Source organism: Cervus canadensis, chromosome 7 (genome assembly GCF_019320065.1).
Source record: "Cervus canadensis isolate Bull #8, Minnesota chromosome 7, ASM1932006v1, whole genome shotgun sequence".
Lineage (NCBI taxonomy): Eukaryota > Metazoa > Chordata > Mammalia > Artiodactyla > Cervidae > Cervus > Cervus canadensis.
In genome coordinates this window covers 91,458,290-91,525,089 of record NC_057392.1, presented here as the reverse complement: position 1 = coordinate 91,525,089, position 66,800 = coordinate 91,458,290, and the positions used below count along the sequence as shown (strand labels likewise).

Genomic DNA, 66,800 nt, shown 5'->3' with positions numbered 1-66,800 from the left:
ATTGCAACAAAAAGAATAAAATACTTAGGAGTATATCTACCTAAAGAAACAAAGGACCTATACATAGAAAACGATAAAACACTGATGAAAGAAATCAAAGAGGACACAAACAGATGGAGAAACATACCGTGTTCATGGATTGGAAGAATCAATATTGTCAAAATGGCTATTCTACCCAAAGCAGTCTATAGATTCAATGCAATCCCTATCAAGCTACCAACGGTATTTTTCACAGAACTAGACCAAAGAATTTCACAATTTGTATGGAAATACAAAAAACCTCGAATAGCCAAAATAATCTTGAGAAAGAAGAATGGAACTGGAGGAATCAACCTGCCTGACTTCAGACTCTACTACAAAGCCCCAGTCATCAAGACAGTATGGTACTGGCACAAAGACAGAAATATAGATCAATGGAACAGATTAGTTGCAGTTTTGACTGGGATGGTTAATCAACCCATTCAGACTATGCTGGCTATGACAACTGAATAAAGTGAGACTGAAAAGATCTGGCAGAAGGGAAATAAGCAGGTGCTGTGCGGAGTCGCTTCAGTCAGGTACAACTCTGTGACGCCGTGGACCTCAGCCCACCAGGCTCCTCTGTCCATGGGATTCTCCAGGCGAGAATACTGCAGTGGGTTGCATGCCCTCCTCCAGGGGATCTTCTTAACCCAGGGACTGAATCCCCATCTCCTGCATTGCAGGTGGTTTCTTTACCATTGAGCCACCAGGGAAGCCCAAATAAACAGGTAGATAAAGCCAAAGAGAAAAAAAAAAAAAAACAGTGAGGCAATTAAAGGGAGCTCGACTAGAATTTCCCACGAACAGTTATGGCAAGACCTTGTATTAATCGGGACCCCTGAAGAGAATATAAACAACCTAACTGGGTCCTTTTAACCTTATGGAAAGTATTATCCAAAGAAAAACAGTTCATTCTACTGACAGCAAGAGGAAGAGGCACAAGCCTGCACTCTGTCACTTTGGGACGATGAAGAAGAGGGGTTGATACTCCTGGTTCTGGGGATCAGGGCTGGGGTAAAGGCCTTGGTGTGGGCCACAGGGCCACAGGTACATCAACTGTGGAGGCCCTATGTTGAAGTGTTTATCAGTCTCACACCAATAGAAAGACCACTCTGGCTTTAGAGATATATGTGCCCAGTGCACCCAGATTTATGGGAATCCATCCAAGTTCCAAGGGGCAATATGAGCCATTGATGGATATGGAGGCCGAACAGTATGGATGAAGCATATGAGCTTGTATTTACAAATTGGAAGATTGCCTCCCCATCCCTTTCTGGTTTATATTTCACTCTTCAGTTCAGTTCAGTTCAGTTGCTCAGTCATGTCCAACACTTTGCGACCCCATGGACTGCATGCCAGGCTTCCCTGTCCATCACCAACTCTTGGAGCTTGCTCAAACTCATGTCCACCGAGTCAGTGATGCTATCCAACCATCTCATCCTCTATTGTCCCCTTCTCCTCCTGCCTTCAATCTTTGCCAGCATCAGGGTCTTTTCCAATGAGTCACTTCTTTGCACCAGGTGGCCAAAGTACTGGAGTTTCAGCTTCAGCATCAGTCCTTCCAGTGAACATCCAGGACTGATCTCCTTTAGGATGGACTGGTTTGATGCCCTTGCAGTCCAAGGTACTCTCAAGAGTCTTCTCCAACACCGCAATTCAAAAGCATCAATTCTTCGGTGCTTGGCTGTCTTTATGGTCCAACTCTCACATCTGTAATACCCATACCTGGATATATTTTTGGGTGTGGATGTCCTACAAGACCTGGACTTCACAATCACCACCAGCAAGTTCTGCTTATGAATCCACACTGTCAAGTGTGTAGTGGTGGATAACACTAAATGGGACCCTGTAGAGTTGTCCATCCCTAGGAGAGTGGTGACTATAAAATAGTATCGCCTACCAGGGGGACAGGATGGAATGTGGGTACCGTCACAGGATTAGAGAAGGTAAGGGCTATAAGACTGCACAAAGCCTATGTTGCCAGTAGAAAAAAACAAATGGCACCTGGCTCATGACCGTAGACTGTAGAGAATTAAGCACAATAACACCCTGTATCTATGCAGCAGTTCCAAATACAGCTGAACTCTTGGACACAAATCTCCTTTTCTCTCAAGACAAATCACTGAGTCTAAAATTGTGTGTGTGTTAGCTGCTCAGTCGTTTCTGACTCTTTGCGACCCCACGGACTGTAGCCTGCCAGGCTCCTCTGTCCATGGGATTATCCAAGAATACTGGAGTGGATTGTCATATCATTCTCCAGAGGATCTTCCCAACCCAGGGATCCAACCTTGGTCTTCTGCATTGCAGGCAGAGTCTTTACGATTTGAGCTGCAGGGAAGTCCCATAGTCTAATGCCTTTTTCAGTATTCTCTTAGATAACGGGTATCAGGATCAGGGTACCAGGACCTTCATGTGGGAAGGGAGGCAATGCACTTCTACTGTCTTAGCCCAAGGTTATCTGCACGCCCTACTATTTGTCACAGGATGTTGGCTTGAGACTTGGAGAAATGGGCTCTCCCTCGCTCTTTCTCCCTCTGTCATTACATTGATGACATCATGTTAACCCCGGGAGACTTGCTGTCTCTTCTCAAGCTGCTGCATCACCTCAGGGGTATTTAAAAGCAATGGTATGGGAGGTAAACGCTGACAAGGTGCAAGGACCAGGACAGTCACTAAAGTTCTTGGGAATGACGTGTTCTGGTAATACTAAAGTGCTGCCTGAGGTTGTTTTTGATAAAATACAGTAAGTCTCCCACTTATGAACCTTCAAGTCGCAGACTTTCAAAGATGCAATCGTGCATCTGGTTCCAGCAAGAAACAGAAACACATGCCATCAGTCAGTTCCCTTTGCTGATGCTTTTATGGCTGGCTTACTTCTCTCTGGGTAAATGGGGAAATGTAGTTCTTAGTATTCTTTTATCATTGGTAGGAATTCTTTGTTCTTGCTACTGCTCATATTGTTACTGTGGGTTCGGAGCACAAGCCACCTCTGGTATCTGGCCCTTGGGTCTCTCAAGAAGAATAATGATAAGATTGTTGAGCCATCAAGCTATTGAGGGTGGAGTGTACGGCTGCTGACATAACTGATGCCATCTTGGTCTCATACAGTTCCTCCTGTCCTTCCACTAACCCTACCCAGGACTGCAGTACATGGGAAATCACTTCTCTATCATCTAGGGCTTTGCAGTTAATAGATATTGCTTAATGACTGTTAGGTCCAGCTGGCCTCTGTACTCTGTTAGCCTCCAGTGATGAAGACCTTGTCTGACATATTCCTGGTGAACCATGAGACGAGTTGCATGCATGCATGCGTGCTTAGCCTCTCAGTCATGTCTGACTCTGCGACCCCATGGATTGTAGCCCACCAGGCTCTTCTGTCCATGGGTTTCCCAGGCAAGAATACTGGAGAAGTAACCATTCCCTTCTGCAGGGGATCTTCCCAACCCAGGGATAGAACCTGGGTCTCTTGCATTGTAGGCAGATTCTTGACCATGTGATCCACCAGGGAAACCCTTCCATAGTCTAGGTTAACTATAAAGTTGCCTCAGTGGCCCCTCAGTGGTGTGGGGTGCAGCTATAAATGCTGCTGGGTCATTGTCTGCCTAATCCTGCTCAGTGAGTAAATTATCCTGTAGCAGATGGATTCACTGATTATTTGGAGCTGTCTGCCTCATTTTTTAGTTTCAAGATACCTTCCAATTTAGGTGAGCCCTTTTGTTTCCTGTCATCTGAGTTTCCAGGCATTTTCTTCTTACTCATTTTCTACTCTGTGTTCAAACTCAGCCTTGTAGGGTGGAAGGATGGTGCTCAGGGCACCACAGCAATTCCGAAAATAACTTCTTCCAGAAACTTCTACCCTCCCTCTCCACTCATGCTCAGATAGTTACCGAGCTGAAGGCTCCAGAATATGTCCTTACAGCACTCATCAAGTGTTAGTCGCTCAGACGTGTCTGACTCTGTGACCCCATGGAGGTCTGCCAGGCTCCTCTGTCCAAGGATTCTCCAGGCAAGAATACTGGAGTGGGTAGCCATTCTCTTCTCCAGGGGATCTTCCCGACCCAGGGATCAAACCCAGCTCTCCTGCACGGCAGGCAGGCTCTTTACCATCTGAGCCACCAAGGAAGCCCATAGCACTCATATCTGTGGTGAAACGAAACGGTTAAATAGTAATACCCCCGACCAGTGCAAGTAAACATTTTATGGTGTAATACAGGAAGGGTAAGGAAGTCATATTTCTGTCCTGTTTTGAGACAGTTGACCTTCCAGTGTGGCAGGAAGTGGGGAGATGGCTGTGAACGTCAGGGCTGCCTCAGTAAGAGGCGGGGTCACTGGGCCCTAACAAGCAGCCAGCGGTGGGCAGTTAACCCTGCAAGCCTCCTTACAGTGATTCCAGACTTGGTACTCAAAAGTGAACTTTGAATAATGTTGCAATTGAGAATTTCTGCACTCAGACTAGGATGATGCAAGAAGGCAGAGGAGCCAGCAGGAGAGGCTCAGCTGACCTACGGCATTTTTTGAAAAAGAGAAGAGAGAAATCTAGACTGGATCAAACACCCATTCTCTTAGCTGTGTATGTCAGAAGGTTTTGGGTTTTTTTTAGTGTTTTTTTTTTTCTTATGTCTTTATTGAATTTGTTACAGTATTGTTTCTGTTTTATGCTTTCCCACAACCCCTGTATTGGAAGGCCAAGTCTTAACCACTGGAATGCCAGGGAAGTCCCTGTCAGATTTTTACCTTGGAACCCCAGGATATAATTTTGTAGCTTGTTATAATTAATTACTGTATTCCAGAGTTAACCGTTTAGTAACCCAAATAGAGTTATATATAAGTTTTGGGGGTTTTTTGCGAGTCGGGAGAGTGAAGGCCTCAGCTTGTGGGATCTTAGTTCCCCAACCAGGAATTGAATCCAGGCCTTCAGCAGTGGAAGTCCAGAGTCCTAACCACTTGACCACCAATGAATTCCCACATATCACCAGTTTTCATTATTTTCCACAAATGCTTTTCTTGTCAACATAAAGACTTCTGGACTGCGTGGTTCTTCTCTGCATTTAGCAATCAAGATGCTGAATGGCTACAGAATATCACTCCAGCCCTATCTGTCTGGCAAGACGCAGTCTTTCTGTTACCTGCACTATTGGAACAGTTCAGTGGCTCATTCGTGTCCAGCTCTTTGCGACTCCGTGGACGGCAGCTCGCCAGGCTTCCCTGTCCATCGCCAGCTCCCGGAGCTTGCTCAATCTCATGCCCATCGAGTCGGTGATGCCATCCTACCATCTATTCGTGCTTATGCTCTAATTTGTCTCTTTTTTAAAAAATAATTCATTATTTCTGGCTGTACTGGGTCTTTGTTGCTGCGGACCAGCTCTTTCTAGTTGCCGGGAGCGGGGGCCGCTCTCTAGCTGCCGGGAGCGGGCCGCTCTCTGGCTGCCAGCAGGCTTCCCATTGATGCGGCTTCTCTTGCTGGGGAGCACAGGCTCTCGGGGTGCAGGCTCAGTGGCTGTGGTTCTCGGGCGCTACCACAGTTTCAATAGTCGTGGTGTGTGGGCTTACCTGCCCCGCGGCATGTGGAGTCCTCCTGAACCAGAGATTGAACCCATGTCCGTGCCCCCTGCATCGGCAGGCAGAGTCTTAACCACTGGACCATGAGGAAGTCCTCTGATCTGCTTCTTGCTGACTCATGAAAACTGGCTCTTAACCTCTGCTCTATGTCTCCGGAATTATTAACAAAGCAACTGCCACTGAGACAGCAGGAGACGGTGTATACAAAACAGCAGGTCACTCTGGCCTTGACCCGTCAGACTCCCCACAGTCTTGTCTTTTTCACAGGAAATCGCATGATTCCGGAATTTCATCAGCGAGTGGGTCATGCACAGGACTTTGATAATGAGTCCCTGACTGACCCAGGGCAGGGCGAGCCCAGGCCAGCCTCTTCTCTGCTCTGGGTCCATCCAGGACTGCTTAGGGAATGATGGGCAGGTGGGTCCTTGATGACTTCATCTCCTTTGGGCCAAGGTCTCGCTCATTACCTTCTGCCAGGTCAAGGGATTAGGCAGGGGAAGAGAGAAGGCCAAAACTCTAATCTAGCCAAAACTCTCATCTATGGTATTGACGTCTATAGCGTTAAGGGAAAGGGGATTTTTTTTTTTTTAATGGCATAAGATTTTCAATTGTTGTTTCATCCTTGTTCTTTCACTCCCTTGAATAATATAGAAATCACGGGATATCATTTATTAACAATGAAAGAGAACCACAGGAGGCAACCAGGGATATGGACTTGGGATTGGGTGGGTTTTGTATATAAAAGTCTGGCTCACCAACAAGTTGTTACAATCTTGGGGAATTAACTAGCTCTGGGAGCAGCAGCCCCTCCCCAGCTAGCAAGGTCCCCCAAAGATGTCACACATATCATAAAAAATTAAAACTTAAAAACATAATTTGTACATGTTTTGTATCAGAATGATCTGTTTATGTGACTGTCTCCTCAGATGGCCTCCTTGGTACAAATAACTATGCTCTGTTTTACATTGCATCTCGAGAACCTAGCCCAGTGCTTGACGTATAGCTTAATGGATGTTGAAAGAATGGATGAATGTTAACTCTAATAATGTTGTGTTGTTTAGTCACCAGGTCATGTCTGACTCTCCTGCGAACCCCTGGACTGTAAACCGACAGGCTCTTCTGTCCACGGGATTTTCCACGCAAGAATGCTGGAGTGGGTTGCCATTTCCTTCTCCAGGGAAACTTCCTGACCCAGGGATTGAACCCCGTCTCCTGTATGAAGGTGGATTCTTTACCACTGAGCCACCAGGGAAGCCTGTAATCTACTCATAATTATTAGGTGGTTACTATATGCCAACACAGTGTAAAAAGCCTTATAAATTTTATCTCATTTAATTTTCACAGCAACCAATTAGGCAGATGTGTTAGTTTTTTATCACTGCTGTCACAAATGGCCATAAATTTAGTGACTTCAAACAACATACATCTATTATCTTACAGTTCTGTATGCTGAAAATCTGACATATGTGTCACTGGACTAAAATCAAGGAGTCAGTGGGCCTGTTTCTTTTAGGAAGTTCTAGGGGAGAAGATATTTCCAGTCTGTTCCAGTTTCTAGAGGCTGATCACAGCCTAATGGCCCCCTCCCATCTTCAAAACCAACAGGGGTAGGGGTGTCTTTCTTTTTTTTTTTAAGGAAATGTATTAATTTTTAATTGGAGGATAATTGCTTTATAATATTGTGTTGGTTTCTGCTGTATACCAACACAAATCAGCCGTCAGTAAGTCCGTTCAGTTGCTCAGTCGTGTCCGACTCTGCAAGCACCTTAGGCTTCCCTGTCCATCACCAACTCCCGGAGCTTGTTCAAACTCTGCGTGCCTTCTCCAGCACATGGGTTTCAAAGCCCTCTAGAACTGAATTGCAAGTAGTGCTAACCAGGTAATTCCAGATCACCTGGATTAAAGTTCCATTCTTGGGAGAAGCCAACACTGTAAGTATTAAGTCCCAGTTTGGTGACATGGGGCTTAGCATATGTGAGTCAATTTGGGGCCTATTCTCTTTCTCTTTCTTTAAACATCAAGAATATCTTCATTTTAAAGATAAAGAAGCTATGGATGGGAGAGATTTTATACTTTGTCCAGGATTCCATAGCTAGTGAGTGGCGAAGCTGGAATGCAATCACAGGCTTGCCTCCCAGAGATGCGCAGAGGACCAAGGGGCGTGAGAGCGTGGCTCCGGACTGTCAGGCTGGGCCTCCAAGTCACTCTGCCCTTTGCAAGAATTCTGTTCAGGGTTTTGATTGGCAGTTGATTGATTCAGAATCTTCTTTTTGTCGGTTTACGTAAAGATGACCAGGTTCAGAGGGCTAATTGATTTTAAACAAACTTGGAGAATAAATCAATATAGCAATTTATACATTGAAAAGTAGAGTAAGATGGGCATATATTATTGGCCTCTGAAAAACTTTGTTTATAGACCTACTCAGAAAATAATTTTGGAACAAAGTTGTCTTGGTAAATATAGAATTTGAGCAAAAAGGTGTATTTCCTTTTTTTGGCCTTAGCACGCGGCTCACAGGATCTTGTTTCCTCAACCAGTCATCAAACCCACAGCAGTGAAAGTGCCAAGTCTTAACCACTGGACCTTCAGGAAATTCCCAAGTGTATTTTCTTAAAGCATATTCCTTTTGTTTTTTAATTAAAAAAATTTTTCTTTTGTACTAACAGTGTTTCTGTTTAGATACTAATTGTTAGGTACTAATGGTTAGAATAGGAAGCACCTTCCGATAATTGTATAGGAGACGCAGCCCACTGTCACGTTCTCTGTCTTTGACTCTTCCCTGTTAAGACTGCACTGCAGAGACTTCCCCGGTGGTCAAGTAGCTAAGACTCTGCCCTCCCAATGCTGGGGGTCTGGGTTCAACTCCTGGTCAGGGAACTTGATCCCACATTCTGCAACTAAGAGTTCACATGCCACAACAAAGACTGAAGATCCTGAATGCCAAACTAAGATCTGGCACAACCAAATTAAAAAAAAAAAAAAAAAAGAATGCATGCAGACTTTTACTCTTCCACTCAACTCCCTTCACTAAATCACACTCCACATATCCATTAAATCAGGGTTGATATTAATAGACTATGATTCCTGTCCATCTCCGAATCCCCAAATCTAGGATTGTGCTCTTAAATAAATGAATGAGTGCATGAATTAGGCATTATTCTTGGTGAGATTTGGTCAGTATTTTTTGCAATTTCTTAAAGAATATTCTAGTTTTATCAGCAAAACTTTTAAAAACTCTCAGTCTTGGATGTTTCTTGGGGTGAGTGGGGGTACTAGTTGCCTCTAAACTTTACATGTTCTTACTAGTTTCAGTATCAAAGAGTAAAATAGTATTGTTAATTTTGTTTCATGTTACAATCACTTTATTAGTGTTTAATTTTTAAAGTCCTCTTCTGGAGACACATACTGGAGTATTTTGTGGTGAAATGATATCATGTCCAGGATTTACTTGATAATATTCCAGGTATTCATGCATTACTTATGAAACTCAGAGGTAAGAAAGTGAAAAGAATGAAAAATCTGATTTTGGTTTCAATTCTCATGTTGAATGCTTTTGTTTAACTAATTCCTGCTTGCAAATATTCTTACTTATTGTCTAAGGCAGAGACTTGTTAGCCAATCCACAAGAAATTTCTAATTCTTTTTCCCTGTTATTTACATTATAGAGGCTACAAAAGTTTGTTTCCAGCCTTTTTTGCAGTCAAGAGTAGCCAGATAGTAGCAGTTTGACCAATGAGATATAAGCAGAAATTGGCTGGGTCTCCTTGGAAGATTTTTGCTTTGTTGATAAAAGGAAAGGATGTGGTTAGTTTTCCTTCTTCTGTGCCTTCAACCTAAAAGTAATGTATGGAGCTACAGCAACCATTTTGCAAGCATGAGCCAACAGTCACTAGGAAAAAGGACAAAGGCATTAAACAAACTGTCCTTCATATCATCAAGTTTTTCAACAAACCCTAGTAGCCATCTACCTCCTAACTTTTTTTAAAAATTTGAGCAAACGTCATGATAACCCCTCTTAGCTGAAGTTTCTGTTTCTTATAGCAGGAGCCATGAAAAGTGAAAAGTGTGAAAGTTAGTTACTGAGTCATGTCCAACTCTTTGCGATCCCATGCACTGTAGTCTATGTCCATGGAATTCTCCAGGCAAGAATACTGGAGTGGGTAGCCATTCCCTTCTCCAGGGGATCTTCTGACCCAGGGATTTAATCTGGGTCTCCTGCACTGCAGGCAGATTTTTACCCTCTCAGCCACCAGGGAAGCAGTAGGCATCCCTACTGTTAATATTGGTAGATAGAAAGACGGAGCATGAGTCCTTATTCTTGGTTCTGGGAAACTGGAGCTTATAGTTTCTGAAAACTCTAGTCTTCCAAGCATAAGACACTGTACAGTATATGGATTTGCATTTTAAAGACCGATTAAAACACTTACCCATGATTTGAGAATTTAATTTTCTAAATGTTTGCAAATGTTGCAATTTAGGGTAAAATCTTGGGTGGTATGTTTTTTTTTTTTCTAACTGAGCTAGACTTTTATTTACACCTGCTCTATTTGTCCCGCTTGCCCACCTCCACTGCTATTTATTAAAAGCCTTGTTACAGCCCTACAGATGCTATTCCATGGACAGAAAGATGAAGCAGCTCATACAAAAAATTTACCAAGAAAACTTTTATTTTTCGCTAATTTTCCTGGCATATTGCCATGAACATCTTTAGACAGCCCCTCCTATACTCCTTCATTCCTGAAGTTTTTCTTCTTCGTCAACTTTAACTCTGCTCCTGGACTTGTCAACATTCATAGCAGGCATATATTTGTGCTATAGAAAAGAAAGTTTCATACAGTTTCAGGTTGGACTATTAAACTAAAATGGTTACATAAATTTAAGGAAAAAATATTAAGTTTGAATACATTTTAAGAACATCCTTAAAATGACTACCAGTGCTTTTGCAAGAAAAGTTTGCTTACTAATTCAATAGCAACATCACTGCCACTCTGCCTTGTGGACAGAAAGACCTGAAGACCCAACCAAGTTTTGCTTTAGAGTATTTGTAACACAAAAAGCTAGTTTCCCAGAGAAACCATGTTAAAAGTGGGGGGTTTGTTTCTTGGACAGCACACCAAAATATTGTTTATTAAGGATGAATATGTTGGGAGTTTGGAATTAACGTATATACCCTAATATACATAAAACACATCACTGGGACTTCCCTGGTGGCCCAGTGTTTAAGACTCAGCACTTCCACTGCAGGGAACGTGAGTTCAATGCCTAGTCAGGGAACTGAGACCCCGTAAAAGCCAAAAATAAAATAAAATAAAATAGGCAACCAACAAGGACCTCCTGTATGACAGAGAACTACACTCAGTATTTTGTAATAACCTATAAGGGAAAAGAGTCTGAAAAGGAATACATGTATATTATGTACATATAAAGTACATGTATAAAATATATGTGTATCTGAGGCACTTTGCTCTATACCTAAAACTAACACAACATTGTAAATCGACAATACTTCAGTTAAAAAAGAATGAATATGAATGATTACAGGAATAAGAGTAATAATTACTGTTACTCTGTTAATAATATTATTCTTGATATTAATATTTTATTGTAGGTAAAAATTATATTTGGAGCTAATACATCTTTGGTTTTGTAAGAAATGTGGTCCTTAAATTCAAAGAGGATCCCATAGAACTCAAGAGTGGCACAGCATATTTTAAATAGTATATGTCATATATGTTCAATAGTGTTCCTGATTTTAAAAGTAACCTCAGCAGAAGCAGAACATACAAGAAGAACATAAACCTCACTCAGAATTTCACCACCTAGAGAGAGTTACCATTAACATTTCTGTTAATGTACATATATCTATTATATATATATATATATAAAATTTGGATTATATTTAAAATACTATTTTGTAGACTGCTTTTAACCACTTAGTATTATATTATAAGCATTTTCCCATTAAAAGTTTAAGGCATGATTTTTTTAAATAGGATAATACTTCAGATAATAAATGTAGCAAAACTTATAGTAGATCATTTCCTAATTTTCAGTTTTCCACCAGCACAAAATAACATAGTGACAAATATTTTTCAGTATTGCTGACAATTTTCTGAGATCAACTGTCACATAAATTTACTGAGTCAAAATATTAGAATCATTCTGTTAAACGACCAAAGGATAATGACTTCATGAATAGTCTAAGTAACCAAGGAACTGATAAAAATCTCAGTAACAAAGACACTATTTTCATAAAAAGTTGCTAATAAAATGTATTGGAGAAGGAGGAGATGGGAATGAGAGAAAATAAAATGTCACTTGAATGTGAAAATGAATTATTAGAATTGTTATTTATCAATAGTTTCTTTCCAGAACTGTGGAAACAGTATATACTTCCACCAAAGTATGTGCAATGACCCTCTCACCACACTGGTATTGATACTATCAGTGAAAAAAAAACCTTGCCAAATTGATGGCTTTCTTATTCAAAAGTATCTCATTGTTGTCTAAATACAATTTTAAGTGATTTGATTATAAGCAAGTTTATATATCTTTATAGGTTCAGGAGTCACTTGTATTTCATCTTCATGAACTATCTGTTCAAATCCAGATGCAGATATTATAAGAATCTAGAAATTACATTTAACTCTAAAATATCTTTTATCAGATTAGATACAGTTTACGTAAATTTACAAAGAAAGTAAGCTAGATTATCTTGGCCACATCAAAACAGTAATCTTTTAATTACTGTAAACATAAATATTCAGTAGATCAGCTATCCTTATAAGGAATAGCTGAATTTATTTAAATATCATCACTTCTAATGAATTTGGCATACCTTTTCACTCGATTACAGTGTAAACGCTTTCCATTCCTGCCTCGATGTGAACGTTGACATGGCAATGAAATAACCATGTTCCAACATCTCTTGGATACATTTTTAGAGTTTGATAGCTCCCAGGAGGAAGGTCATACACATCAGAGCGAAACACTCCCATGTTCTCAACAAAAAGACAAAACACAATTAAATGGCTTGTAAGAGATATCTGTCATTCACACCTTTGTTGTCTGTCGTTCAGCCTCTAAACCATGTCCGACTCTGCAACCCCAAGACTGCCGCACACCAGCGTCCCTGGCCCTCGCTCTTTCCTGGTTCACCCAACTTACCGCTTGCTCTAACTCCTCTCGTGTCTACTTCGTCATATGATGACTAGAGAGCTTTGGGTGCCACTGAACCTCTCCTCTGAATACAACTGAGAGTTTGGCGGAGGAAGTCCCAGGGCTTTTTAGCGACAGGCCGCAGGAAAAACATCTCGCTCTAAAGGGTGCTTGTGGCAGTATAGGTTTTAGATGCCTCGTCGGCGTCTCACACACAGTGCTCCAGATTTCAGAGAACATCAGTTTCACAAATCCCAAATGTTCTAACTGAAATGTTTCTAACTAGGGATGTTGGTGACATGAATATGATCATTTTTCAAGATGTAACTAATCAGGAAAACTCACAGTTTCAGGAAAGAGAGGAGCCACATCTCTGCTTTCCGGGGTTGAGCCCGAAGGCTGAGGGCTTAATGGCTAATTTCTCCCCTAAACAGGAAACCCGAGGTTTAGGAGACTGTCTCGTCTGTAGGCTACTTTGATTTTGATAAATGACGGGCAAGGCCTGGCTTGGATGGATTAGAAAAAGAGTAAGAGAGAATGAATTTCTCTGCATAATATTGATAGATGGGAGGTGTTTGGAGCGTGCGGGATGTGTTGGAGAGTGCAGCTCATGATGGGGTCCAGAATATTTTGAGGAGAGGAGAGAAGAGAGTCAGGAGAGGAAGAATGCAGAGAAAGAAGTGTTGAGAGAGCAAAAAGCAAGAGAGCCAGAGGTTCCTGGTGGAAGGATAATTAAAGACAAGGACATCTAATGTCAACTGATAGGAACAGTAACATTTTCACTGTGTAATAACAATAACAAAACCTCTCTAACTTACCCCCCAAATTTCACTTGAAATCTATGTCCTTGATTTTACACTTGCACAGGTAAATCTTAAGTAGTGGGGATATATTCCAATTTGGAGCTGCTCAGAGAGATGAAAAAATACCAGCCACAAGAGTTAGGGGAGAAGGCAGGAAGCTGAGCTGACGCAGGAAGTGAGCGCTGTAAATGGCGAGAAGAAATTTAGGCGCTTGAGACTCTCGGGAGAAACCGGAAGGTAGAGAGGAGGAAGGCCGAGCCATCCCCCACTGGACAGAGAGTGGGGCCTGAAGTCATTGCTATTTAGGGAAATTAATTTTCCATCAAAGGTGACAATAATAAGGATGACATGGATACATTTCCAAGATGTCAGAAAATTTAAGGAACAATATGAAACAATTTAAATGAATTGACAATGTCCAAGGCATGCACGAGGTACTGGGAAATGTACCATCTGTACCTGGAAATAAATACGAAGGAAATCATAGCCTTAGGGAATAGGAGGTGACTGGCTGGTTTGTCCCAAGACCCAGTTAGTAACCCCAGGGGGCTGCTCTGCTGTCCCTAGATGTGCCGGGGAGTAGATCCCAGCAGCTGGATCATTGCTGGAGTAATTAAATTCAGCCTCAGTACCGTTTTTCTAGATTCCCTATATACGTATGTTAGTATATATTTGTTTTTTTCTTTCTGACTTATTTCACTCTGTATATAATTATGACCGATTCATGCTGTTCTATGGGAGAAACCAACACAATGCTATAAAGCAATTATCCTCCAATAAAAAAAGTTTTTTAAATAAAGATAAATTCAGCCTCAAGGGAAGGGAAAGACTACTTGTGTCCCTCCGTGATGAGTTTAGAACGGGCGGCTAGGGCTGGTAACTGGCGGTGCCAGTCTGCATGGCACAAACTGGATCACTCTAAAGGGAGGCAGTTTCGTGAAGAGGCTGAGTGAGGGGCTCAGAGTGAGACCAGAGGTTCAAATCTTAAGTTTAACTCTTCTTGATTGCATCTTGTTCTTGTGTGGGTTCAATGAAAAATCCACGCAAAACACAAAGCATATCATCTAGCACATAGAAACTTAAAGGTTAGCTATAATCATCACTCTAGAAGTGTGGCCATAAATTCTACTTAATTTGACACCTTATACTGTGATCATTTATGTAAATGTAGCTCCTGAAAGATAACTCTGATTTCATCTCCACATAGCACTTGGCATGGTTCTAGGAATATCACAGGCATTGCTGAACTGAACAATAAGTACACTGTAAAAAACTATAACTGAGTTTTAATCTCTTTTATTCTAATTTTTAGTCTAATATAAACATCTAAGAATTTAATAACAACCCTGTTATCTAGGTTTTTCCTTAACAAATATGAGGAGTGTAGATAGAAGCATGGAAATGTCAAGACTGTTGGACCTGGGCAATCGATAAAGAGATTCATTATATTATCCTGTGTACTTTATTATATAAAATTCCCTATAATAAAACTAGTTTTTAAGCAAATAAAATTTACAAGGAATAATTTTTTTTATTAAAGGAAAGAAAGCAACACACCAATAAAGCTTTGTGTAAATTAAGTCGTATATAACTATTTATTTCCATGATAGACCCAAAGCATTAAAGTTAAAACTATGAACGGAATGCATCTAGAATTCAGGAAAGCTTTATGTGAAACTTCTATAAATATGTAAAAGATAGAGTGTATCATGCCAAGCGGTTAGATTAAAAGTTTGAGGTGTCAAATGCAAAAAATATAATTGATCCTCCATTGCACATTAATTTTATATAAGGGATTAGGATGAGAAAATAAAGAGACTGCTCTCTAAGTAAATAAATGATACTAACTTGGATATAGAGGAGGGATAAAATTGAAAATACTTATAGTAAACTAGAGAAATAGCCATCAAGAATGGTCAGTAGAAACAAGTGTAAAGAAGTATGACAGGTGGAGTGATGGGAAACAATTCAGACAGAAGCTATAAGGAAACTAAGAAATCATAAGTAGAAAAAGATGGCAATATAATAACAATAAAATAAAGATACTGTAAAGCCACTTCACACCTAGTCCCATATTTTAATTTTATAGCAAATGTTAAAAGAATGACAGAATTGGAAAGTCACCATTTGGAATCCCCATTAGAAAAACTGAGTCAGGCAAGGATCATCAATGGATACTTTTTAAACTATAAGATGAAAAGCTGTTGTAATAAACTACATAAAGATCACCTCACAGATTACTTGTTAGTTACAATAGGAAAGTGGTACTTTCAAAATGGGGAGAATGGTCCCCATCACCTTCAGAAAGTTATCAAACTTTAGCCTTCACAGTATTAGGACCTGTTGACCCTGTACCTCTTGATGTTATATACGAGAAGTACACAGCATCGCCTAGGTAATGTTCTTGCCAAAGGGGTTTGACATGGATCCAATCACAAGGAAATGATCAGAACAATACAGAATATGGCACATTCTACAAAACTGGCCTGGATTCTTCAAAAATGAAATATCATGAAAGATGAGGGGAATAAAAGTCATACGGTATCCTGATTTTAGGAAAGATATTCAATTGGTAAAGAATTTGCCTGCAATGCAGGAGACCTGGGTTTGAGTCCTGCATTGTGAAGATCCCCTGGATAAGGAAATGGCACCCCACTCCAGTATTCTTGCCTGGGAAATCCCATGGACAGAGGAACCTGGTGGGCTACAGTCCATGGGATCACAAGACTCAGACACGACTTAGTGACTAAAACCAGCATGACAAGAACAACCAGATGCTAAGTATAAATGATTAGATCTGGGATTAAAAGAAAAACCATTACAACTAGCATTTTGGGGTCAACTAGTGATATTTGAATGCACTGTATGTTAGATTATATTATTCAATGAATGTTAATTTGAAGGATATGATAATATTATTGTGGTTGAGGCAGTATTGTCTTCATTCTTAGGATACACATGCTTTAGTATTTAGGAGTGAAGAGTCATGATGTTTGCAATTTACTTTCAGTTGGATTCAGAAAAAAAAAAAACAGAGAGAAAGCAAATGCAGCATAAATGTATAGGAGTGTTCAAGGTATTTTTCTTTTATGTGACTGAGAGTTTGAAAATTAAAAAGATAAGTTGGGAAAGAGGGGTTAAACTAAAGGTGATTATAGATGTTTTATTTACTTATGGAGAAACATCAGAATGGAGTAAGAAATGCAATTCATGTATTCAGAAGCATTTATCAAATGTCTGTGGGCTATAAAGAGCTAAATGTGTAACTATCGCATCAGACATGCTGCAGATGGCATGTAATGCACTTGCGTTCTGGCGTGGTCATGTCCTTTCCCATCCTGTTATCTTTCTATGCTGCCCCAACAACAAGGTCCTTTAGTGATTAAAAGGAGCTGCCCAGGTCTCTTACCATGAAGATAAAGCTGTGGCCGTGAAAGTGAGCTGTGTGCAGGTCAGCCTGATCCCCTATGCCAATCAGGTACCAATTCACTTCACTCCCCACGTGAAATACCAGGCCTTGGTTATTTCCAAACATTCTTCCATTAATGGCTGTGGGAGGAGAGGGGGACACAGTTTGTTATATTCGACAAGGATTTGAAATAATATGTTTTTTTAAAAAACACCTTATAGAAAGCACCATGATGTTTTCAGAGGCCATGAGGGTTTTCGAGATAGCCTAAGGATGCTGTCAAACATGACCAAGCCACCCTTTCACGGGTGTGTCTGATGCTGGAGAGTTTTTCCTTGCCCGAGGAAATGAGGCACTGACTTTAACATAATTGGGTTGTTCTAGAATAATTCACAACTAAGGATACTTAAGTTGGTGGGTACTTGAATAGGTCTATAAATTTAAAGCATACCTGAAATCATCTCAATAGGCTTCGAACATCAGCAGTGTGATCCCATTTCCTTCATGACCTGTCATGAGTATGACTGGAATGGCTATTTGTTGTTTAGTCACTAAGTTCTCTCGTCTGACTCTTTGTGATCCCATAGACTGTAGCCCGCCAGGCTCCTCTGTCCATCGGCTTCTCCAGGCAAGAATACTGGAGTGGGTTGCCATTCTCTTCTCCTGGAATGGCCATTTGCCTGAGGTCTTGTCTTGCCCCCTCTTTAATCCTCACCAGATATGGCTTCCAATGGGTAATAGGAAGAAAATATTAAGGAAAAAAAAAACTATATATCCTTCTTTTTACTTTTCTATTTTGTGTCTGTCTTTGGAAATACAGGGAATATATTCTTACAGTGATGCAATATATAAGTAATCCAGGAAGCCCTTTCTTTGGGCTTCCCAGGTGGCTCAGTGATAAAAGAATCCCCCTGCCAGTGCAGAAAACACAAGAGACACAGGTTCCATCCACGGGTCAAGAAGATCCCCTAGAGGAGGAAATACTTGAGAACACTTAAGTATTCTTGCCTGGGAAATCCCATGGAGAGAAGAGCCTGGTGGGCTGCAGTCCACGGGGTCACAAAGAGTCAGACACGACTGAGCACATAGGCACACACACATCGTATGTAATTAATAACCATTCATCTATGGAGGTTGGGCTCTAATGCTTTTAGCTGATGGAGGGCAGTAATAGGAAAAAACTAGGAGATGCTGAGACACTGCTTTAGACCAGTGCTTCTCAAACTCCAGTGTGTGCGTGGCTGGGAATCTTGTTAAAATGCAGATTGTGATCCCCTGGGTGTGTGAAGGTGTACTGCACTTCTAACGAACTCTGAAGGGATGCCGCTGCTGCTGGTTCACGGACCACACTTGGAGCACAGTGCCAGAATTGTTCGGGAAGCTCACGTCTGTCTCTATCGTCCTCTCGCTCAGTGCTCTGGGAACCTTCAGCGTAGTGGTTCTCAACGGTTCTCATCCTCCAAGGGAGGCAGTGTCTGCAGACAACTTTTTTAGTTCTCACAACTTGAGGAGAAGGGCTACTGGCGTCTAGGGGGTCGGGAGGATGGCTCCTGCTAAACCTCCCACAGTGCTCAGGACAGCTCCCCCACGAGGAGTTATCCAACCAAAAATGTCAATAGTGTCAAGTTTGAGAAACCCTGGTTTAGATCAAGTTTAAGTTCTTAACAGGGTACTCATTCCCCACACTGATGGCTTTTTCTTTTCCATGCGCTCTGTGACCTAGCTTACCTTCTTCCGTCCACCTGGGAGCTCATTCCTTTAGTTTTCTACTAGAGAGGCTCCTAGGCATCTTTAAATACTCAAAGTTCTCCTCACCTTCATGAAACCTTTCTTGACCTCCCAAATAAGAATTTAAAACACAGCGCTATTTATAATCCTGTCACAGCATCCCTTCGAGTCAGCCTTTTACTGCAGCAATACACTGAACAACTTGAGAGATGATCCACCTCACGGCTTTTGTATCTCCTGAGGCCTCGGACAGTGCTTCAGAGCGTGTAGTTAGACCTTGAAGAAATGTTAGCTGATGTCCCCAGAGTTACATTGTCCTCAGGGCTTCAGGGACATTAGAATTCACCATGCTGCTAGCACAGTGGTCTACAGGCTGAGTGCCCACTCCAGCTCACTCACTGTCCTTTTCTCTATGGCTCATGAGCAAAGATTGGTTTTTAAACTTCTAAACAGTTGGAACAAAATGAAAAAAATAACACTTCCTGATGTGGAAATTGTGTGACATAGTATTCCCAGTGCAGCTTTACTGACTTGAAGCCACTTACATTTGCGTGTAAGTACTCACTTACGTGTGAGTGTTTTTGTATCACAAGGGCTGAGTAGAAGAGTTCAAGGCAGAATCCCTATGGTCTACAAGTCTAAACTCTTTACTATCCAGCCCCTGATGGAAAAAGTTTGCTGGCCCCTGGTCTACATGATCTGCACGCCAGCGCTATGGATTGTGTTCCTTAGACTGTGCTGAGAGTGACGGATGCAAACCTTTATCTGTTCCCTTTGGGCAGAACCACCTGTAGGCGCCAGCCAGTGAGTTAGTGAGTGGACATTACCATGCATTTCGTTGCTTCGTTTAAAAGTAATATCATTCCTGTCTACTTGGTTTGGTTCTTGAGCATAGGTATTGATGTTTTCTTCAATGTACCAGGATTCATTCTCATCAAAAGTCATGAAGAAGAGAACACGGTGAACTATGTTTTCTTTGGTGTCTTTTCGACATACAATCAAAGGACCTACCAGTCCGCTATTAAGATCCTGGAGAGACAAAGCAAGATGATGAACTGTGTCCACAACTAAAAAACGCCCCCAGACAAGGAAAAGAGTGGGAACAAGTTTTAGTTTGAGTGAGGTTAGATCCTGAGTTTTGAATGATTAGGATTCTAACTCTGAACATAAGGAACAATATTTGACTTGCTAAATTCTTTTTCTTTTTTTTCAAATCAGAACTTCCACAAATAACTTACTAAATTATTGATTGGAAAAAAAAAATGATCATCTCACTCATTAGAGTTGAGCTCTAAAGTGAACAACAAACTCCTGAAAGGGATTTTAGACACATTCCTGAGTGGATTTGGCTTTATCTTTGAAATTTTAATTAAAAAACAGAACTTTGGCTTTAATTAGAATTCCCTTGTGTTAGAGTCGGTTGACAGATTTGTCTAAAGGTCTCGGATCCCTTCCACCCATGATACGTTTGTTCCTGCAGCCACTTTCTGTTGGGATCCCTGGTTTGTTTATATTTATTTTCTTTTGGGGTTGAGTGTCTGTGTCTGTTCTTGGTTTTGGTGGCGAGTAGGCCAAAAATAACTAAAAGGCCAAAGAAAGGAACTCTCTCTTTTATTTTTTAAAATACAAATGAACTGGACCTCAAGTTGAGAGTTTTTAAAAGATAAATACTGTGTATCCATTAATTTGTAACTAATTACAGAATTTTAAAACTTCATCCTTCATTTTCTGGAAACTAAATCTTATTCAATGAAACAAAGAAGAGGGTGTTATCATATAATTATACATATATATGTGTGTATCCCACATATATATATATTTTCCATATATATATATTTATATATATTCCACTTCAATCCACAGTAACATGTTGGAAAATATCCTAAATCTAAGTAATCATAATGTAATAATTTATTTTGCTCTTGAAAAAGGCAAACTTGTGTAGAATTAAAAACTAAGCAGTATTTAGAAAGTTTACATAAAACTGAGATTGTATTTTAAAGAAAAATAAAACCTTTCTTTCATCATAATTTCTAAGAGGAGACAGTACAAAAACTGGAATTTGAAGTTTACCTTGACCATGTCCACAGTCGAATAGTAAAACCAAGGTATGCACTCAAAGTCATTTGAGGTAGGACCAGATCTTTCAGGAACCTGCCAAATGTATGTTCGGATCTCTCCTGAAATAGGTAAATGCAATGTGTTTAAACAGAACCTTTGAAATCACATTTCTTTATGGAAAACCAGAAATGAACGAACCCTAAAGCTGCACAGACATTAAGCCGCATAGCCCTTGTCCTCACTCCTGGCTCCACGGCTTCTTGCCTTGTGATCTTAGTCGACGTGTTTACATGCTTTAGGCTTCTCCTTCTTCATGCGCAGTGAGGAGGATCCCCTGGAGGAGGGCAGGCAACCCACCCCAGTGTTCTTGCCTGGACGATCCCATGGACAGAGGAGCTTGGCAGGCTACAGTCCACGGGGTCACAGAGAGTTGGACACGACTGAGAGACGAACACTTTTACTTCACTTTGCTTTTCCTCACGCACATAAAATGGTAACTTAGGGATTAGACAAGACAGGGCGAAGGAAGCCCTTGGTGTTACACTGCCTGACCCACAGGGCAAGGCGGAGGTCACTCTCAGTGTGGCCTGCTCCGTTCTCAGCATTACAGGATCAAAACTTTATAATGCGGGCTTCTCTGATGACTCAGCAGTAAAGAACTGGCCTGCCAACGCAGGGAACATGGGTTCAGTCCCTGGTCCAGGAAGATCCCGTGTGCCAAGGGACAGCAAAGTCATGTGCCACAAATTCTCAGCCAGTGCTCTAGAGCTCTAGAGCAACAAGGAAACCACCGCAGTGAGAAGCCCGTGCAACTAGAGAAAGCCCAGCACAGCCAAAAATCAATCAATAAATCTTAAAAAAAAACCTTTATAGTGATTCTGCCATTGAAAAATATCAATTGTTAAACCTAATCCATTTGTTCAGCAAATACTTATTGTAATGAAGATAACTCAGTCTTTGAAATGTGACAGAATTGTTTTGAATCACAGCTTCAAACCTTCCAATCTGAGGATCACATGCACCTCCTTCCTCTCCCCACCTCCACTGCTGTTTGCATTAATTGAACCTTCTTGACTCTTTCAGGAAAGTTCTTGTGGTCCCCACCCTCACCCCTTGCTGTATCATTCTACATCTTTCCCTTGCAGAGGTGTTTTCAAGCACCTGTGACATAGTCTTCCTTCTCCACTAACCAACCCCATCCTCAGCCTCCCCAGTTCCAGATCTTTAACAATCATCTTAGTACTAGCCCTCTCTTGCCAGCCCACCGCACAGGTCCAGGAACACGGCAGGTACTCAGAAGTGTTCGTGAAACGCATGTAATGTGATCCTTTCCTGGCTAATCAGAACAAAGTGCTGACTTGCAAACTCCCTTGGCAGGAGATTCATCTTGGTCCCATGGTAGGACTGTCTGCTTTTAAAATCAAAAGGGAATGTTTCACCTATCATCAAAGTCTATCTTCAGTCTTTCTGTCCCACAAGTCTTTTTTTTCCTTCTGAATTTGACTCTTCCCTTGATACCGTTAATTCCAAGAACTACTTATTTTGACGGGCACCTTCAGACGACATTCTGCTGCTGCTGCTAAGTCACTCCAGTCGTGTCTGACTCTGTGCGACCCCATAGACGGCAGCCCACCAGGCTCCCCCGTCCCTGGGATTCTCCAGGCAAGAATACTGGAGTGGGTTGCCATTTCCTTCTCCTAGAGGACATTCTGGATGTCCCTTTTATGTCCCCCTTGAAAAATACACTCCACCAGGTGTCAACAGCCATGTCCCCCATGCCTACATCCAGTGACTGGGCAGGGACACACAGGTGCCACAGCTCTCATATCCCAGCTCAGGGGAGCTGAGGGCTACCCAATCTTTGAAATTTCTCAGTTGTGGCTGTGACTTCTGTTGAGGTTGCATCTCTGTTAAACCTTTCTTCCCTGTCCAATTTTGCTTCTTTCTTTTTTTTTTTCCCCCAAAGTTGTTTATCCCAAGACCACTGTCTGCACACAAATCTTCATCTTAGGTTCTGTCTCCTGGGCATTTATATTAAAAAGCATTCATTTCCTTTGAGTTTAGAATGCTGGGTGGCACGCTGTACAGAGTGATGTCCCGATGATTAGCACCTGAGGTTTCTCCCTTTTTCTTAGCTGCTCCGCGCTTTGCCTTGCCTCCTCCCTCACACACTGCATCCTGTGCTCAGCTCCTACTTGAGCACTTGAGTTGGAGACAGGAACACAGCATAAATATCTGACGGCTGGACAGGTAAAGAGGTGGGAGAGCTGCCCGGAAGTAGTACACACACGGCGCCCTATCCTGGAAGCAAACTTCATCTGCAAAAGGAACTTCTCTCTCAAACTTGTTCTTCAGGCCCTTCTCGCTGCTGTTCAGTTGCTAAGTCAGGTCCAGCTCTTTGTGACCCCATGGACTGCAGCTCACCAGGCTTCCTGTCCTTCACCTTCTCCCAGAATTTGCTCAGACTCATGTCCAGCGAGTCAGTGTTGTCATCCAACCGTCTCATCTTCTGTCGCCCCCTTCTCCTTGCTAGTCTGCCAGTGTCTCTCACCTGGAACAATACCCCTATTTAAGAAAGAACATTAGCCCCACAGTCTTGCATAAAAGCTCTGGGGCTTTGCTTTTCCCCAAAGCAGTTACTTGGCTGTGTTTGCTTATTCTCAGTGGGATAGTTTGTTTTCATTCCAGGAGTGGAATATCTTTCCTTCTGTTTGTGTTGTCTTCAAATTTTTTTCTCAGCATCTTATACTTTTCTGAGTACAGGTCTTTTACCTCTTTTGGTTGGTTTGTTCCTAGGTAGTTTATTCTTTTTGATGTGATTGTGAATGGGATTAATTTCTTAATTTATTCATTAATTTCTCATTCTGATATCTTGTTGGTGGTGTATAGAAATGCAATAAATTTCTTTATGTTAATTTTGTATCCTTCAACTTTATCAGATTCATCGATGAGCCCAAGCAGTTTTTTGGTGGTGGCTTTAGGATTTTCAATATATAGTATCATGTCATCTGCAAACAGTAAGAGTTTCACTTCTTCTTTTCCAGTTTTGGATTCCTTTTATTTCTTTTTCTAGTTTGCTGTGACTAAGACTTTGAATACTATGTTGAATAAAACTGGTGAGAGTGGGCATCCTTGTCTTGCTTCTGATCATAGAGGAAATACTTTCACCTTTTCACTGTTGACTATGATGTTAGCTGTGGGCTTGTCATATATGGCCTTTATTATGTTGAGGTATATTCCCTCTGTACTCACTTTGTTGAGACTTTTTATCATAAATAGTTGTTTAATTTTTCAAAAGCTTTTTCTGCATCTATTGAGATGATCATATCCTTTTCGTCTTCAATTTGTTGATGATTTGTTGATGTGATGTATCACATTGATTGACTTGTGGATATTGAATTATCCCAGGTGGCGCTAGTGGTAAAGAACCCGTCTGCCAGTAGGAGACATAAGAGATGCAGGTTTGATCCCTGGGTCAGGAAGATCCTTTGGAGATGGAAATGGCAACCCACTCCAACATTCTTGCCTGGAGAATCCCATGGATGGAAGAGGCTGGCTGGCTACGGTCCATGGGGTCGCAAAGAGTTGGACACAACTGAAGTGACTTAGCATGCATCCCTGGGATAAATCCCACTTGATCATGGTATATGATCCTTTTATTGTATCATTGGATTTAGTTTGCTAGTATTTTGTTGACGATTTTTGTATCTATGTTTATCAGTGATATTGGGCTGTAATTTTCTTTTTTTGTGGTATCTTTGTTTGGTCTTGGTATCAGGGTGATGCTGGCCTCATAGAACAAGTTTGGAAGCATTCTTTCATCTGCAATTTTTTGAAAGAGTTTGAGAAGGATAGGTGTTAGCTCTTTTCTAAAAGTTAGGTAGAATTCACCCATGAAGCCATCTGGTGCTGGACTTTATTGTTATTTTTTCACCTGATTCAGTTTCATTCCATGTTTTCAATTTTTCTTCCTGATTCAATCTCAGAAGATTGCATATTTCTAGGAATTTATCTCTTCATTCTACGATGTCCATTTTATTAGCATATAATTGTTTGTAGTAATCTCTTATGATAATTTGTATTGCTGTGGTATCAGTTGTAAGTTATCTTTCATTTCTTATTTTATTTACTTGCACTCTCTCTCTTTTTTCTTAATGAATCTAACTAAATGTTTATCAATTTTAGTTTCACTGATCTTTTCTATTGCACTTAAAATCTCTATTTCATTTATCTCTGAACTGATCTTAATGTTTTCTTTTCTTCTACTAACTTTGATTTCGTTTGTAAGTTGGAACAACCCATTATGGAAAACAGTATGAAGGTTCCTCAAAAAGCCAAAAATAGAACTACTATATGATCCAGCAATTCCACTTATGGATATACATCCAAAGAAAATGAAAACACTAATTTGAAAAGATGCATGGACTCCAATGTTCATAGCAGCATTATTTATAATAGCCAAGATATGGAAGCAACCTAAGTGTCCTTCAACAGATGAATAGATGAAGGAGATAAATATATATATATTGATGAATATATATATATACTCATACAATAGAATACTACTCAGCCGTTACAAAGAATGAAATTTTGCCATTTGCAACTACACAGATGGACCTGGAGGGTATTATGTTTAATGGAATGTCAACTAGAGAAAGACAAATACTATACTATCACTTATATGTAGAATCTAAAAATAAGACACTAGTGAATATAACAAAAAAGAAACGGTCATAGATATAGAGGATAAACTAGTGGTCACCACTGGGGAGAGAGGAGAGGGGAAAGGCAGGATAGAACCAGGGGTTTAAGAGGTACAAACCACTATGTATAAAATAAATAAGCTGTAATATGCTTATTTATGTAATATGCTTATGTATATTTATGTAATATATGTAATATGTAGTGTGCTTATACATTACATTACATATACATTACATATGTAATATGTAATATGCTTATACATTGTACAGCATAGGGAATAAAGCCAGCATTTTATAATAAATGGAGTATGATTTATAAAAATTTTGAATCACTATGTTGTACATCTGAAACTAGTATGATATTGTAAATCTGTTACTATACCTCAATAAAGAAAAAAGCATGGCGTATAGTAGGTATTTCACAAAAGAAAGAAGGAAACCAAAAAAGGGGGGGAAAGAGTAGACGTTATCCTCACAGTCCTGCATAAAAGCTCTGGGACTTCTCTTTCTCCCAAAGCAGGTACCTGGCTGTGTTGCCGCAACAGTGGGGCTGTCTGTTTTCACGCCGTGAGCATGAATAGAATATGGTCTTGAGGCTTTATTTTTAAAGACAACATAGATTTTCTCACCAGGGCTGAGAAATATTATAGGACCTAGGAAATAAAAAAAGAAAAATGGATGGATAGTTGTTATTTATTTTAAATTATGAGTCATCTGCCCCCTTAAGTATATACACAGTGACTCATTATATTCCTTAACATGCAGCCAAATGAAACACAGACACATTTAACAAATGGATCATTGCTGGTTTATGACACATGGTTTTTGCCTGGAAAATTTAAATCATCTACAATTTTATAAGCTCCAGTTCTGGAAAACTTATTTCAATGAGCATTAGTTAATGCCTATGAAAACACACAATTTAGAAATGGAACATTTTCTTTCTTGACCAACCTCACCATTTAAACCTTTTATTCTTTCCCCCCACCTTTACCCTAGTGGAAGATTGGGAGAAACTGCAGGTGTTTTCATTGACCCAGAGCTGTTATCTCTCACAAATTGACCCTTCGTTTTACTCTTTTTTATCCCATGCTATTTCTGCTTTATTGACTATGCCAAAGCCTTTGACTGTTTGGATCACAATAAACTGTGGAAAATTCTTAAAGAGATGGGAATACCAGACCACCTGACCTGCCTCTTGAGAAACCTGTATGCAGGTCAGGAAGCAACAGTTAGAACTGGACATGGAACAACAGACTGGTTCCAAATAGGAAAAGGAGTACATCAAGTACATCAAGGTATATCGTCACCCTGCTTATTTAACTTACATGCAGAGTACATCATGAGAAACGCTGGGCTGGAAGAAGCACAGGCTGGAATCAAGATTGCTGGGAGAAATATCAATAACCTCAGATATGCAGATGACACCACCCTTATGGCAGAAAGTGAAAAAGAGCTAAAGAGCCTCTTGATGAAAGTGAAAGAGGAGAGTGAAAAAGTTGGCTTAAAGCTCAACATTCAGAAAACTAAGATCATGGCATCTGGTCCCATCACCTCATGGGAAATAGATGGGGAGACAGTGGAAACAGTGTCAGACTTTATTTTTTGGGGCTCCAAAATCACTGTAGATGGTGATTGCAGCCGTGAAATTAAGGAAAGTTATGACCAACCTAGACAGCATATTAAAAAGCAGAGACATTACTTTGCCAACAAAGGTCCATCTAGTCAAGGCTATGGTTTTTCCAGTGGTCATGTATGGATGTGAGAGTTGGACTGTGAAGAAAGCTGAGTGCTGAAGAACTGATGCTTTTGAACTATGGTGTTGGAGAAGACTCTTGATGGTCGCTTGGACTGCAAGGAGATCCAACCAGTCCATCCTAAAGGAGATGAGTCCTGGGTGTTCACTGGAAGGACTGATGCTGAAGCTGAAACTCCAATACTTTGGCCACCTCATGCGGAGAGCTGACTCATTGGAAAAGACCCTGATGCTGTGGGGGATTGGGGGCAGGAGGAGAAGGGGATGACAGAAGATGAGATGGCTGGATGGCATCACCGACTCGATGGACATGAGTTTGGGTGGACTCCGGGAGTTGGTGATGGACAGGGAGGCCTGGCGTGCTGCGATTCATGAGGTCACAAAGAGTCGGACATGACTGAGCGACTGAACTGAACTGAACTGACTGAAGAGCTGGAGGTATATATTATTATATATTATATTATATATATTATATAATATATATTATTATATATTTTTATATATTATATAATAATATATATAATTATATTATTATAAAACTTCTTTCTATTTGAAGGCAGATTGAATTTGTGGCTCTAAAAATTCTGAAACAGAGATGGTTTTGAGATGAACTAAGGCTTCCCTGATGGATCAGTGGTAAAGAATCCACCTGCCAATGAAGGAGATGGAGGTTTGATCCCTGGGTTGGAAAGATCCCCTGGACGGGGAAATGGCAACCCACTCCAGTGTTCTTGCCTGGGAAATCCCATGGACAGAGGAGCCTGGGGGGCCACAGTCCAAGGGGTTGCAAAGAGTATGACACCAGTTAGTGACTAAACAACAACAAAAATCAGACAGAACTCTCCTTAAACACGTGCTCTAACTATTAATATCAGAACCCCGAAGAGACCTGGTAGATACCAGATACTAATGAAGTAAAGTACCTCTTTGCCTCCCATGGCAATTCTACCATCTCAAACACTATGCTTGCTTTTCCTTTTCTAAAAAGTGGGTTGTGTGTGTGTGTGTGTGTGTGTGTGTGTGTGTGTGTGTGTAAATAAAGGAATCTAGAGGGTCATATTGTGTTATCTTAGTGCATTTGGCCAGAATCCTAGAGAAACAAATATAACACTGCTACTTTTTTTGAAGGGTCCATTCAAAAGCACTGGGAACTGAATACCACAGACCTCCCTCCAGGGGTTGCGAAGCCCAAGAGGCTGATGTGGAGCCAAGAAAAGTAAAAATTCCTCCTTGTCAGCTGGCATATCCATCTTCTCAGGGTGCCTTGCCAGAATATGGCCTCCAATAGACACACAGATATCACGACAGAAATAAGATCTGGGCGTATGGATATGCCTTGTGACCTCTGGAAATCCTATGCGGTGTATGGACGTGCCATCTTACATAACAAATGAATACACTGTGTGGCCTATGGAAGTGCCGTGTGACTTATAGAAATGTTACATGTGGGTGCCTGGGAGACATTTACAAGTTTTCTAGCTGATCTGTCAAAGGCGGAGATATGGGCTATATTTTTCTCACTCCTAGACAGAAGATGAAATTAAATCTTGAGCAATTAACTGCTTAAACACTTAAATTTAAACAAAGAAGGCCCCCTCCTAACTATATGAGGATTTCTGGCATTTGTTTTAATTTCAAAGAAATTATCTCTAAACGTTATTTCTATGGTCCCTCCCAGAATCTTGGGATTCTGTGTGCAGGAAGCCAGATAATCTGAAACTAACCATATTCATTGTCTATGATAGCTTTGTTTTACATTTAAAAATATTTGAATCCCTTTTCTTTTACCAATAAAAGTATCTACCAGCAAACAAATTAAAGTTAGAATTATAGGCATTTTTCTCCACTGAGGTAGAAGTTGACAATATCCTTAGGTCGGCAACAATTTCCAGTGGTTGAGGACAAGAGGACAAACCCCAAAGCAATCTTCTAGTGCGTCAATACCTAGTATGTCCAGATGCATTTCATCGTCATTTCGTACTGTTTGATTTGTGAATGTGATGTCATCATATTGGCGGTATACGACCTTCTTGTATTTGGACCCAAGATATGTCTCAACTCTATCCAAGTATATGTTTGTTTCGCTTTGAGAAAATAAAAACAAAAAAATCACAAAGTTAATTAATTTAACTATTAAATTATGCAAATTCTCATATGGAAGAACTTACTGGAATAATGCAATTTATTAATATCTAGAGTCTATTTTACCTTAGAAATTCATTTAATTTAAAAAAATATATATTTATTTTGGTAAGATTGTTGGATATTCATCCTGTACCTTAAAACATGTTTTTTAGCATGAAATTCAGTTTTGATCAAATGAATAAATAGTAAGAGAGAAAAATCAGAGAAAGATATCAAATTTTACACAAAAAGAAAAATTAGTGTCTTCAATTTGAGGTTCATAGAAGAATAGCAATAGCCGGAAACAAATGAAGACAAAAACACTTTGACGGATTCCAAATGTTAAATGTAGCTGAAATTATACTTATTATACCTTAAAGTGGTGAGATTGGATGGTAAAACACATAAGGAAGAGAGAAGACAAGAAGTGAAAAGCGAGACAAGCAGAAACAGCAAAGCAGAATTAAGTTATGTTAATATTTGGAAAGATTAGAAGTATTTATAGCTGAAGACATCACACACACATTTTGAAGTTATTTGAAATTGAATGTGTCCTAAACTACACATGCCACACACATACCACACACAAATAAATACACACCACACACACACACATGTGAGTGCACACACACGCACACACATGTGTGCGCGCACACACATGAACACACACGCGCACACACATGTGCGCGCACACACACACAGACATGACTGAAGACTACAGAATAAACCCCGCCCAATTAGAGGTGGAAGTCACCGCCATACTTCTGTCCTTGGAGATGTTGCAGTTCTCTCTCCCAGTCTCTGCTAGGAGAATAATCCCACACAATCTCCTCTGCTGCGATATAAATAACCTTCGCCTCCTGGTACTGTGTTTGATACGGGTTTGGCTCTGCACACTCCCTCACTTGGTATTTATGTTTCATGCCTCCAATATAGTGCTCTGAGGTCATACACATCACATCAAAAATGCCTAGAGGGGAATAAAAAAAGAATACTTAAGGCATTGCATTCAGATTTCTTTTCTCTAAGTCATCTATCAGAAATAAATCCCCCAGAGAAATACTATAAGATAGTCCATTCATTCTTTCACTAATTTGACAAGTACTTATTGAGTATCTTCTTTATGCCAGGCATATTTCTGGGCTCTTGGGAAACATTAATGAATAAAATAGGTAAACATTCTTGCCCTTGGAGTTTATATTGCAGGGTGTGGTAAAGACAGACAACCAACCTAGTAAGTAAAACTGATGTGGGTTGGAAGGCGATAGGTGCTATGGATTAAGGAAAATGTAGGACAGTGTAAGGAGTATTGAGAATTCTGGATGCATGTGTGGAGGGAGGGGGCAATGAACAATACGTTCTACAATGACCAGGGTAGGTCTCGATGGGTGAGTGACATGTGGGCAAAGATTCACAAGAGGTGGATGGTGGATCTACAGGAAGGGCGATCCGGGAAGAGGAAACAGATATCATCATTCCCTTCTGAGAGTCTGATTGGTGTGTTTGAAGGCCATCTAAGAAGCCTGGGGGTCTGGGTTAGGGTGAGCACGGCTGAGGGTCCTAGGAGCCAGGATGGGGGGGATGGAGGACAAGTCACACAGGCTCTCGTGGGCCGCTGAAAACTCTGTAGCCTTAACTCCGAGTCTACGAGTGACCTAAGAACATTCTGGCAGTTGCGCTGATAACAGACTACAGTGGGCAAGGGAAGAGGGAAGGAGACTTGGTAGAAGGCTCCTACAATGCCCCACAACGGATGATGACGTTGGATCAGAGAGGTAGTGCGGGGGTAGTGAAGGGAAGTTGGAGGAAATCAGAATAATATGTTCTTACTAAGAACCCCGAACAATGACCCCAAGGGAAACGAACCACTTCAACCACAATAGTGACAAACTCCAGCACGGATCAGCCCAGAAAATTGCACCTAAATTCCAGCAGTCTTTTATTTTGGTAATTCTAGGCCCTTTATGGTCTGACTTTGTTTCTGTGAATACTGATATCACCTTCATCAGCCCTAGCATTCTCTCTCGGCTCTGCACGTGCTTCTGAGGTTATGGTCACTTTCTGTGGAGGCGAGGCGTGAAGAAGACGGGCGTGGAAGCACACTCTTCAGACTGAGAGGGTTGGGGAAAGAGGACGTGTTTAGAAAACAGTGACTGCATACGGCACAGCGCTTGACATGGCCGTCTGTTTACTGCGGTGGACACTGTTTGCCAAAGAGGAGAAAAAGCAGACTACCTTTTTTTTTTTAAGACCAGGGTAACTTCTACAGGGAAAAGGAGAGGAAGAAGTGGGAGGGGATGGATGATAACTTGCCACCAGGTGAGTGAGGGCAGCAGAAAAGAGAGAGTGGTGAAGGAAGACCTTTCTTTTTTCCTTGTGATTACTTCTTTTTGGATGATCTTTTAAAAATATTATTTTTTAAAGTGTAGTTGATTTTAAAGTGTAGTTTTTAAAGTGTATGCCAGATGTTTCTGGCATACAATAATGATTCAGTAATATGCATATATCTGCGCATATATATATATACACACACACATATATATATTTCAGAATCTTTTCCATTATGGGTTATTACAAGATATGGCATATGGTTTCCTGTGCTGTAAGTAGGTCCTTGTTGTTTATCTATTTTATACATAGTACTGCATATTTATCCCCCTTTCTCCTTTGATAAACAAAATTTGTTCTCTATGTCTATGAGCCTACTTCTATTTTGTAAAGAAGTTCACTTGTATCATTTTTTTAGATTCCACCTGTAAGTGATATCACATGATATTTGTTTTTCTCTGTCTGACTTACTTCACTTAGTATAATAATGTGTGGCTGAATAATCTTCTGATTACTCATAATAACCAACATTGTTTGTTTGGAAAGTAGAATAAAAATTTTTGAAATGTAAATATATAGTCAGATGAATTTGTGATATCACAAAGAGTTAAGATACAAATCCATGGTATTTATAGAGTAATTCATTTATTGTAGGGCTTCTCACATAGCTCAGTTGGTAAAGAATCCCCCTGCAATGAAGGAGACCTGGGTTCGATCCCTGGGTTGGGAAGATCCCTGGAGATGGGAAAGGCTACCCACTCCAGTTTTCTGGTCTAGAGAATTCCATGGACTGTATAGTATAGTCCATGGGGTCACAAAAAGTCAGACATGACTGAGCGACTTTCACTTTGACTTGTTTGTTGTATAGCCAGTATTCAACTGGTGTCAGGACTTTTTGACCATAAAGGGTTTTGTTTGCTTGTTTATTTTTTGTTAAGGTATATCTGTAGGATGAAAGAAAATACTAAAATTTTAAGTCTAATATATTCCAGACCCTTTACTACACTGCATCCATCTCGTATGGTTGTGTTTATTGCTTTTTATGGATTGTGAATTATTACAATCCCTGTTTTATAGATGAGGGTATCAGATTGAGAGGAGAGGGGAGGCTCCTCGGATTCCCTTAACAATTTTCTGATACAAGGTGCCTTTAAAAAACTGCCAGAAGTAGTCACCCTCACTGAAGTAAAAACATTTCCCAAGGGGGCGAAACTAGCCAGGAGAGGAGTAAGAGAGGAAGGCGGGAGAGAGGAGGGTGAGGCTGATGATGGAGGGAGACCAGGGAAACAAAAGGACAGAGGAGTAAGAAATGCAGCAGATAATGGAATGAAAGCAAATTAAAACGCTTCAGAGCATCTTCATTGCTTTCGAAAAGTAGATTTAGGGCCTGATACCTGGGAAGATAAAAATGGAGAGGGCTGAGAGGGTTTTTGTGTGCAGGAAAATGATATACTAACACTCCTATAAATTAAATGGAGCAGGGCAAAAGTATGTTTAAACACTATTTGGATAACTTCCTTTTTTCCTGTACAAACAATATTCAGTGCATACTGAAGACATTGCTTTTTCATAGTTTGGGCATATTTCAGGCTGATGGAGAAGATCCACAACTTACCTGTGGAATCAGGTGTCATAAGAAGTGTTTGGGAGATATGGGGATTCACAACTACGGTGTCATCCCTTGATCCTAAGGAAGTGAAGGTATTTCCTGAAAAATATATCCCATGTAAGTCTTGACTTGATCCCACACTAAGAACATGCCATGAAACATTGTCTCCTAAGCACATATCTAGTCCAGGCAGATTTCCATACATGTATCCATTTATGGCTGCAAGACATTTGTGACAAAGAAAAGATTGTTTAATTTATTGGTTCTTGACATCTCCTGGAACTCACCCAAGGACTCTTCACTAAGCAGTTCATTCATGTAAGATATCAAGATTACCCAAGCCAACCCCTTCTTTTTAGATTTGATGAAACTAAGGTCAGAGAGACTTGTTCAGTGTCATGAAGCTAATGAATGAAACTGCTGAGACCAGAGCCCAAGTGTCCAGATTCTAGACCATTCTTTTCTCCCGCCACACTTTCAAGTCTTCAGAAACCAACCAACCAGCCAACTCAACAAACACCCCACCTAGCCACTCCATTACTTTGGCAATACAGAAATATGTGACTTTTCTGTATCGTATTTAGCAATAGCTAAAATAATGTATTGCACCAAAAAGGCATTGGTAAATATTTGATAGAATGTAACAAAACCACCCTAGTAGGCACTGTTTTTATTGGGAAATTATATTTAAAGAAAACATGAAATATATTAGCCAACCATTGAGGGGAAAATATGTTTCTCTTAAAAAATCTGTAATTCTTTAGGCCTAGTGAAATTAAACTGCTTAATACATTTATCTTTTAAGTTAAGTGTTCTCTTACAATGCATCTTGTTGGCATCTTGGAAGTTTGGATCCTCTGTATCCACATTTTCAGGGTCTGTGGTAAATATCCTGATATTTTTATGTAAGAGATAACTTTTATTTTCATCAAATATTGTGGGAAGTAGGTAAAATTCTTTGTCTATTCCTTTCTGTGGATGAGAATAGAAAAAATAAACAGACACAAAATATGTGTAGTACATATTCAAAGTCTAGTCAAATGGTCGGCCCTCGTATAGGATTTCCCATGCAATGGGATTTGTATGTTCCTGGAAAAACTGATCAATTAACTTCCCCACTTATGGACTTTTTATACAAATGTATGAATCCCAGTGAATAGATTTATCACAGAACTAAGAAGTTAGGAGAAATCTCTACCACTGTCTTCATGTAAAGCTCTTACTCTAGGGACCCCCTATATCTTAACTCCATAAAACTAAACACTATAATCACAGATGTTTATAGTGGCTTCTCTTGGAAGCTTTGCAAAAAGTAAGTTAAATAAAATGTTTTCAATTCTAGTAGTCTATATTTTAGGGTTTATGAAAAAATATATGTATATATTTATATTTTTGGATAATGTAGAAAAATTATATGTACTATAAAATTATGAAGCTATATGATTTTCATTATATAGGTGACTATAAATACAAGTCATATTTTAAAATAAAATATACATTCAATTTTATATATTTACACTGGGGATTTATAAGGCTTTCTTGTTCTTTCATTGCTAAAATGTGTCTGACTCTTCTGTGACCCCACGGACTGTTGCCCACCAGGCTGCTCTGTCTGTGGGATTTCCCAGGCAGAAATGCTGGAGTGGGTTGCTCTTTCCTTCTCCAGGGGATCTTCCTGGCCCAGGGATCGAACCTGTGTCTCCTGTATTGCAGGAGGAGTCTATACCAACTGAGCCAGCTGGGAAGCCCTTACAAGGCTTTCCAACACATGAATTACAAAAGAACCTGGATATTACTTCACCTGTGAGTGAAGAACAAGGGAAATTCACTCATTAAGCATTTACTGAGCACCTACTACATGCCACAGGAGGACTGGATTTGTTACCAAAAATTTAATAAAACCCTATCTATGGCTTCAAGGCACTTGGAGTCTAGTGGGAGAGACAGGCCAGTAAAATAAGTGCCTGGGGAAGTGCTCTAAGAGGTTTCCCAGGTGGCTCAGTGATAAAGAATCTGCTTGTGCAGGAGACACGGGTTCAATCCCGTGGTCGGGAAAGTCCCCTGGAGAAGGAAATGGCAACCCGCGCCAGTATTCTCACCTGAAAAATCCCATGGACGGAGGAGCCTGGCGGGCTCTTGGGGTCGCAAAGAGCCAGACAGAGCTGAAGTGACAGCACAAACCGACAGAAGGAGTCATGGTAACCTGCAGGAGCTTGAACGAACTTTAGTTGGGGAATATTGTTTGAAGAAAATGAAGGGGCCCTCAGTCTGAGTTTTTATTAAAAACTCTCCCCTTTTAGCAGGTAAAACCGTGAGGAAAGTCTGTTCCAGACAGAGAGAAGAAGGGCAAAATCAAAGAGACGTGAACCAGCCATCCTTACTCAGGACTAACAGGCTCGCTTTGCAGTAAGACCAGAAAGCAGTGTGCAGGGTGGGGGGCGGGGGGAGCATGGATCTGGAAGGATCCACGGGGTCTGATATGCTGCATTCTGAGCCAACAGACCGTAGGGTGAGTTTTAGGGTCGAGAGTGCTACAATCTGATTAGAAAGGGAGGAATGTGGAGCTATGCTGAAGCAGAATGGAAGCGGGGATAGGCGTTAGGAGGCTACAGGAATTCAGAAGGAGATGATGCTGCCACAAATGAGGCAGTGGGATCAGAGAGCCAGTGACCAACGCTGGAGGTGAGAAACAAGGAGTTGTTGATCGAAGTCCTGGGCTTGCTGGCGTCCTTCTCTAAGACACAGGACAGAGGAAAAAGAGATGGCTCAGAGAGGGGTGGGACAGGCCGTGGCTGCCTAGAGGGAGATGAGGAGGTAAATCAGTCAAGTACGGACTTCCCTAGTGGTCCAGGGGATGGTACTTTGCCTTCCGACACAGGAGATGTGGTTTGGATCTTTGGTAGGGGAGCTCAGATCCCACATGCCTCGTGGCCAAAACCCCAAAACATAAAAAACCAGAAGCCATACTGCAACAAATTCAATAAAGACTTTAAAAGTGGTCCACATCAAAAAAAAATCTTAAAGAAGTAAAAGAACAGTCCAGCAGAATTAAAGGCGTCTGAAACACGCCAGGGTGGATATTCACTGGCACGAGAAGACGCAGGCCTGAAGCTGAGGAAAGAGGAAAACTGAGAGACACGGGCACACCAAAGCTGGAGGTGCCCTCTGCACACTGCCTTTCCCCTGAAGACCTGCTTCAGGCAGCCTCTCACCACGGCACCCCGGACAGAGGTCCCATCACTTAACCTGTTGGCCGTCCTCTCCAAGACTTCCGTTTCTGCACACGAGAAGAGGCCCTATGAGGCCGCTGTTGATGCCTCTTTTAAAATTCACCGAGGAGAAGTATGACCAGGTCAGACAGTTGGGGTCTGTGGAAGTGGGTCCCACACCTATTGGAACTTCCCATGTATAAACGAATGTTGCCCCAGGATTTACATACGAGGAGGGTGATGGGGTACCTAGTAAGAAAGAAACATTTGTGAAATAGGACCTGGGATCCAAAGTACCCTAGTCTAGCCTGGGAGATCTCTGAGATCACAGACTCTGTCCTGCTCACACTGTCGTACTTTGGGTGACAGCTGGATAGGGCCAAAGGACACCCTCTGCCACCGTAAGTACACAGATCTGTGATGATGTGGAAAGTAGGCTGCCCAAGGATTTTAGGAGGAGTCTGATTTTCTTGCGGACACTGTATTGCTGTCTGCCTTGCTTGTGCCTGTGTTGGGCTGTGGTACTTGCCTCCTCCCGGCGTTCTGTAGAAGGAGCCCTCATTGTTCTTGTTGTAAAGCAATCCATGGGGGTGAATGCTGAGCGGCTCGGAAGCGTTGTTGTAGAAAGTGACCTGGATGATCTGCCCCACTTCTGCCTTGATGACAGGGCCTGGAAACCAACAGAGGTAGCAGTTGTCCTTGGTGTTCACAAATGTCATTTTCACGTTGTGTTACTTGGGTGAGGTTCCTCTAGGAACAAATTAAAGGGATGATGCCATGAACCAGAAATATGTCCAATGAAAAATCTAGGTGATGCAGGAGCTTAGAAACACACACGGATTTGCAGGGACAAAAAAAAGTGTAGTTTCAACTTGGGTGAATCCCGCCAGACTCCTCTGTCCATGGGACTCTCCAGGCAAGAATATGGGAGTAGGTTGCCATTTCCTTCTCCAGGGGATCTTACCAACCCAGGGATTGATACTGGTCTCCTGCATTGCAGGCAGGCTCTTTACCATTTGAACCACCAGAGAATCCCCAAAACTGTGAGTTGGTGAATACTCTTTTGATGGCACAGAATATGTATAAATTGTGCTTATAATCCCACAAGCTATGAAATAATTTTACCAAGGAATCCAAGGTGTGTTGCTTTTGCCTTCTGGGTTTGGAAGGAAGCATCTGTGTATTCAAAGTAAACTAGTTTTTTGTAAGTTCCTCCGATTCTGCTTGGGCCTTGTTCAAAATAGAAGCGGGATTCACTGTGCAGAGAAAGTAAAACAGAGAACTTTAAAATTGACAATGACCACGTGAAAAGAAAGCAAGAACCTGCATGCATCTGTTTTAAGTACTTGTAACCTATTTGCGGAAAACTCAGCAGTGGCTACAAGACAGGCAAAGGTGTTTTTGTTCCAATCTCAAAAAAGGACAATGCCAAAGGATGTTCAAACTACCATACAATTGCACTCATTCCACATGCTAGCAAGGTTATGCTCAAAATCCTTTTTGTGAAGATTTTAGTGAAGAGGAACTAAAGAGCCCCTTGATGAGGGTGAAAGAGGAGAGTGAAAAAGCTGGCTTAAAACTCAACATTCAAAAACTAAGATAATGGCATCACTTCACGGCAAATAGAAGGGGGGAAAATGGAAGCAGTGACAGATTTTCTTTTCTTGGGCTCCCAGATCACTATGGATGGCGACTGCAGCCATGAAATTAAAAGATGCTTGCTCCTTGGAAAGAAAGCTATGACACACCTAGACAGCACATTAAAAAGCAGAGACATTGCTTTGTTGACAAAGGTCCATCTAGTCAAAGCTATGGTTTTTCCAGTAGTCGTATATGGATGTGAGAGTTGGACTAAAGAAGGCTGAGAACAAAAGAATTGATGCTTTCGAATCAAGGTGCTTGAAAGACTTTTTAGAGCTTTGCAGCTCAACTGGTAAAGAATCTGCCTGCAATGTGGGAGACCTGGGTTTGATCCCTGGGTTGGGAAGATCCCTTGGAGAAGGGAAAGGCTACCCACTCCAGTATTCTGGCCTGGAGAATTCCATGGACTACAGTCCATGGGGTGGCAAAGAGTCAGACATGACTGAGTGACTTTCACTTTCACTTTTGGACTGGAAGGAGATCAAACCTTTCAGTCCTAAAGGAAATCAACCCTGAATATTCATTGGAAGGATTGATCATGAAGCTCCACTGGGCCATCTGATGTGAAGAGATGACTCATTGGAAATGACCCTGATGCTGGGAAAGATTGAAGGCAGGAAGAGAAGGGGACGACAGAGGATGAGATGGTTGGATGGCATCACCGGCTCAATGGACCTTAATTTGAGCAAACTCTTGGGAGACAGTGAAGGACTGAGGAGCCTGGTGCACTGCAGCCCATGTATTGCAAAGAGTCAGACATGACAGAGGCTGAACCATAGCGATGTATTTACAAAAATAATGCATGCTCATTGTAGAGAATTTGGAAAATAAAAAAATATATATAACAAAAAATTTAAGATCTTCATAATTCCACTGTCTCTATATAATCACTATCAACATTTTTAGTCTTTTGTCTGTACATGTATACAAGTCTCTGTCTGTAGACTATCTATTAGTTTATCTATACATTTTTCTTTTGGAATAAAATTTTAAAAACATTAAGTCTGATTTTTTTTAAGGCAGGTAGTAATAAACATTGCCTTTAAAACAACTGTGTTGAGATGCTAGAGTACTGAGATGAGAGATGTCATTCTTAACTTTTTAATTCTATTGTAATAACATAAAATGAGGATAAGTGTTTCCTAGGAGGAAATAATGGCTTGCAATGCTGAGACAGCACCAAATTTCATAACCAGGAGAATCATGTGAGCTGAAAGAATCTATTAATTCATACTTATTTTAGTCAATATAAAATGAGAGTTGAATCTAATTTTTGTTCTAAGCCCTGATAAGCTTCTCATAATTAACACAAAATTTCCATTACACAGATTGAATAATTTGTTGATGAGCTTTAAAGTAAAAAAAGAAAATATTCATTTGATAGAACATTCTCAGTTTTCTTAAATTTTCTATGAGTAAATTTAAAAAATAAATACTATGGGGAATATTACTTTCTGGTGGTTATAGAACTTGATATTTTCTGACATAAAACTTTCATTCAATAGACTAAAAGAATTACAACTCCTGTAATCTTCAAGTTGGTAAATATATTTAGCAGTAAGACTATAGAAAAACTTTTTGTGCACTTCCAAATGCTGATACCACAATAATGTATTTTAGTCTTAGTTTTTGGTTATCAAAGAAATAATTGGTAATATATTCTTAGGTGTTATTGAGTAAATATATATATAAATATATATATTGAGTAAATATATATATATTGAGTAAATATATATATATTGAGTAAACATATAAACATATATATGGTATTGAGTAAATATACATATATATTGAGTAAATATATATATAGTCAATATATATATTGAGTAAATAAATATACATATATATATATAATATGATTTAAGGATGACACAAGAAATAATTGACTATACCCTCAGATCTTAGCAGGAAAGTACAAGTTACACATGAGGAATATTTTTGAATTTTTGTAAAATTCCTAGTGACAACATAATTCACTATGTTTTTAAATATCTCACAATTATAAACAAATCCATTTTAAAATTTAATGCTAAGAAAAAGATGAGAAGTATGTTTTTCTTTGCAGTGGCTTCTAAGGCATTTAGAGAAAAACGTTGTATAGCAATGATCCTTCAGCTGAATATTTCCCAATTATTGTTATAATTATTTTATCAGTATCTTTTTATTATAAAATGCCTAAGCCCTTGTAGAAATAGCTAGGTTATGAAAAAGTCCAATTATCTTTATTTAACCATAAATATTTTAATCACTGAATCATTACCTTCCAGCTTCTGTTAAACTATTTCCACTGAAGAAATCTATGCCAGATGGTGCATAGTCCCAGAAAATTTCTCTAGCAGCAATGTAATAATGAACAACTTGTGTCCCTGTAACATCTGCTGAAGACTTTTGGCAATCCCTTACAATAAAGAAAGCCTGCATAGTCTCTGAAAAATAGTAAATCCAAGTAGAGAATGTTATGAGAACATTAAAACATTTTTCTTAGTCCGTATATATATATTTTAAAATTGTAGCGAACAACATTGCAACTTCCCTTTCTTTTGAGAAATTTGAGGTATTTTATTTATGGAATCTGTTAAAATCCTGAAATGTATGAAGCAAGTATAAGACTCAGGATGCCAAAGTGAATGTTGAGGAGTGTATATCAGTGGAGATTAATAACCAGCGCTGGACCAACTCCTGAGGAATGTGGTACCTGCCTACTGAGAGGAATTTGAGTCTGTTTAATCAAAAGTATCTTCCCTTATGGTTCTGAAGGTGTTACCATTAATTACTAGATTAACTAGTTGGCAGGCAGGAAGAAAATCAAGGCAGGTACGTTTCCATGAGAGCATCAGTCCTGTGTTTTGATTTAAGAGCAACACTGGTGGGAGTGTAAATTCATACAGACTTTTCGGAAGGTGATTAGGCAGCCTTTGTTAAAATTAAGAACGCTTCCATTAAAAACTTTCGCTTCTTTCGGTTAGGCAAGACAAAAATTTGCACAGACATAAAAAGATACAAATAAACAGTGGCTAGCTATAACACTGTTAGTGACTTAAATGGGAAGGAAATCCAAAAAAAGGGGGATTTACATATATGTATAGCTGAATCACTTTGCTGTACAGAAAAAACTAATAACATTGTGAATAAACTATGCTTTAAAAATCGTAAAAATAAAACAAAAAATAAAGGAGTAGCTTTATTTGGGGAATGTCACGGAAGAGATTCTCGCCTGGAGAATTCCATGGACAGAGGGACTTAGCGGGCTGCAGTCCATGGGGTCGCAGAGAGTCGGATGCGACTAACACACACAAACACACACAGTGAACCGAGAAAGTGAAAGCAATTGAGATGTCTATCAATAGCTGAATGGTTAAATAAATCAGGCTACGTCTCAAACAAACACAGAAAACGGTACAGCTATTTAGAAAAGCAGGCTAGACACACATATGGATACCAAGTGGTATCCTCCTTACCAAGTGGAAGGAGGGGAGGGGGTGGTATTGGAAGATTGGGGTTACATATATACACTATTGATACGATGCGTGAAATAGATAACTAAAGAGAACCTCCTGTAGAGCATAGGGAACGCTCCTCAGTGCCCTGGGTGACCTCAATGGGCAAGGAATCCAAAAAGAGGGGATATATGTCTCTGTACATGTGTAGCTAAATCACTTAGCTGTAAGTAGAAGTCACACAGCACTGTAAAGCAACTATATGATAAAAATTTGAAAAATAAAACTTAAAAAATAAAAGAGTAGCTTAGAAGTGTAGGGAATGTCATGGAGAAGATTTCGACATATGGATGAGTGAAGAAAGCAAGCAGCAGAAGATAGAAAAACCTATTGTATACAAATAATAAGCTACTTTTTTAAAAGGTAATAGTTAAATAAAACCTATTATATGGGGCGTGATCTACTTATTTAAAACAGTACCTGTGCATTTTTATTTCTAAGTTTTCATGTATGTTGTATGAAAGTGCATAGTAAACAGCTTTGCGAGGATTCACAAATACACATTGGTGTAAACACAAATGGCTTACAGGGATTATTCACTGGAGAGGGAACTGGGATGGTGGTGGGATAGGGCTGGACTAATGGCACAGTCTTAAACTATTCCTCCAAAGATGAATGCTAAATCTGATTTGTGTATGTGTGTGCGCACTAATTTTGGTGGTGTAAGCACTTTCCTGTGGCCAAATTTGAAGCGACCACACGTTTATCACCTGGTTTATTTAATTCTCAACTCTCTGGAGCTCCTAAGATGTGGTTCTCATATACCACATTAGACTTTCACTCTTTCTGCCTGCTGCCTTCACCAAATTCTCCCCTCCCTCCACTCCTTCCTCTTTGCTTTCTTCCTTTCTTTCCAGCAAGTCTATTCATGCATTCTTACAATTGCTAAAAACAAAACAAATCAAACAAACCAAGAAACCAAAAACAAACAAACAGACAAAAAAAAAAAAACCACCCCAAACTACACCATGGGGAGAGAAACACAGGGAAGTCTATGTCGTCCACTAGCCAAGCGTTTTTGGTTGTGTCCGGGGTTGACCCTATCTTTCCTGCAGAGTTGAAGAGGCGAGACCTGTCTTAAGGTCTTGAAGATCTGCCCTTATAGATGGGCAACATCTATAAATGAGGTCAAGAGGAGGAGTGGGTCTGGTGTACATTTTAACCTTTAAAACATATTTTAAGACAATGTTCCTTTCTAAGTGAGAACTCTTGCATTAATATTAGATTCTGTCCTTGAGTTACAATAGCCGTGTGTGGGTCTCCTTTTTCTCACAGCCCTCAGAGGGAGGGACACAGCATGCAGGAAATCCCAATAAGTACGTGTGCTTTAGTCATTTAAACAGTTAATTGAAGTGTGATGCTGACCAAAGTATGGGACTTAGAAATAAGAAAGGTTTTGATCAGAGAAGTAAATCCCATTTTTTCTAAAAAACGGAGAAAAGTTAAATTCTTCAGTTCAAGTAACAACTGTGTTTTCTGACTGAAAAATCATACAAAACATTTACATGATTGCAAGGATAGTTTAGTCAGATTTAAGAATAGAGAAGATCAGTAATTTCACAAGGGGCCTTTCTATCATTAAACATGAAGGGTGACTGAAGAGGGAAATAAACCAGGAAGCCATTACTGGGTACTGGTTCAGAATTTGCACAACACTTGGGCCTGTATAATTTCTGACTCTCACGGGGTTTGGGGTTAGTGTTTCAACCTCTTGGAACTTGTCTTCTCAATTTAAAAAAGAAGAGTAACTACATGTGCTCTGTCAGACACTCAAGGCTCTTGTAAGGCTCACTGGCTAATAAACACATACTTTTTTTTTGGTAAAAACAGCAACAAAAATAATCCCTGTATGACTAAAAGGGTTTATTACCATAAAGTTGAAAGTGTCAGAGACCTGAGTTCTGGTTTTGACCGTGTTACTGACTTTCCAAAAGGCAATCCTGTCACCTGCCTAATGGTGACATCTTTCCCCATTTGCAAGATGAGGAGTCTGTTATGGGTCATAACATTGAGAGTCCCCTGACCCTGTATTATGTAAAAGGAATAAATCCTACCATGTATCCGACAGTCCAGCAGCCACTCTCCAACACCCTTGGCCACCATGAAGGCATCACGCATGGAGGCGGGGAAGACGGTAATGGTGTCTCTTCTGTGAGTCTGAGATATCAGAGTCTGTCCGTGGAAGTAGATGGGGTGTATGTCCAACAGGCTACCCATACTGATTAAATGCCACTTGACCCTGTCCTCTGCACACATGGTGAGATCAGGTAGATTTCCGTACAAGTATCCATTTATCGCTGAAAGCAGATGTAAATTAACCCGTCGAGCAAGCATGTCACATCAAGGCCACATGGTGTATAGCCTATATGTTTCCTTATCACATCACTCCGGCAGTGCCAGCCTTGTTCTCATGCATAATCTGCAACAGGATTTCGTTCGTTTCCCCCCAAAAGGAGGCTATAAACATTACCTCTGATTAAAGCTGAGGGCAACACGCACTTAAGGGCAAGAGGAAGAAAGCTAGGCTGCACGATAGGAAACAGTGAAAAGGGGAGAAGAATAGAAAGAAGCGAAGTCTGTGGAAGAAGGAAACAGAGCTGAGGGTGACTGCGATGACAAGAGCACCTTTTCTGAAAAGTTCTACGTCAAAACACATTCCCATGAAAGAGCTGCTCAGTTCTGTCTTTGTTCTTCCGTAATATTTTATTACCCTAAAGTCACATATGTGGGGACTTCCCTGGCGGGCCAGTGGTTAAGGATCCAGCTTGCAAGGCAGGCGACATGGGTTTGGTCCCTGGTCCGAAACTAAGACCCCACAGGCCGTGAAGCAACCAAACGCTGAGGCCACGGCTACTGAGTCCCGGGCACCACAACATAAGGCCCCACAGGCCGCGGCTCAGGTCTGACACAGCCCAACGAACATTCCAAAAATTACAGCTCTCTGTTGTCACCATCCGTCTTTATCAATGTCAGATGTTAGGAAAACAATGCATCTATCTAACTCCACTTGCTATGACACTTTGGAAACCGGCAGGATTTTCTCGATGCCTTCATAGCAACACTGAGCTTCCCTGATAGCTCAGATGGCAAGGAATCCGCCTGCAATGTGAGAGACCCCGGCTGGATGCCTGGGTGGGGAAGATCCGCTGGAGAAGGGATAGGCTACCCACTCCAGTATTCTTGGGCTTCCCTTTTGGCTCAGCGGGTGAAGAAACCGCCCACAATGGAGGAGACTTGGGTTTGATCCCTGGGTTGGGAAGATTCCCTGGAGAAGGGAAAGGCTACCCACTTCAGTGTTCTGGCCTGGAGAATTCCATGGACTGTATAGTCCATGGGGTCGGAAAGAGTCTGACACGACTGAGCGACTTTCACTTCCACTTTCTTACACAGCAAAAACGGCGTGTTCAGCGTCTGACTCTTTGCAACCCCGTGAAACATAGCCCGCCAGACCCAGAATGAAGAACTGGGAAACAGAAACTCATCGAAGCAAACTGAAAGGAAAGGAAACCACAAAATAAAGTCATAGAAGTTAGAACTATAGGATATAAGGAATGAGAAATTTCTTCATAATCTTACAGCGCATGATGTTGCTCTCCTCGAAGTCGGGATCATTAGCATCAACTTGACCAGCTTCAGTGTATATAAGAATGTTGTCATCGATATACCAGCTACGGTTTTCATCAGTTATAGAAAACACCAGAATGAAATACTCATCGATATATTTTTCCATATCTCCATCCAGGGTTCCTAAAACGAAAAGAACGACAGAACTTACTCTTTGAGAAAATTATTTTTGCTATGAAATAAACTAGTGATTCTGATTCTGATATTCAAAATATGAAAGGAAAACCTTTCACCTCCATAGACAGAACCCTAAGGAGCTAAGAATGCAAGGAACAGGCAGTTTCTCTTCTCCCTATTTCCTCCCACCCTCTTCTCTATAGGACAAAGGTGGCAGAATTTTGTGCGAGGGTGACTCGGATGAAGATTACTGGGTTTGACTATCGTCTAGTTTCCAACCTGCCCCATTGGACTTGAATGGAGACTTTAGACTCAAGATCGCCATCTGGTGCTCAGAAGCCAAATGGCAACGTTACTTTTCTGACTGGAGAATCGAGGTCAAGACAGGAAGAGAGTTTGTTAGCAAAATTCCACTAGGAGACTGAGGGAGACCCCACAGATCCTAGTTGGCTCTATTTGCTACAGTGAGATTTTTTAAATGTTACCTCTTTTACAAGTCAGAATGGGTCCGATAAGGCCCGAAGACACATCTCTTAGGGTGTCCACATGGGAGTGGTACATCCGTGTCACGCAATTACTGTCATTGGGGCCCGGCCCCTGGTTTTCTTCCACAAACCACACGTAAGTGTATTCTGCCCCTGGCTGTAGACGGTCATCTTCCTTTTGCAGGCCCGTAGTGTTGTCTGGATAGAGAGCACCTGGAAAACGGAACTTGCGCTGTGGTCAAAGTAATCAATGGACAACATTTTTCTTAATGTGACTCATGCTTTCTGCATTAAGCCATGAAAGTATGTTAATCTGTACTTTTAGAAAGTGTGTGTTTCCCCCTTCCTATCTCCTGCCTCCTGTCTCCCTAGACTCCTCTTAGTTGGTTTCTACCTGGATGCCCAGCTTGGCCAGCTTCCAGACTTAAATTGGAATGAGTCAGGCAGCGTATTAATGGACTATCATCACCTTTATCGATAGATGCCACAAATATTCATTGTGCACCTACCATCTGCGTAGGTCTTGGATACAGAGAGTTCCTGACTTGAGCTCTGTATCATCGTCATTGCAAATCAGATTTGGGAATGAGGGCATCAGGAGCATCCACGCTACTGTTGTAGCTTGGACTCAGCCGAGTCCAACCCTTTGCCACCCCACGGACTGCAGCCCGCCAGGCTCCTCTGTCCATGGGATTTTTCAGGCAAGAATACTGGAGTGGGTTGCCATTTCCTCCTCCAGGGGATCTACCTGACCCAGGGATCCAACCCCGGGCATCAAGGTCTCCTGCTTGGCAGGCAGATTCCTCACCACTGAGCCGCCGGGGAAGCCCCGCGACAGGGCTTTACCTGCACTACATCTTCCAGAGGGCATCAGGGCATCCGTGCTACTGTACACACCACTGTGCTCAAAATGGGTCACCGACAAGGACGTCCTGAGCAGCACAGGGGCCTCTGCTCAATATTATGTGGCAGCCTGGATGGGAGGGGAGTTTAGGGGAGGATGGAATCATGTACACGTATGGCTGAGTCCTTTCGCTGTTCACCTAAAACTATCACAACACGTTAACTGGCTACGCCCCAACACAAAATAAAGTTTTTAAAAAAGAAAAAAGAGCATCTATGTTACCTACAAGCTGCCCGCTGATGTCAGGAAGTGGCCTTCAGCATGGCTGACATTGCTCTGATCTACCTTTGTTCTGAATCTGGGGCCTTGCCCTCTTCTGCTTTCTTCTTATCCTAGAATTTTGCCTCAGATCGCCACCATTTGAGGCTGGAATCTAATAACTATGAATATCATCTCCTCATTCAGTGGGAGACTTTGAAGCATGACCAGCCTCTCATCCTTTATCATCTTTTGAGGCCAACCTGCTCCATGTAGAACACAAAGCCCTATTTTGTGCTAGTATTCTCTTCCCTTCCTTTTCCCAGCACCATCAAGCGGTTGTGAGTGTGGACGTTTAGGAGAGAAGACAACTGTCTGGAAAATAGTGACTTTACCTGACACTGATGTTTTCTAAGAGGGTAACCCTCTTTCGGGAGGGATTGGGGGCAGGAGGAGGAGGGGATGACAGAGGATGAGATGACTGGATGGCATCACCGACTCGATGGGCATGAGTTTGAGTAAACTCCGGGAGTTGGTGATGGACAGGGAGGCCTGGCGTGCTGCAGTTCATGGGGTCACAAAGAGTCGGACACGACTGAGCGACTGAACTGAACTGAACTGAACCCTCATTCACTAGAAAATGAGATGACAGGACATGGATATGAAATGGCAGGACAATATTTCTGCCAACATAACACTTAGCTCCTAAGTGTCTCCTACCCTCCAAACTTATGTATTTATTTATTTACATGAGAGAAAAGTGTGTTTTCTTTCCCAGAAGTTGAATGGGGGAGGGGGATTGTCATTCATTCATTTCAAATGAGAAATTGAAGAACAATCTGGGATACAAAAATTAGAGACATATAAAGTAAAAGTCTATATTCACCCAACCTACTCCTTTAGCTCATGATTGCCTTGCTTTTCCTGAGGTTTTGGGTTTGTACTCTTCATTAACAAACACTCAGGAACCTAAGGAGAAGGAACTCACTTACCTTCGTTATCTTTAGTGTAGCTGAGTCCATGAGGATGGAAACTATACATTCTGGAAGCATTATTTTTCACATGTACATGAATGAGGTCTCCAGTCTCTGCTTTTATGATTGGACCTAAAAATCCCAACCAGGATGGTTTTTCAATGGTGGTTTGAAATGTATCATCCGTGTACCCAAAATACAAAGCCTTTTTATAGACAGATCCTATCCTATCTTGGCTTGGTTGGAGATATGTTTTGGATTGAAACTCTCTGTAAACAAACAAACAAGCAAGAACGTTAACAAATTTTGACTGAAAAGAAACCAACATCAAATCAACTGAAACTAGAAGTAAGAATCTTTCCAGTCTAATTTCGCAGAGAAAACCCAGACACTGGTGAAAATCTAGAATGAATCAGAAACAATACAATAGGCAAGGATAAGACTGGAAAGTCTGGTGAAGAGATGAAATGCAAAGGTATCAAGTCATATGCATGGCATTTCGGTTCAAACGACTTAGCAATTCTTTGTACTGAACCATGTACGGAAGGTTTGTAACCCTACTTCAGGGCTACTTTAGCTCTCAAACATTAGATCAATGCTTACAATTTAAGATTCTTTATACATTTCAATGATTCAGGGATTTGTTGGTAGAATTGGGGGCATTTTGGTGGACAAACATAGTGAATCAGAACCCCACATATAACCTTTAGATTTCTTTGTCCCAATCACCTGAACAGAAAAATCAAGAAGAGAGCTGCAATTTTTACAATCTCTGCCACAGACTCCACACCAGAAGGAAAAGCATTGTTTTAGCTCTTGAGTACCATTCATACTCATCCCTGATGCTGGAAAGACTGAAGGAAAAAGGAGAAGAGGGCGTCAGAGGATGAGACAGTTGGATGGCATCACCAATGCAATGGACATGAACTTGGGCCAGCTTCGGGAGGTGATGACGGACAGAGAGGCCTGGTGTGCTGCTGTCTACGGGGTCACAAAGAGTCAGACGCAACTGAACAACCACAACAACCACCACTTATGCAAAATCGATGATAAATACAGGCTTAGAGATGATCCCTGAAGTATGTATCGTGAAGGCAAGAGTGGCAGTAATCCCAGGAAGGAGCAGTTTCTGATTTATGTTAATAGCTGGCTTCCATGTTATGCTTATACTAAAAAACTCGAAGGAAGCAGTTCTAATAGCAAAATGTGCCCTTGAAGAGTCTCCCATGGAAACTTCTTCAGCAACGTTTCATCAGTGAATAACAATGACCAACATTTGCATTTGATAGCAAATTTTTCAATGCGAAGGTGTTACTTACTGATCGTCTGAAAAAGGCCTTCCATTGAGCATGTTTTTACCAGTAGGAGCATAGTTCCAAGTAGTTTCTTCAATGCCTATGTAATAGTACCTATCTATTGTCCAAGCTGGAGAACTAATAAAAACCAGATAGGTCAGTGAAAAAAGGATCTTCATTTTCAAACCTAGCACCTGGAGAGGCTAACTGCATTATGTTTCCCTTCCTTTTATAATCCACACATTCTTCCTTTATTTGTGTTCGTTTACATAAGTCAGGGTTGCATAAGAGCTCATCAAATGCTTCATCTGCATATATGTCATGTCCATTCCAAATGCATTTGGTTTTCACTAGTCAGCTCAGGTGAAATGTTGCACAACACATAGAGGATGCTGCTTCTTGACCCAGTACACCTTAGCAGTTAAGACCTTGCTTGAATTACTGAGTAGATGGGCTACACAGATTACTCATCAGCCCCTTGAGACTGTTATCTATTCCGCCTGATAGGAATCACCTCCAGGTTAGTCTAGTCTACAGATAGCCCGCTCTTTCTCAATTTCCTATGTTACCGAATCAGGTTTATTTGTCCAACGGGCAGCAAGCCAAAGGCGGAGATGCCAGGGTTTGTGGCAAAGAAAAGATTCTTACACAAAGAGGAGGACAAGTCTCACATCTGTCTCCCCAAAGCTGGGAGGTCTATGAGTTAGAGAAGCAGAGTGGTCGGAGGCATGGGAAAGGTGAGCGGAGGTAAGGAGATGGTGACATAACCGCTGTTCTGCACAGGTGCACGTGAGCGTGCTTCCTCGTGGGACACACGGCCTGAAAAGGTGGCACTAGTACGTTCTGAGGGGGAGGTTTTCGGCCCTCTGATCTCGAAAGGTCACCCGTCAGATAGGTGAGCAGGCCCAGCAGAGGGCTCAGTGGTGTCTGTGGACTTGACCTGGGTAAGAGGTGACTCTGAGCTCCTGAAACACAGCTTGAGCACACGCATTAAGGTGCCTGTGTTGGAGGTACTACTTACAGGAGGTGGTGAAGGGCGTCTTTTTTTGTTAATTAATTGATTTATTTTTGGCTGTGCTGGGTCTTTGCTGCACATGGGCCTCTCATTACAGTGGCTTTTCTTGCTGAGGAATGCAGGCTCCATGGTTGTGTTCCTTGGGCTTAGCTGTCCCTAGTATGTGGGATCTTCCTGGCCCATTGTCCTGTACGTTGACAGGTAGATTCTTAACCACTGGACCACAGGGAAGCCCCTTCATTTATTTTTTAATAACACACAAGAGCAAAGTATCTTTATACTTAAGGACAAAACAAACCAGATACAGCTCTGAAAAGAAAAGAGAGGATTATTATATTAAAAATGTTTTTTTATGAGAAGAGTAATTTCCATATTACTTGATTTTAAAAATCAACAAAGTACTTGCAATTTTTAATCCTTTTTTCATTGAAAAATAATGAGAATATGAGTATCTTCCTTATAAATGACAATTACTAAATTCTACAAAGGCTAAGACATCTAGGCTGTCATATTACTAAGTTTTTCACATTTGTGAATGCTCTGGTTAGCTTGAAGAGGAAGCTAGGGAAACAGACCACTGCTTTGGGAGATTTATATGTCACCAGCAGGTTCTGGAAGAAACTCAGAGAAGCTAGGCCTGGAGGGACCATGGCGGGTGGGGAAATCAGTCCCAGGAGAGCAAGCACCCTTGGGGAAGCAGCTGAACAGGGTTGGGGAGGACCCAGGTCATGTGTGATGGGTTTCGTAGAAGAGGAGCTAGGGATGGGCTCTCTGGGCTCAGTAAGGAGATTCAGCTGGGTTGGAGCAGTTGGATGCTAGAGTCACTCACTTCGCTCTATGTGTGGAAAAACCTTACAACCTTCCCTGCCACTGCGTCTGAGACTCGCTGCCGTAGAAGGGTCCACCCATCAGACAGGGGGCAAGATGCCTTAAAAGGACTTCCAGATGTTCCTTTATCTTCTGTAATGTCTTTCCTCTTTCTTTTAGGCACATTAATTTTAGTCTGCAATGTAGATAATAGAAGAGCCATTGAGCTGGCACATTGTTCCCTCAGTAAGTTACCCCAGTAAGTCCAAAGACATCCACTGTATTCACTTCAAACAGATCTATCTCCAGTTTCCACTCTGCCATTCACTAGATGTGTGATTGGGAATGAGTTGCATGATCTTTCTGAACTCCCATCCCTTCCTACTTGTAATATGAAGTTTATAATAATTAAACTTCAGGGCTCCCCTTCCGGCCTGACACACGGTACACATTCAAAAAGAGTTAGCATGCTCCCCTGAGACAGTGAAAATGGTGTCAGTAAACGTCCATCGTTCCTTTGTTTTCTTCTCAACAAATGACTAGAACTGACTTCTCTTTGGGGAGTTGGGGTGGGGAACACTTTGTCTTGGGTAATATTATACTTTACGGCTCATTCACAGGGGAATTGGGCTTCCCAGGTGGCGCTAGTAGCAAAGAGCCCACCTGCCAATTCAGCACACACAAGAGGCGCAGGTTCAGACCCTGGGTGGGGAAGACCCCCTGGAGGTGAGCACGGCAACCCACTCCAGTATTCTTGCCTGGAGAATCCCGTGGACTGAGGAGCCTGGCAGGCTACAGTCCACAGGGTCACAAAGAGTTGGACACGACTGAAGTGGCTTAGCACACACGCACCGATAGACAAATTATGTTTGCAGTCCTGTCCTTCTCTTCCTGCTTAGCCCATCATAGGTCAGTTTTTTGGTACAGCAGGATTTGATGTTGGTCATCATTATTTGGCTAGATTCTTGGTTGGTAGCCCAGGAACATAATGTGACTGATTTAGAGAAGCTTCACTGAATTTTGTCCCAAGATGTGAGCGCAAACACCTTGGAGAGAATTTGAATTCTCCTCTGGTTTTCCTCTTTCATAGCTGAAAATAAGCTAAAGAAATAAACTAAGCACATAAAACTATGCATAAAGACCCAGTGATAATGGAACTTTATGTTTGTAGAAAGCTTTACAATATTTAAAATACCTTACAGAAAACAAAATTATCCAATGTGATCTTCAAAACACTGTCCCCTAACTTCCCCCCTTCACACTTGTTTCACAGTGGAGGTATGGACAGCTCAAATGGCCAGGTAAGTAGCTGCAGGATGTAAACTCCCCAGTTATGGAGCCAGGATTCAAATATAAACCACTGGACTCCAAGTCAAATGTTTCTTTCAAGTGACCTTACTTTTCCCCACAATTTAGCTCAGTTGGTAAGGTCTCTGCCTGCAATGCAGAAGACCCCAGCCCAATTCCTGGGTGGGGAAGATCTACTGGAAAAGGGATAGGCTACCTACTCCAGTATTCTTGGGCTTCCCTTGCAGCTCAGCTAGTAAAGAATCTGCCTGCAATATGCCGGAGACCTGGGTTCAGTCCCTGGGTTGGGAAGATCTCCTGGAGAAGGGAAATGCTACCTACTCCAATATTCTGGCCTGGAGAATTCCCTGGACTATTTAAGTCCATGGGGTCTCAAAGAGTCTGACACGACTGAGCAACTTTCACTTTCACATACTTCTATATTATTAATATCAACAAATGTTAAGTTTTGCTCAGAATGTATGATGCTAACCATATCTTCCAACAAGGCAAACCAATGGAGTATAAATGGTGTGGGGGCAAGACGAGGAGTTTAAAAACAAGAGGAACGTGCCAGCGACTTTCACACCCATTTCTATTTTTTCTATTAACCATTTCTATTAACCATTTCTATTAACCGCTGTTCGTTGAAATGGCCATCAGATTTTCCTTAGCTGCCTTCTAAACACTGGTTCTAATTGTGTAAGCCAATCTGGAAAGGGAAGTTTACTAAGCTGTTTTTCTAGAGGAGGAAACTGAAACTTGAGTGCTTTAAACAACTTGCCAAAGCAAATAGGTTTTGGGTTAGCCAAAAAGTTCATTTGGGTTTTTCCATAAGATGTTTCTGAACAAACTTTTTGGCCAACTCGATATTAAAGCTAGAATTTAAATGAAGGCCTTAAAGGCTGGTGGATGATCTTACTACTAAATGTTCTGCCTTGTAATCTAGGTTACTCTGTGGCAAACTATCAACTAGGATATTGATATTAGAGGAGATTCAATAAGCAGAAGAGCTAGGAGCCGGGACAGATGGGTGCACTTGAGATAAAGCCCTCTGTCCTTTTTGGGTTAAGACTATAGAAATTGCCAGCTTTGACAATATGTTCTAGATTCCATGAAGGACCAGACGTCCACAAAACAAGGCAAGGAAGGGCAGAGAGGGAAGATATGCAGGGCCGATGAGAAAGAGAAAAGCAGCCCCTGATATCCAGAATTGGCCTGGTGTTCACAGGTAGGCCTGGTGTTCTGTTGAACGTAATTTCTAGAACACCATCAGGCCCCACCACTGGTGATCAGGACAGATCAAGATGAAAACAGGATCCATAATCATGTCTGAACACACACGAGGGAGCATGAATATTGCCCAAACCTTTAGGTAACCGAGCATTCCCTCATTCTGGCCAGAACTGGCTACCTCTTTACCAATTACACCTTTGGTTTCAACCCTCTTGCCTCATAGACAAGATTTATGAAGACATCCAGCGGTAGAATTATCCCTGCTTCCTTACTGCATTCAATCCAGAGCAAAGCCTTGTTTCCTTCCGCACCCTCTTAAATCACTTAAAGCAAGCCTTAATCCTGTAACCTCCTGAGGGCAGAGGGTCTTATCTTGCTTATTTCCCAGGCTTATTTCTAGTTTTCTTTTGTTTTTTTTTTCCCCTGGATCTTTCAATAATAACTTTATGTGCCCTGAGGCCAAGAGAACTCAGTAGTATTCAATCAGTAGGTTTCTGTATTCTTCACCTACAGAAAAAACCTCAGCTCCCAGCCTTAAAGATCTCCAACTACAATGAGTACCTTCTGCTGTACTCTACGTTAGATGCTGTGGTTCTGCAAGTGGAAAAACCAGAGTCTCATGAAGATAAAAGGGTGGAGGGAGGGTTTGGAAGTTGCTTTCTGAAGCTCTCAGACCCCAAGTTGGTCTACAGATAAAAATGAATTTCTAAAAAAAAAAAAAAAAAATGAATTTCTCCAAACATGCCTCTGGGTGGGTTTAGTTGCTTCAGTGGTGTCTGACTCCATGCAACCCCATGCTTCCTCTGTCCATGGGATTTTTCAGGCAAGAATACTGGAGTGGGTTGCTGTTTGCTTCTCCAAAGGATCTTCTCAACTCAGGGACTGAACCCATGTCTCCTTCATGGCAGGCAGACTTTACCCACTGAGCCACGGGGAAGAGCATCGCTCAAATATATAAACCCTGGTGCCGGAGTGACGAGTTCTAAAGCCCAGCACCCAGGGCTCAGATATCTGAAGGCACGTGGGGAGAACCACAGGACTGGGTCTGGGTTACACGAAGCCGGCTGACAAATTTTGGAGAGTATGAGATAAAGATCTCAATACTAATGTGAATCTCTGCATGCTGTACTTGGGGGTTTCCTTGAACTAGAATTTCCCAAGACTTTCAGTGAAACTTTTTTTTTTTTTTTTTTTGCTTTGTAATCAGTATTTTAAAGAGACATTCATGCATTTCAAGAATTGCTTAAACTCTGGCACCAGATTTAAGCTTGTGAACATATGACTTTAGATACAATTAAAGCTATTCATCATAATTTGCTATACTACCAACATCAAGTTACAGTTACTCTGGAGCATAAGTTAAATGGTTTAAAGTAAGCCTGTAACATACCTACAAAAACACCTTCCTCTATCATGTATGCAAATCACTTCTCCATGTAAAGTTCTCATCTCTCTAACCTCTGAGTTTCCCTGCTCCAGAAGTCTCTACTCTAAGGCTTACTGTGGTCCAAAGAGAAGGGGGTGGTGGTGGAAAAAGTAACCAGGACCAATAGCTACGTATATTAATAAAAGATGGCACAGCAGAAGGGAATGCAATTCTACAAGTGCAAGCCCTCAAGAAGCAGCATGTTATGAGACACCCCTTCTTTAGAAAGGTATCCTTTCTATCACTGCTACCACAGGCTAAATTAAATCATATAGCAGACCATCTTCAAGTAACAGTTGAGGCAACAGAATAAATGCAAAAGCATTACAATGAATCCCACTTAATACAACTATACAGACCAACACTCTCTACAAATTAAGTTCTTTGTCTGACTGCCAGTTAAATACAGTTTTAATTTCATAGCTTAATAATCAAGGGTCATACACTGAAGTCAATACATATACCTGGCATTTCAGTCTAAGCTATTCCATGTACATAGCTGAAATCAATTACAAAGTATGGCCTGACAAATGCTAGGGGAAATTTTTTTAAGTTGTTTTTACAAGTATTAAACTTATCTTGCACACTGAAGTCATCATACGTACAGGGCAAAGTCAGAGCTTTTATATTCGAGTTTATTCTTCATTTAACTTTTAAACACTACTATAGTTGAATATTAAAACAAAAGCAAGTAGTGAGCATATTATGATTATAGTCCTTCACACTCAATCACTACTGCAAATAAAACCCCAGCAGTGAGTGTTATTCACAGGCCCTACTAAGAGGTCTGACACTGAACACCACCCTGAGGATGATGGTCATCACCCTCATACGCTTCTCCATTGTAACAGCGCCATCTTTCCTGACTTGAATCAAAGTCCACTAATTCTACCTGGTCCATTTCATCAGTCTCTTCTACTTCCTTCCTCTCAGGCAGAAGTTTTCCCAGCAAAGAGAGTTTATCAGGAGAGAAAAAGCCATTCTCAGGGAAGTTTACCTTAAATTCAATCATTAGGCGGCCCTTTTCATGTGGCCTACGATAAATTGGCACGCCTTCATTTAGCATACACTTGATGTCTCCATGCTTGACAATCAGACCTGGATGAGAAGTGATGACTATGGTTCGGTTGTCAAGAGTAGATATTGGCCTCTGGAAGCCACACAATGCCTCAACCAGCTGTTTGTCCATACACAATGAAAGGTCTTCTCCTCCTGCAGTAAAAACAGCATGGTCCTTCTTATCTAAAACAATGATAATATCTCCTGACTCCAGTCCTGGTTCTTGGTCTCCTTCACCATGGAATGTTATCTTCTGGCCATCTTTCATGCCTTTGTCAGTATGAACTTCTAGTATTTTCTCTTCTCGAACTATCTTCCTTCCGTTGCAGCTTTTACATCTATCTTTAGGACTGATCTGCTCCCCATGGCCCCCGCACTCCATGCAGACAGACTGAATTTGTTCAACCATTCTAGGTCCTATCTGATGAATTCTTACTTGCATTCCAGTACCTTGACAATTGGGACAGCATTCTACCGCTCCTTTTCTTACCACCTCGGCCTTCACATTTGTCACAAACCACATTCTTTTGCAAGGCTACTTTTCTTGTTGCACCATTATGTAAATCTTCTAAGGTTACTATAAGATGATGCAAAATATTTTTACCTCTCCTCTCTGCATCCTGCCTCCTCCTCCAAAAAACATATCAAAGATGTCCATGGGGGAGCCAAAACCACCACCTGTTCCACCATCTTTAATTGCCTGTTCTCCTCCTTTGTCATATAATTCCCTTTTCTTTGCATCAGAGAGCACTTTGTAAGCTTGAGAAATCCGTTTAAACCTCTCGCCTTCATTTGGATTCTTAACAGGGTGGTACTTCAAGGCCAGTTTCCTGTAAGCCTTTTTCAGTTCTTCTTGGGTGGCATTGGGTTTGACCTCCAAAACAGCATAGTAAGTGGTTTCTTTCACCATTTTCTACAGCCGGTGTGCGGGCAGATGCCGGTGTTGGGGAGCGGGAAGAAGCGCGTTGCTATGCGCAGCTTGGGCAGTCACTGCTCCTCTGCCTCTCACCGAGCGTTCTGGAAAGTTCCGTCAATGAAACATTTTGTATGAAAGCCACAAATGATAGTTAAAGATCCAGGAATTGCCAAGGTGACACTGGAATCTACCTTGGTGAACACAGCTCATACCCTGGAAAGTAAATTTTTCTATTCTGCATCGTTTTAAGATTTTACCAGGATGCTCCAGTATTCTTGCCTGGAAAATCCCATGGATGGAAGAGCCTGGCAGGCTACAGTCCATGGGGTCGCAAAGAGTCGGACACGACTGAGCGACTTCACTTTCACTTTCGTGCATGCATGCTCAGTCGCTTTAGTCGTGTCCAAATCTGTGTGGTCCAATGGGCTGTAGCCCATGTTATTCTCCAGGCAAGAATACTGGAGTGGGTTGCCAAGCCCTCCTCTAGGATATCTTCCCAACCCAGGGTTTGAACCCGCATCTCTTATATCTCCTGCATTTGTGGGTGGCTTCTCTACTGATAACACCACCTGGGAAGCCCTTTTACTAGGATATCTATCCCTAAACAATATGCTGTTTATTTTTGAAGAAAAAATAACAGCAAACAAACCTGTTTGTGTTCGGAAAGGGCAACAATGCCACTGTTTTTCCTGAGAGAAGATAAGCTGAACGTCTCTGGGTCACAGTCTGGTTCCACTCCAGCTCTCAGGAGTGGAGTGCCCTTAGGAGATCCAAACCATGGAGAACAGAAAGAGCAGGAACATCAGCTGCACGAACAGAAAGAGCAGGAACATCAGCTGCACGAACAGAAAGAGCAGGAACATCAGCTGCACGTGGCTAAGCCAAACCAAATACAGGTAGAAACTGTGGCCAGGCTTACTGGCCTGAGGTCAAAAGGATAGGATATTGGCATCAGGGTTCTTGGTGATGACTGTCCTGGGCATTTCTGTCTCTCAAGGCACACCACGCCAGTGGGCTGGTTCCTCTACATGTGTGGGCAGGTTTTATTCTAGAACTTTCTCTCCCTTCTTTCAGGGGCTCCCCCGACCTCTCTCCTATGCTTCGTCTTTTGCTTCCTGGGCCCTATTCCGTCCTCTTCTTGGAGGAAGAATAATTCTTTCCTTTTGGTGAAGTGCATTCTCTCTGGGGGGCCCCCTGGTGGCCCAGAAGGTAAAGAATCGGCCTGCAATGCAGGAGACCCCGGTCTGATCCTTGTGTCAGGGACGACCGCTGGGAAAGGAAATGGCCACCCACCCCAGTATTCTTGCCTGGAGCATTCCATGGATGGAGGAGCCTGGCAGGCTGCTGTCTGTGTGGTTGCCAAGTCAGACAAGACTGAACGACGAACACACACACATCATAGAAATAACTTCCTTCAGAATTTAAAAGGCACAGCTCCACAGTCCTTATCTAATAGAGCTGCTCAGAAGCTTAAAGCCAATATGATTCCCTACATTTTGTGTTTATATGTGACCTGTTCTTTTCTCTCTCGAAGCATGTAAACTATCCTCTTTCAGTTGGGGAGAGGGTAGTTTAAACTTCATTTGGTCTATTTTTTCCATCTGGATATGCATGCTCTTCAGTTTCATGGAACGTTCTTGAATTATAATGACTTCTGCCCTCCATTTTTTCTGTTGTAGAAATTCCTGTTATTTAGTATTCAGTTTCTCAGACTGACTGGTTCTCTATTTTTCTTAGTTTTTACCCCATTAAAAATATATATATTTTTGCTGCTCTAATGTCTGAGTAATACCTTGACTTAATTTTCCCAGTCTTCTACTGAGATTTTGTTTATGCGGTCTTATTTTTAATTCCCCAGAGCTCTTCTTTTGTCCTATGAATACTCCTGCTAAAATAGCTTTCTTTTTTTTTTTTTTTTTCATGAGCACAGAAACTTCTCTTCTCTTTCTGAGGAATGCATGATAATTTGTTTTTTTTTTTAAGCTTTTTTTTCTGCAAGTTGGTTGCCTCCAAATTGGTGTTTATTTAAATTTGTTCTGATCTCTTGTCTTTTCTCTGGGAGGCTTTCATCAGATGTCTGGGGGTCCTTGTCTATCTGCTGATGGCAATGAATGAAGGAAACAGCTGACTGGGATTGAGTGTTTGTGTGTGTGTGTGTGTGTGTGTGTGTGTGTGAGTGAGTGTGTGTGGTGGGGGGGGCGGTGGCTTATGGGCTCTGAACTTCGCTTCTGGGTGAATTGGTTGAGCCATTTATTGAGAAATTTCAAATATCATTATAACATTGAGTTCGCCAAAAATTATTTCAGGTTTTCCCATACCAGCTTATGGAAAAACCCAAATGAACTTTTGGGCCAACAAAACGCTGTCCCATGGCTACTGGGACAAATAACCATGAACTTAATGACATAAAACACACATTTCCTGTCTTACAGTTTTGGAGAGCAGGAAGTCCAACATCAGTGTCTCTGGACTAAAATTAAGACTTCAGCCGGCCTGGATTCGTTCCGGGATCTCTGGGCAAGAAGTCATTTCCTTGACTTTCCCAACTTCTCCAGGCTGGCTGCATTCCTTGACTGACCCCCTTCCATCCTCAAAGCCTCCGGAGCAGCAGCTTCTCTCCTCTCCGATTCCCATTTCTGTTCTTTCTGACTCTGCTGCTCTTGCCTCCCATGTGGCTACATTGGACACATCTGCATAATCCAGGATAATCTCCCCATTTTAATATTCTTAATTTGATCACATCCACAAAGTCCATTTCAAGGTAACATATTCAAATGCATGTGTAGCCACTCAGCCATGTCCAACTCTTTGTGACCCCCATGGATTGTAGCCCACCAGGCTCCTCTGTCCATGGGGATTCTCCAGGCAAGAATACCGGAGTGGGTTTCTTTGCCCTCTTTCAGGGGATCTTCCCAACCCAGGTATCAAACCCAGGTCTCCCGCATTGCAGACAGGGTTTTTTTACTGCCTGAACCACCAGGGAAGCCCAAAATTGCCATATTTACAGTCATAAGGATTAGGAGGTGGACATTTGCAGAGGTGGAGGGTATTATTCAGCCGATCAGGCTTCCCTCGTGGCTCAGACGGTAAAGAATCTGCCTGCATTGCAGGAGACCTGAGTTCTCTCCCTGGCTCGGGAAGATCCCCTGGAGAAGGGAATGGCCATCCACTCCAGTATTCTTGCCTGGAGAATCCCTCGGACAGAAGAGCTTGGTGGGCTACAGTCCAAGGGGTGGCAAAGAATTGGACATGATTGAATGACTAACACTTTTGCTTTTCACTTATTCAGTCTATCACAGTATCTACATTTTTCCTCTTGTACTGGCCAGACTCGTGGGAAAGAGACTCCAGCTTGGAAAGTAAAATAATGGCTGCTGCTGTTATTAGTGGGATGAGAGGGCTTGGAGATGGGGCTGCCTTCATAGTCATCAGTCAACCAGTCCCTTAATCTCTGGTTTTGGTCCAGTAGCCCTATCTTTGGTGAACCTGGTTCTCCAGTTCAGAGACCCTCTGTTTGACCATTTCCAGAGAATATACTTTCAGATGTCTGCCCCTTCCCAGTGGCTTGGGGAGAAGAGGGGACGTAGGGATCCACCCAAACCTTCTTGTTTTAGAGGTCTTCCTTTATTCCCAGTTCCAGAGGAATCTGGTGCTATCCACTTGGGAGTATTTTGAAGATTTCAAGATATAAGTCAGGTTTTCACAGTTTACCCAGTGATAGCTTGGGATTTTCATGTTTTTTGAGTTGTTTTTTTCAGTTACATCTCATCAGTATGCTTCATAGCTTCCAAAATTTTATTGCTGTTGTCTCCTCCCATGATTTGCCCACATTTGTTAAGACATAATGTCTTAAAAAACAAAAAAACCTATTTATTGTAAATCTAATGTAATATTAGGCAGGAATGAAATTATATGTGTGTGTGCATGTGTGCACTTGTATGCATGTGTGTGTTTTCATATTAACCTAGAAAAATCTTTTATTTTGAATCGCTTGTGTTCCTTGGGTCAGGCATGGGTTGGCTCTTACCTGGGTGGCCAGGTTTGCAAAACCTCCCCACCTGCCCCATTACATACCCTCAAACTTGATTCTTTGCTTAGGTTTCCTGCCAAGACTGGAATCTTGTCCCTAATTCCCATTTTCAACTCACAAAGCAGGAAGCAGAACTGGCTGGAGTCTTGCTGGATGTAAGTAGTGTTTTCACAATACTATACTTGAGTTGCCTCTACTCCTTATAGTTATTCTTGTGTTGTTGGAAGAGGGTGCTTTTGCTATGACCATTGTGTTCTCTTGGCAAAACTCTGTTAGCCTTGGCCCTGCTTTATTTTGTACTTCCAGGCCAAACTTGCCTGTTACTCCAGGTATCTCTTGACTTCCTACTTTTGCATTCCAGTCCCCTATAATGACAAGGACATCTTTTTTTGGTGTTAGTTCTAGAAGGTCTTCATAGAATCATTCAACTTCAGCTTCTTCAGTGTTACTGGTCAGGTCATAGACCCGCAGTGATTTTGGAGCCCAAAAAAATAAAGTCTGACACTGTTTCTACTGTCTCCCCATCTATTTCCCATGAGGTGATGGGACCAGATGCCATGATCTTAGTTTTCTGAATGTTGAGCTTTAAGCCAACTTTTCCACTCTCCCCTTTCACTTTCATCAAGAGGCTTTTTAGTTCCTCTTCACTGTCTGCCATAGAGGTGGTGTCATCTGCATATCTGAGGTTATTGATATTTCTCCCGGCAATCTTGATTCCAGCTTGTGCTTCTTCCAGCCCAGTGTTTCTCATGATGTACTCAGCATATAAGTTAAATAAGCAGGGTGACAATATACAGCCTTGATGTACTCCTTTTCCTATTTGGAACCGGTCTGTTGTTCCATGTCCACTTCTAACTGTTGCTTCCTGACCTGCATACAGGTTTCTCAAGAGGCAAGTCAGGTGGTCTGGTATTCCCATCTCTTTCAGAATTTTCCACAGTTTATTGTGATCCACACAGTCGAAGGTTTTGGCATAGTCAATAAAGCAGAAGTAGATGTTTTTCTGGAACTCTCTTGCTTTTTCGATGATCCAGTGGATATTGGCAATTTGATCTCTGGTTCCTCTGCCTTTTCTAAAACCAGCTTGAACATCTGGAAGTTCACGGTTCACGTATTGCTGAAGCCTGCCTTGGAGAATTTTGAGCATTACCTTACTAGTGTGTGAGATGAGTGCAATTGTGCGGTAGTTTGAGCATTCTTTGGGATTGCCTTTCTTAGGGATTGGAATAAAAACTGACGTTTTCCAGTCCTGTGGCCACTGCTGAGTTTTCCAAATTTGCTGGCATATTGAGTGCAGCACTTTCACAGCATCATCTTTTAGGATTTGAAATAGCTCAACTGAAATTCCATCACATCCACTAGCTTTGTTCGTAGTGATGCTTTCTAAGGCCCACTTGACTTCGCATTCCAGGATGTCTGGCTCTAGGTGAGTGATCACACCATTGTGAATATCTGGATCCTGAAGATCTTTTTTGTACAATTCTTCTGTGTATTCTTGCCACCTGTTCTTAATATCTTCTGCTTCTGTTAGGTCCATACCATTTCTGTCCTTTATTGAGCCCATTTTTGCATGAAATGTTCTCTTGGTATCTCTAATTTTCTTGAAGAGATCTCCAGTCTTTCCCATTCTGTTGTTTTCCTCTATTTCTTTGCATTGATCAGTGAGGAAGGCTTTCTCATCTCTCCTGGCTATTCTTTGGAACTCTGCATTCAAATGGGAATATCTTTCCTTTTCTCCTTTGCTTTTCACTTCTCTTCATTTCACAGCTATTTGTAAGGCTTCCTCAGACAACCATTTTGCCTTTTTTGCATTTCTTTTCCATGGGGATGGTCTTGATCCCTGTCTCCTGTACAATGTCATGAACCTCCGTCCATAGTTCATCAGGCTCTCTGTCTATCAGATCTAGTCCCTTAAATCTATTTCTCACTTCCACTGTATAGTCATAAGGGATTTGATTTAGGTCATACCTGAATGGTCTAGTGGTTATCCCTAGTCTCTTCAGTTTAAGTCTGAATTTGGCAATAAGAAGTTCATGATCTGAGCCACAGTCAGCTCCTGGTCTTGTTTTTGCTGACTGTATAGAGCTTCTCCATCTTTGGCTGCAAAGAATATAATCAATCTGATTTCGGTGTTGACCATCTGGTAATGTCCATGTGTAGAGACTTCTCTTGTGTTGTTGGAAGAGGGTGTTTGCTATGACCAGTGCATTCTCTTGGCAAAACTCTATCAGCCTTTGCCCTGCTTCATTCCGTACTCCAAGGCCAAATTTGCCTGGAGTCAAGGTGCTTCTTGACTTCCTACTTTTGCATTCCAGCCCCCTATAATGAAAAGGACATCTTTTTTGGGTGTTAGTTCTAAAAGGTCTTGTAGGTCTTCATAGAACCATTCAACTTCAGCTTCTTCAGCGTTACTAGTTGGGGCATAGGCTTGGATTACCGTGATATTGAATGGTTTGCCTTGGAAACGAACAGAGATCATTCTGTCGTTTTTGAGATTGCATCCAAGACTGCCATTTCAGACTCTTTGTTGACCATGAGGCTACTCCATTTCTTACTAAGGGATTCCTGCCACAGTAGGTAGATATAATGGTCATCTGTAATTTAACTACCAATCCAGTCCATTTTTAAGTTTGCTGATTCCTAGAATGTTGATTCACTCTTGCCATTCTCCCTGTTGACACTCCAATTTGCCTTGATTCATGGACCGTAACATCCAGGTTCCTTGCAATACTGCTCTTGGACAGCATCGGACTTTTGCTCTATCAACTCAATCAATCCGCAACTGGGTATTGTTTTGCTTTGGCCCATCCCTTCATTCTTCTGGAGTTATTTCTCCACTGATCTCAGTAGCAATTTGGGCACCTACCAACCTGGGGAGTTCCTCTTTCAGTATCCTATCATTTTGCCTTCTCATACTGTTCATGGGGTTCTCAAGGCAAGAATACTGAAGTGGTTTGCCATTCCCTTCTCCAGTGGACCACATTCTGTCAGACTCTCCATCATGACCCGACCGTCTTGGGTGGCCCCACACGGCATGGCTTAGTTTCACTGAGTTAGACACGGCTGTGGTCCTGTGATCAGATTGGCTAGTTTTCTGTGATTGTGGTTTTAGTGTATTTGCCCTCTGATGCCCTCTCACAACACCTACCGTGTTGACTGCAAGTGTCTCTTAAAATTCTGTGTTTTCTGTGTTTCTCTTAAAATTCATGGTTCTATGGAACCATGACGACACCTGGTTCCACCAGAACTTAACTTTTCTCAAATCTTGGGCTGATAATAGCTCAAAAAACCAGTATTCATATCAATTGTTTTACCGCTGGGGGATGACAAACCTCATGCTTTCCTATTTCAAAAATGCCTATTGTGGGAGAGCGGCCTGGTGAAACTCCATCAGCCTTGAGGTATCTCTCCTGTCTGATTTATAGATTTCTAACAGATATAAAACATCCAGCTAAAGACTAGCAGAGAGGCACTCTCCATCCCCCTTCTGATGTCTATGTCAGAAGTTTTCTCTGCCCCTTTTTCACTTTAATAAAACTCTGCTACACAAAAGCTCTTGACTGATCAAGCCTGGTCCCTGGTCCTGAAGCTAAATCTTCTTCGGAGATCACAAATCCGACATCGTTCACCATAAGCTCTCACATGTATGGGTGTGAGAGTTGGACCATAAAGAAAGCTGAGCACCAAAGAATTGATGCTTTTGAACTGTGGTGTTGGAGAAGACTCTTGAGAGTCCCTTGGGCTGCAAGGAGATCAAACCAGTCCATCCTAAAGGAAATCAGTCCTGAATATTCATTGGACGGACTCATGCTGAAGCTGAAACTCGAATACTTTAGCCACCTGATGAGAACTGACTCTATGGAGAAGACCCTGATGCTGGGAAAGATTGAAGGCAGCAGAAGAAGGGGACGACAGAGGATGAGATGGTTGGATGGCATCACCAACTGGTTGGATATGAGTTCAAGCAAGCTCTGAGAGTTGGTGATGGACAGGGAGGCCTTGGCAAGCTGCAGTCCCTGGGGTCACAAAGAGTCAGACATGACTGAGCAACTGAACTAAACTTAGAGTTTTTCAGTGAGAAGGAAGTGTGTTGGCCAGAGGCTGGGGTTTTAGGAACCTGATGGCCGTTATGGTCACAGTCTCAGAGCGGGCGGTAAAAGCTGGTCTCTCCTGCACTCTGTCTAGCCTAGCAATGCCTCCTCTTACCTTAACTGCGTTCTCTCCCCAAACCTTACACCCTGTGCTATTCCTATGACCGTGACTTCCTTCTACCCTCTGTCCCTTCTGCCGTATTTGTGGCATTTCCAAGTCCAACCCTTTCAAATCTTCTCTAGCTGCACTTGGATTCAGGGTTAAGTCACCATGGTTCTAAGAGCTTTATATGTACTAACTCAGTCTTTGCAACAACTCTATTATTATTCCTGTTTTACAGATTCAGAACCTGATGCACAGAGAGGTTAAGTAAACTTGACCAGGGTCACCCAGCAAATAAGGCAGAGCCCAGATTTGAATCTGAGCAATCTGACTCCAGAGTACATCTTTAATCCACGATGTTTAGGCCACTTATAAATCTCATCCATGTGTCAGACCCCATTTTATATATATATGTGATATAATTTTGTATATAAATACATCTTATGTTATATAATATAAATATACATATATAATAGATAAAGTAAATATACACATATAATAGATAAAGTTACTACACACAGACACACACACACATATATATGCTCATTTAATCCTCATAGAAACTATAGATCAAACAAACAAAAGGAAAGATATTGAAGATATGAACAACAAAATTAGCAGTTTACCTGATGGACACTTATAGAATCCTATACCCAGTATTTGAAGAAGACAAAATATTTAAGTACAAAGAACACTTATAAATTTCAGCCAGAAAACAAGCCTTAAAATGTTCATAGTATCAGAATCATATATGCCACATTCTACGATCAAAATACATATAAAGTGGAAATCTCAAAAAATAACAAAAACTCATATATTTGGGAATTTTAAAGCACATTCATAGCTTAAGAAAGAAATTATAAAGAAAATTAGAAAATATGTATAACTTAATAACAAGTTAAAGACAACATTTCAAAGTTTGTGAGATGCAGCCAAAGTAGTACTTAAATAAAAATGAATAAACTAGTCCCATCCTTGCCCATGGTTTCACCTTCTGCATTTTCAACTGAGGTCTGAAAAAATTAAATGGAAAATTCAAAAATTTAATTAAATATGCTTTAAATTGCATGCCTTCTGAGCAGTGTGATGAAATCTTATGTGGTCCTACTCTGTCCTGCTTGAGATCCCCAACCATTGACATCATCCACTCCCCACATCTGATCATTATTGATATCATGGCTCAATGATCCAGATAACTGGAAACAGATGATCCTCCTGCAGAAGATCAATAGTAGCCTAACTCTATGTCACAATCCCTTCATCATTCACCTTATCGCATCACATGGTCATTTTATTTTCTCATATTATAAGCAGCAGCAGCAGAAAGGTAAGCACAGTACAGTAAGATATTTTGAGAGAGATCACATTCACAAACTTTATTACAATATGCTGTTATAATTGTTCTACTTTATTATTAGGTATTGCTGCTTTTTTTTTTTTTTTACTGTATGTAATTTGTAAATTAAACTATCATAGGTTTATAGGTGTAGGAAAAGAAGGTAGGATGAATAGGGTTCAGTATTACCCATGGTGTCAGGCATCCAGTGGGAGCCTTGGAGTGTATCTCCTGCAGATAAGAGGAGACCACTATGGTCTTTTTTCTTTAACTGATTTTTGGCTGCGCTG

At 41.3% G+C, this 66,800-nt stretch overlaps 1 protein-coding gene and 2 pseudogenes across 1 annotated transcript; all 3 read right to left on the bottom strand.

Annotated features, from left to right (window-relative positions):
• Nucleotides 1–10,230: 10,230 nt before the first annotated feature.
• LOC122445193 (ceruloplasmin-like) lies at nt 10,231–49,385 on the bottom strand. The gene is made up of 19 exons (XM_043474155.1): nt 49,229–49,385; nt 47,928–48,178; nt 45,834–46,046; nt 45,184–45,354; nt 43,662–43,904; nt 40,371–40,536; nt 37,595–37,725; nt 36,999–37,139; nt 36,507–36,718; nt 34,082–34,232; nt 33,267–33,479; nt 30,086–30,293; nt 29,144–29,283; nt 25,968–26,096; nt 20,753–20,859; nt 19,507–19,708; nt 16,952–17,091; nt 12,420–12,582; nt 10,231–10,393 (listed from the first exon to the last, which is right to left on the bottom strand). Exons 1-18 carry the CDS (start codon nt 49,381–49,383, stop codon nt 12,424–12,426), a joined length of 3,132 nt encoding a protein of 1,043 aa, XP_043330090.1. The 5' UTR covers nt 49,384–49,385; the 3' UTR covers nt 10,231–10,393; nt 12,420–12,423.
• Nucleotides 49,386–55,753: 6,368 nt separating this feature from the next.
• LOC122445066 lies at nt 55,754–56,944 on the bottom strand (annotated as a pseudogene).
• A 7,586-nt stretch (nt 56,945–64,530) lies between these two features.
• Nucleotides 64,531–66,800, bottom strand: part of LOC122445068 — a 2,780-nt pseudogene continuing 510 nt past the window's right edge.

What these genes read in the sequence shown, in the direction of transcription:
- LOC122445193 (XM_043474155.1), bottom strand. Translation starts at nt 49,383, where the DNA reads ATGAAGATCCTTTTTTCACTGACCTATCTGGTTTTTATTAGTTCTCCA. An exon ending in CATTCTGACTTGTAAAAGAG is followed by an intron (nt 45,355 to 45,833) that starts GTAACATTTAAA and finishes TTTTCGTTTTAG; the next exon opens with GAACCCTGGATGGAGATATG. An exon ending in TATGACACCTGATTCCACAG is followed by an intron (nt 30,294 to 33,266) that starts GTAAGTTGTGGA and finishes ATTCCCCTCTAG; the next exon opens with GCATTTTTGATGTGATGTGT.